The sequence below is a fragment of the Coffea eugenioides genome, chromosome 6 (assembly GCF_003713205.1).
Source record: "Coffea eugenioides isolate CCC68of chromosome 6, Ceug_1.0, whole genome shotgun sequence".
Lineage (NCBI taxonomy): Eukaryota > Viridiplantae > Streptophyta > Magnoliopsida > Gentianales > Rubiaceae > Coffea > Coffea eugenioides.
Genome location: NC_040040.1, coordinates 53,951,337 through 54,023,425, shown reverse-complemented (window position 1 = coordinate 54,023,425; position 72,089 = coordinate 53,951,337). Strand labels below are relative to the sequence as shown.

The 72,089-nt window shown below is 33.8% G+C and overlaps 4 protein-coding genes and 1 long non-coding RNA gene across 5 annotated transcripts; 3 read left to right on the top strand and 2 right to left on the bottom strand.

Annotated features, from left to right (window-relative positions):
• The first annotated feature begins 10,539 nt into the window (after window positions 1-10,539).
• LOC113775179 (cytochrome P450 71A1-like) lies at window positions 10,540-12,993 on the top strand. Its single transcript, XM_027319945.1, has 2 exons — window positions 10,540-11,610; window positions 12,218-12,993. Exons 1-2 carry the CDS (start codon window positions 10,717-10,719, stop codon window positions 12,854-12,856), a joined length of 1,533 nt encoding a protein of 510 aa, XP_027175746.1. The 5' UTR covers window positions 10,540-10,716; the 3' UTR covers window positions 12,857-12,993.
• A 9,446-nt stretch (window positions 12,994-22,439) lies between these two features.
• Window positions 22,440-24,331, bottom strand: LOC113773404 (cytochrome P450 71A1-like). Its single transcript, XM_027318044.1, has 2 exons — window positions 23,375-24,331; window positions 22,440-23,183 (listed from the first exon to the last, which is right to left on the bottom strand). Exons 1-2 carry the CDS (start codon window positions 24,254-24,256, stop codon window positions 22,575-22,577), a joined length of 1,491 nt encoding a protein of 496 aa, XP_027173845.1. The 5' UTR covers window positions 24,257-24,331; the 3' UTR covers window positions 22,440-22,574.
• Window positions 24,332-27,113: 2,782 nt separating this feature from the next.
• LOC113774450 lies at window positions 27,114-27,866 on the top strand. The gene has a single exon (XM_027318984.1). The coding sequence runs from the start codon at window positions 27,114-27,116 to the stop codon at window positions 27,864-27,866; it is 753 nt and encodes a 250-aa protein (XP_027174785.1).
• A 2,890-nt stretch (window positions 27,867-30,756) lies between these two features.
• On the top strand, window positions 30,757-32,315 carry LOC113775707. Its single transcript, XR_003468922.1, has 2 exons — window positions 30,757-30,974; window positions 31,077-32,315. It is a non-coding gene; the product is annotated as an uncharacterized LOC113775707 (long non-coding RNA).
• Window positions 32,316-57,789: 25,474 nt separating this feature from the next.
• Window positions 57,790-60,291, bottom strand: LOC113774449 (cytochrome P450 71A1-like). The gene is made up of 3 exons (XM_027318983.1): window positions 60,037-60,291; window positions 59,046-59,113; window positions 57,790-58,572 (listed from the first exon to the last, which is right to left on the bottom strand). The coding sequence occupies exons 1-3, from the start codon at window positions 60,289-60,291 to the stop codon at window positions 57,939-57,941; spliced, it is 957 nt and encodes a 318-aa protein (XP_027174784.1). The 3' UTR covers window positions 57,790-57,938.
• Between the last annotated feature and the right edge of the window lie 11,798 nt (window positions 60,292-72,089).

Genomic DNA, 72,089 nt, shown 5'->3' with positions numbered 1-72,089 from the left:
CAGTCCGAGAACCTTTTCCTGGTTTGAGCTCGATAAGAGCTCTGATACCACCTGTGGCGACCCCACTTCCCCCTAAGGCGAACCAAAGGGTTGGCGGGCCGTCTGCCCAACTCTCGCCAGGACTCACGCAAGCATTCCAACCCGAATCCTTCCGAAGAATAACCTAAACTATTACAATATCGCTTCCCTCAAAAAAAGTCAATCACTAAACCATATTAACTTCAGAGATAGCAGTAATTTAAAACAGCTAGTCAACGGCTCCTAAACATCCCATGCGTTACAACCAGGGAATAGGGTCGTACAATTCGGATATACAAATAAAATTCATACAAACCAGATATCGAAATTAGGTCTTACACTTTTCCAGCTTCAAGTGGCAATCTAAAACAAAAGTACATAATTCAAGTTGAAGCATAATACAACCAACACAAAAGCCGTAATATCCATTACATCCAAAAGAAAAGAAACATAAGTAAGTTCAAGGCTTTCAGTTTCCAGAACCTGTCAAGGAAAACAAATAAACGTGGGGTGAGCTAAAGCTCAGTGGTGCCCCAAAACATGCAGTCACGTAAATCAAACAGCGAGTAATAACTTAAACAAATTGAACAGTTAGGAAAGCGTATAACAACACAAGGTAGGATACAGGGGCTCTCAGGAGCCAGTCTCCTCGCTTGATCACCATTCATCGTAGTTAACCCTCCGTCAACTCTCACTACTTATAGTCCATGTAGATCCACTCATTTTAATCCTAACCCGTCACCATTCATACCCCGGTCCCGGGCCCGAACGTTGACTAAGGACGCAGTATACTCGAGATATACCCGTAGATAATTGGACGCAGTATACTTGCGTATACCCGTAGATAATTGGTCGAGGGATTCACCCAACGACGTTATCGTAGTTAGATTCACGCGTCGAGGGATTCACCCAACGACGTAACTACATTTAGATTCAAGGATTCATGAGAAAAATGATTCACGCAAGTCACCACTCGAACGGCTAGTGCGATAAAGTACACACTGCTCACTTCGATGGATCAAAAACTGGTTTTGCAAATTATCACATATCGAGTCAAGAAAGCACTTTAACCAAGTAAGCATAGAACAGGCAGGGACACTCACCAAGAGTGAAGTTCAGATATCAAGTTGGGAATCGAATTCCGCGTCCTCGCAATATCCTAGAATACCAAATTTTGAAACTATAAGTTTCTATTCAGTTTTCAAGCTTATACACATCGAGGTTTATCTAATATATTACTAGTTTACTTTCCCATAGTAAATTCAAGAATTTACTTAGGTTGAAGCTTGACAAAAGTAGTAGAAATGTTTCTTATAGTTTTCCTTGAGATATTTTTCCTTAGAAAAGGGTAACTAGTATTATTTTCTTGAAACAATTCGACCATCCACTTAGGATTGAAATTTAGTAAAAGTAGGAAATGTTTTATATGGCTTTCCTTAAAAATATTTTTCTCTATACGAGTGCGGCTAGTACTATTTTATTTAGAATAAGTTTTCTTGCCGAGGAAGTTTTCAGCTATTTTTAGTTAAAGCCACTAAAATCTTGTATTTTGGAAATTTTCCTCTAGACAATTAGCCAGAGACAATTTTAAGGAAGAAAAGAAAATAGATCAAGACTTAGGGTTTTAAAACTAGTGAAATCATTTTCTAAAAGTAATAAGGCTAGTTTACGCTTAAAGGAGAGATATCGAGTTGGCAAGGTTTAGAAAATCCCTATACAAAATTTCTAACTTTAACATACAGTGCTAAGTTTTATCGAACCATACTAGAGTGAAGATATATTTAACTAGCTTGCTTAAAACTTCCTCAAGTGCACAAGACCAAAACGGATTCCTTACGATTTCGATTTACAAGCACATAATATTTCAGATTTGTCAATATAACCAACTCACATTTCAAATAGAAATCTCACTAGGGTTTCGTCAATCATTAGCCCTAGGTTTCAACAGATTCAATTCTGATCAAGAATAAAACGAATAACCAAGGCTTCGTCAATCATTAGCACTTGGTTTTGGCAAGCTCATATCACATCTTAATTAAAACAAAAATGAAGGTAAGGCCTTCAAGAAATTCCAGCAAATGGTTCAGCCAAGAAATCATATATATGCTAATCTGTCATCAGCTAAGTATGACAGTCATCAATTGGCAATTCACCCATAATTCGAGTGTTTCGCATCTGCATGTCTTATAAAACTTTAAAACAGCATATTCCAGGCATTTCCATTCACTGGGTCTATCAAGTCATTGCTTCAACGTTGGTCTAACCTTTCTTCTAAAGGTATGAGCTGATAAATAGATCGAGTTTACTAACTTTTAAATTTTATTCATGTTCTTACCCTTTCCTATTTCTGGTTATTAATACTGGTTACATCAACAACTTGTATACATGGTACGATAACTATTTCTTTAACTCATAAACTGCAACGATTTTACCAAGACATGATTGCCCTAATAGTCACCACCTACTCCATATATTATTTATTTTTATTTTTTATTTTTATTTATTTTTTATTTATTTATTTATTTATTATTATTATTTTTTTTAATCTCATAGTTCTATACACCACTTTGGTTACCGAAATTCACTCAGGTTAGTAATTATTTAATTCCCGGGACTAATAAATATTACAGCGTTACAAAAATTAAACACGTAATCATCAAATTATATACTCACAATATATGTCACATTGCATACCAAATTCATACAACTTCAAAAGCTAGAAAATTCACGAATACATTCAATATCTTCATACATAACTCAAACTTCAATCTTTATAAGCATGAAAGGAAACAATACAACAATACACAAATTATCATAACCACATAGCTAGTAGCTCAACCCTTAGTTTAGATTCAACTTAACCTTCATTAGTTTAGTCCCGGACAATCCCACGGGATTCCCTTAGTAACACTAATCGAATTTCCCTAGTGAATTGTAGATCTATTACATCTAATATCGAATCAAATAGTATGATCATTACTTAAGTACATCAGTGGCTCTTAAGTATTCTAAATGAACTCAAACATTTCATTCATCAAGTTTTCTAATAACCTAACAGCTAGGTATCTTTATCCCATTGGATATTAGCCCCGAATAATCCTTCAATACAATTCAAAGACCACAATGTCATCTAGAGCTCACCTTTAATTATTTGCAAATGATAGCATACTAATCATGTGGCAAATTTATCAAACTTATCTCTCCTCCGGGTTTAAAACCATTCACAACTGCATAGTTTTTATTTAAATTGCTATTTCACTCAATTCTATGTCTAAACCAATATTTTAGGTAAGAGATGGCATATATTCCCTTTACCATCGAATGACTAGCAAAATTTTATTTTTTTTTTCATCTCAAATGCAGAATTGGCATTAATCTTCAAGGGCTCACTATTGGTTCTTCACCTTAAACTTTCGAAAGCTAGACTTGGTCCTTTCGATTCTACTTTGCCAAATTTAATCATGCTTTCTAGTCCCATCATAATGCGGTATACTAAATTCTTCACAATTTGCAAATACACCATTGAATGAAATATCTGGTATTCGGGTACAAGAATCCGGCAATGGGATAATTCACATCTCAGGCTGGCTAGTCCCAAGAGTAACTTACCTACATTTGAGATTCCTACCCAACATACATATCTAATATCCCCAACTATAGACTTTTGTTCCACACTTAACAAGCTAATCCCCACAGTCCGAGAACCTTTTCCTGGTTTGAGCTCGATAAGAGCTCTGATACCACCTGTGGCGACCCCACTTCCCCCTAAGGCGAACCAAAGGGTTGGCGGGCCGTCTGCCCAACTCTCGCCAGGACTCACGCAAGCATTCCAACCCGAATCCTTCCGAAGAATAACCTAAACTATTACAATATCGCTTCCCTCAAAAAAAGTCAATCACTAAACCACATTAACTTCAGAGATAGCAGTAATTTAAAACAGCTAGTCAACGGCTCCTAAACATCCCATGCGTTTCAACCAGGGAATAGGGTCGTACAATTCGGATATACAAATAAAATTCATACAAACCAGATATCGAAATTAGGTCTTACACTTTTCCAGCTTCAAGTGGCAATCTAAAACAAAAGTACGTAATTCAAGTTGAAGCATAATACAACCCACACAATAGCCGTAATATCCATTACATCCAAAAGAAAAGAAACATAAGTAAGTTCAAGGCTTTCAGTTTCCAGAACCTGTCAAGGAAAACAAATAAACGTGGGGTGAGCTAAAGCTCAGTGGTGCCCCAAAACATGCAGTCACGTAAATCAAACAGCGAGTAATAACTTAACCAAATTGAACAGTTAGGAAAGCGTATAACAGCACAAGGTAGGATACAGGGGCTCTCAGGAGCCATTTTCCTCGCTTGATCACCATTCATCGTAGTTGACCCTCCGTCAACTCTCACTACTTATAGTCCATGTAGATCCACTCATTTTAATCCTAACCCGTCACCATTCATACCCCGGTCCCGGGCCCGAACGTTGACTAAGGACGCAGTATACTCGAGATATACCCGTAGATAATTGGACGCAGTATACTTGCGTATACCCGTAGATAATTGGTCGAGGGATTCACACAACGACGTTATCGTAGTTAGATTCACGCGTCGAGGGATTCACCCAACGACGTAACTACATTTAGATTCAAGGATTCATGAGAAAAATGATTCACGCAAGTCACCACTCGAACGGCTAGTGCGATAAAGTACACACTGCTCACTTCGATGGATCAAAAACTGGTTTTGCAAATTATCACATATCGAGTCAAGAAAGCACTTTAACCAAGTAAGCATAGAACAGGCAGGGACACTCACCAAGAGTGAAGTTCAGATATCAAGTTGGGAATCGAATTCCGCGTCCTCGCAATATCCTAGAATACCAAATTTTGAAACTATAAGTTTCTATTCAGTTTTCAAGCTTATACACATCGAGGTTTATCTAATATATTACTAGTTTACTTTCCCATAGTAAATTCAAGAATCTACTTAGGTTGAAGCTTGACAAAAGTAGTAGAAATGTTTCTTATAGTTTTCCTTGAGATATTTTTCCTTAGAAAAGGGTAACTAGTATTATTTTCTTGAAACAATTCGACCATCCACTTAGGATTGAAATTTAGTAAAAGTAGGAAATGTTTTATATGGCTTTCCTTAAAAATATTTTTCTCTATACGAGTGCGGCTAGTACTATTTTATTTAGAATAAGTTTTCTTGTCGAGGAAGTTTTCAGCTATTTTTAGTTAAAGCCACTAAAATCTTGTATTTTGGAAATTTTCCTCTAGACAATTAGCCAGGGACAATTTTAAGGAAGAAAAGAAAATAGATCAAGACTTAGGGTTTTAAAACTAGTGAAATCATTTTCTAAAAGTAATAAGGCTAGTTTACGCTTAAAGGAGAGATATCGAGTTGGCAAGGTTTAGAAAATCCCTATACAAAATTTCTAACTTTAACATACAGTGCTAAGTTTTATCGAACCATACTAAAGTGAAGATATATTTAACTAGCTTGCTTAAAACTTGCTCAAGTGCACAAGACCAAAACGGATTCCTTACGATTTCGATTTACAAGCACATAATATTTCAGATTTGTCAATATAACCAACTCACATTTCAAATAGAAATCTCACTAGGGCTTCGTCAATCATTAGCCCTAGGTTTCAACAGATTCAATTCTGATCAAGAATAAAACGAATAACCAAGGATTCGTCAATCATTAGCACTTGGTTTTGGCAAGCTCATATCACATCTTAATTAAAACAAAAATGAAGGTAAGGCCTTCAAGAAATTCCAGCAAATGGTTCAGCCAAGAAATCATATATATGCTAATCTGTCATCAGCTAAGTATGACAGTCATCAATTGGCAATTCACCCATAATTCGAGTGTTTCGCATCTGCATGTCTTATAAAACTTTAAAACAGCATATTCCAGGCATTTCCAATCATTATGCTTCAAAGAATAATTTCACAACCGAGCTAAAACTCCAACTCAACCTTCGGATACCACGAAACAAATTTCCAGCATTTATATTCCAACATTTGGTTCAATCATTTAGTCATTCAAATTTCCAGCACTACGTTGTTCATGAATTCAATATTTCCTTGGCTAAGACATGCCATTACACTCTCAACGTCATCATGCAATTACTTGGCTAGTCCGTTAACATTTCCAGCTCGAAATTAAGTTTAAACAACTGTTATAATCCTCAAAATTTCCGGTTTTGAACTCACGGTAGTTCATAAGAATTTTCCAGAAATTGTATGTTCTTAATCTAGCTTTTTCCTTGGCTAAATTAGTATTTTGGGGACTCAAATTCAACATGCAACTGCTTAACCACGTGATTAACATTTCTAGTTCAGAAGTTAAGTTCGATTAACGACGAAAGTCATCCGAAATTCCAGAATTTTCCAACAAGTCTCGGATGAAACATGCATGTAGCAGATTCGGTTTCATTTTATTTTTCTGATCTAAACCCACCAATTAACCACATGCAGGGCTTAATTATCTTGTATTTAGCTAGCTAATTACATTTCTGGTTCAAAATCAACTTCGAATAACAACTACCTCCATCCCAAAAATCCAGAAATTTGTCCAGCTAGTCATGGATGAAGTTGCATGCATAAATTTTCTGTTTTCATTTTATTTCCTTGGTTAGCCGAGCTACCTAGCCTCATGCAAGCCTCAATCATCATGTTGTTAGCTAGATAAACATAGGTATCAACTCAGATCCTCATAATGTAGAAGATTAAGAACTACCTTTCCAATTTAGGCTCACGGTAATTCCATTTCATCAAAACAGAATTTCTTATGCTCCTTAATTCATCATCCGGATGCACAAAATTAACATACAAAGCCATAGCCAGGTAAATCAACTAGTGATTAGTCGTGTAATCCACAATACAGGCTCAGATTATCAAATTTAAATAGATTACAACTGCATTTTAGATTTTCGGTTCACATGAATTCCAATTCACAAAACCAGAATTTTCCAAGTTCCTAATTCATCGTCCAATCGTGTAACTCAACATGCATGTCCTTAAACATTTTATCTTCACTTGGATAGTTAGGATTATAACCACAGATTGTCAAAATTAAGCAAATTAAGCACATCGTTTCTTAATCATTCTCGGCCGACCCACATTCAGCTCACATCAGATTTTTCTCTTATTCAATTCATCATCCGAACGCCTAACCTTCACCTGCATGGCCATAAACAATTTAATCTACCTCTGATCAACACATCTCAGCCCAGAAAATTACCTCAGACCGAAGCTCACTCACACGATAGAGAAACTAAAATTTTCTCTCCTCTCGGCTCGCTTGAGGCTGGATGGTTGGTCCTGGTGATGTTGCAGCTGCGGGGTGTTGAGGTGGATGGTGTAGTTGGAGGTGGATTGAAGCTGGTTGAAGGTGCGACAGGGAATGAAGCTCACGCAGTGCTTCTCTCCTTCCTTCTCCTTAGCTCACGGACAAAGCAGGAAAAGAATTGCAGCTCGCGGTTTCTTTCCTTGCTCTCGGTTGTATGGTGTAGCTCGGCCTCTCACACTCTCTCTCAGTCGATACTCACGAGGTGAAGCTCTCCCTCTCTCACTCTTGATCAATGCTCACGGTGTGAGGAAAATGGAACTAGTTGTGCGAGGTTGAGGTGAAGAAATAGGCGCGGTTAAGGGTTGAGTGTGCAAGAGGGTGGAGTGTGAAGGTGGTGAAAGAAGTGTATTGGCCGAAGGGTGCGGTTGGTTATCATGATGACCGGAGATGTTTTGGGGTTTGCATGGTAGTTTTGTGACATTATAGGGGTAATTTGGGCATTTCACATTGTCCTACCAATGACCACTTAAGACCCCAATTCCAATTTAACTCCAAAAATTATTCCGAACGTAAATTAAATTCCTAATGATGTACTAATCTTGCAAGGCTTCACTTATCGAAATATTTACGTCCCACGCGTAATTAGTATACTTGTATTATTCTTATCTAAAATTTGTCGGCTTTATAGTTTTAACGTTATTCACTAATTAAAATCTATTATTGGACTTTAAATAATTTATTTTAAGGTAGTAAGATTAATCGGCTCAAGTAACGTTGATTTAGCGTCATGGAGACTAAGGTTCTAACGTTTTATGTTAAGGCGATAAAATTATTCTAATTCCAAATGTATTAATATATTTAAGCAAAACCAAGAAATTTCATAACTTAGAAAAATTATATTAGTTCCCACATGAAAAGTGTTTTTAAGTACTTATCTGCAAACAAGTGAAAGTAATGCTAAAATTACTAATGAATTAAAAATGCAAGTGAAATACGAAATGATATTTGTATATATTTTCAGGGTTCTCACAGACTCGCATCTCCTTGGCTCCATGTGCCCAGCCCAAAATCCCAAAACGCAACCATTTTTGCAATGGGACATGCATATACAGTTGATTACTGCTGCAGTGCTGCTACATCCTGGCCACAACTCGCTCGCACGTGTTCATACAACATCCATATCTTCTTGTTGCCCCCTCTCCATGCATGTATGTAGATTCTTTTTTTTTTGAAGGTCAAAATATTTTTAATATTATATTTTGATCCTTAGATTATTAAAAATTATTAATATATCTCAAATATTTCATACTTTATAAATATTATCTTAAAATTTGGTATTATTTTTTAATTAAATCCATAATTTTAATTCTAAACTTGTTAATACTCATTAAATAATATAAATTGGTATTTGACTGTTCTAATTTCTTTGTATTTTCTTGTTAAATATATTTGAAACATCAAATATATATGAATATATCTTTGTTAATATTAACATGTTATTAGGTATTTTACATATAATATTTTAATTTTTAAATAATTTTTATTTATGACATCATCCGGTTCAATCCCGATCGAACCCGGTTGAACCCATTGACCCCTGACCCCTGAACTTGAACGAGTCGATACCCGGTCCGGTTCTGAAAACATAGTTATAGGGTCTAAATCCCCACGCAATTGGCCAAAATTGAAAGTGCGGTATAAAGTGGTAGAATACATCACGAGTACTCCATTGGCTCGAGTGTCTAAGCAAATCTGTGTCCTACTTGACCGAAAACTTGGAATAATTCTCTCAGGTCCTAACTCCTAATCAAATAATTGACAGGCCTTAGTGTTCAAACAAGAACAGCCATACTTGGCTCATTAAAACGACAATTGTGATAAAGCTGAAGTGCACGTAACATGCCAATAGCCACCACTATTTGTCTCAGCTGATGTATCGACAGTAATCTGCAGGCCGATATTTTCTTGGGATAACAATAGCGGCAAGTTGCACAAGAAGGCGAATTCCACGGAATCTTGTACAACTTCTGGGACTAGCTTGTCAAAAGAATTGATGGATTATCTCTTGCTTCAGACAAAAAAAAGAAAAAGAAAACCCAAAAACACTCAAGTCATACAATTCCTGCTTCCAATTGTTTCCGTCTCGCCAATCACTCAATTGTCCTCTCCCAACCACCCTCTTCAAATATTGTGAATAATCTCATGTAAAGTTGAAAATTATTTATTAATCAAGGGGGTTATGTATGACTCTGTTTGAATTCGAGAGTTTTTAAAAATTAATTTTTTAAATATTATTAAAATTTTTAAAAAGTACTCTAAAAAGTAGTCTAAATTTTTTGTAATGTTTAAAAAATATTCCAAAATATATTCTAAAAACTCTTCTACTCTTAAATATCTTAAAATATTTTCTAAAAATATCCCAAAATATACTATAAAAACTCTGCTACAGTAAAATTTTTCAAAAATACCCCAAAAAATAACTACTCCAAACGGACTTAGTCTTCCATCACACTGTCTTATAAATAACCATTTTTTTTTAATTTTTATACATCCCTCCTACTGAGCAATTGCTTTAGAACTATTTATACTCAAAGTTAATTACTACTTGAATATGAAACAACTTTAAAAAAATGAAAACTAGAAAACTCAAAATGAAATTTGTCTTTGTATAATGATATCAATTTAGGATTAGCACTATCATATGAAAGTTACAAACACATGCAAAAGTTTCTCAATCATTACTTCGCATCGCTTAGGATTTTAAAAATTTGCAAAGTGTTAAAACTCAGCGGTAGGAAGTATCTTAAATATAGAGATAAGAAAATAGAATAATAAAAAATTTGATTAAATTAGTGGCAAAAAGTGTCCTGTAACTTTTAAAGTCATAGTCAGTTTGTAAATTTTTATTTTTCATGATTTTAAGGATACAATGTTGCCTACTCGCTATAGGTTTTGATTCTACCAAAGCTAAGTTCTTAAGATAGAGATCTTCTCGATGTGAAATTCTGAAAATGGACGGTGCTATTGCTGCCATAGAATAAATTAGGAGTTTGTAACATTCTTAGTTTTCATCATTTCGATCATTTAAGGTACAATAATTGTGTTTAGATAATAAATTATTTGAAATAATTATAAAAATACTATAACACTTTTATTGATGTGACGTGAAATAAAAAAATAGAAAATATATTTATGATAAGGTCATATCCCACTGCTCACATCTTGGTATTCTCATCAATTATTATCCAGAAAAGAACCCAAGTTTTGTTCAAATCCACCACGCAACTCAAACTCAAGCTCATATTCAAGCTCAACGAAGTCTAAATATTCGAGTTCACTTCTTTCTGATCAAATTTCCATCAGACAAAGACCATCATATCTTACTTCCAGCCAGAAGATGGAGATACTGATTGCTTTAATCTCAGCACTTCTAATTATCGTCCTAAGCGTTCTCCAAACGAACAGGAGGAGATCATCAAGACCAAAAAATCCTCCACCACCAGGTCCTCCGGGGATTCCAGTCATTGGAAACTTGCTTCAGTTTGATACCTCAGCCCCTCATGTATACCTTTGGCAACTTTCCAAAATATATGGTCCTCTCATGTCTCTTAAGCTTGGATCCTTTCCACTGCTTGTGGTTTCATCCGCAAGAATGGCTGAAGAAGTTGTGAAAAACCATGACTCGACATTTTCTAGTCGCCCACTCCTCCTAGGTTCCCGAATGCTTTCTTACAACGGCTTGGATATCGCCTTTTCTCCATACAGCGAGCAGTGGAGAGAGCTGAGAAAGATTTCTGTTCTTCATCTCTTCAGCAACAGAAGGGTGCAGTCATTTCGTGGTATTCGTGAAGATGAAGTCTCCCGGATGATCAGAACGATATCCAAGGAAGCATCTTCATCTCAAGTGACGAATTTGAGTAAGACTTTAATATCACTTTCAAGTACGTTTATCTGTAGAATTGCTTTCGGAAAGAGGTATGATGAGGAAGATCAACAAAGAAGACGATTCCATGATCTCCTCCAAGAAATGCAGGCTGCATTCGCGGGGTTCTTTTTCTCAGACTATATTCCTTCAATTGGTTGGCTTGATAGCCTCAATGGGATGCGTTCTCGACTTGAGCGGACTTGCAGTAAGTTAGATTCATTTCTTCAAGAACTCATCGACGAACACTTAAATCCAAATAGGCCAGAGTCCATGAATGGTGATATCATTGACATCATGCTTCAATTACGGCAAGAACAATCAACTTCCTTTGATCTAACGCAAGATCACATCAAAGCGATGCTCATGGTGATTAATTACCTGTTCAAAGGACCTACTCATTTTTTGTTTGATAATATCGTTCAAAACGTCTTTCACATTTCAACAAATAAATTTTTTCGTCCTTCACTTTTGAAATTATAAATTTACGTTCCTTACAAAATTAATTTGATAAAATTTAGTCTCAACTTAGGTTTTCGATCATTTTTATCTTGAATCCATTATGTGACCCACATATTGTTATTTTTTTTTTGGAGCAAAAATGTTAGATCTTATTTATAGTTAAATAAATGACTTGATCCATATTCACTTTTGCATCTAAAAAAGTAGGATTTGATTTAATCTATATTCATTTTTGCCATTAAAAAGTGGAATCTAGCCTTCTTGTATATAAAAAATAATTGCATGTGGTCACATAGTGATTTTGGATTAAAAAGTGGTCAAAAATTTAGGTAAGGATCAAATATTATTAATTTGAATTTGTAAGGAACGTAAAATTAATATTTTAAAGGTGAGAGATGAAGAAATTCATTTAATGAAACGTGGGAACGTTTTGAACGATTTTTCATTTTTGTTTTTCCTTTTAAGAATTTGGATCAATCCCATTTTGCTAATCTGATTCAATATATCATTGTAGGATGTTTTTAGTGCAGGGTCGGATACTGTTGCAGCTACAATAATCTGGGCAATGGCAGCACTGATGAAGAGCCCTGAAGCAATATTGAAGAAGGCACAAGCAGAGATTAGAGGTGCACTTGGAAATAAAGATAAAGTAAACGAAGATGATATTCAAAAGCTCCCTTATCTCAAGGCAATTGTCAAGGAGACCTTCAGATTGTATCCTCCAGCTCCACTTTTAGTTCCAAGACAGACACTAGCAAATTGCATAATAAATGGTCACGAAATCCGGTCCAATTCTATAGTTTACACGAATGTCTGGGCGATTGGAAGAGATCCCGATAATTGGGAAAATCCAAATGAGTTTTTGCCTGAGAGATTCTTGAATAGTAGCGTAGATATGAAAGGGAAAGACTTTCAACTGATACCGTTTGGGGCTGGGCGAAGGGGCTGCCCTGGATATTCTCTGGGACTAGCAATGGTGGAAGTTGGACTTGCCAATCTTCTGTATTCTTTTGACTGGGAATTGCCTTCTGGGATCAAGAAAGAAGACATTGATACTGAAGTTTTACCGGGTCTTACAATGCTTAAGAAAAATGATCTGCTACTTGTCGCAAAAAATGTGTGTGCGCAGCAAGTGTCAAGTTCTGGCATCTAAATACTTGGGACCATGTATTCTTTGCTGTGGAACTTCCTTTTTTTTTCTTCCCTTCTTATGTTTAGTTTCTTTTGTGACTTGCTTCTAGTCATATAATTATATTCAAGGGTCTGTTTGGAACATAAGTTTTTTGATTACGAGTTTTTTTAAAAACTTTAATTACAATTATCTCAAAAAACTCTACAAATTTTTTAAAAATGCATACCACAAATGCCCAAACACATACCAAAAAATTTTCCCTTCTTTCTTCTTCTACCTCCCCACAACTCATTCTTCCACCACCTCCACCAATAGCCGCCGCCGACCGCCACTCCACCGGCGCTAGCATCAAGGCCCGATGACTCTTCTTCTTTTTTTTCCCCTTTCTTTCCTTTCTCCCCCTCTCTCTTTCTCTCCTCCATCTTCCTCCTCTCCTTCCTCCCCCCTCCCCTAAAACCTTGTATAATAGTATAGGAAAATTATGTGGATAAATATAAAAATCACAAGAGATTAAAGTGAATATTTATACAAATTATAAGGGTGTTATATGGATATTAAGACTTTATCACATGTTCTTTTAAAATGTGTTTGGTATAAATGCTGTAATTGGTTGTACATTCCGTTTATTTTCTACTTTACAATTTACATAAAACCACGAGGGTTATATGACTATTTTAAAACTTTAAGAGGTTTATCTAGTATTATGTAAATCTGCATTGAGGGTAATAAGTAATTTATCCTATATTTCATAAGAGATGGGCCTTTTAATATCCGTGACTAGGTCCAAGCCATCTACATAGATTGGCTTGGTTTGATATGGGGGTCCAAAAAACTAAGCCCAAGTTAAAATGGGCTGCACTTGGATAATGGTGGATATGTTCAGCCTTGTCTTTTCCCGACCCAGACAATTCAGCCATGTTATATGCTACTACTTACTAGTTAATTTTTTTTTCAAACAAACGAGTCAATTGCAAGATCTTTGATTGATTGTCAATCATTTCCTCCTCTTTCTTCTCCTTGTGAGGTTTAAAATCTCCATTGGGAAAAAAATAAAAAATAAAAAAAGCACTTCTTATTAAATAGTGGCTATATTAATTAAGAAACTGTGATGCTAATTATGATAATTGTTGTATTTAGTATCTGAAACTTGGTTTCTATTTTGGTAATACCGTCCTTTGATATAAGTTGAGAACAAAGCAAAATGTTCATAAAAGCTGAAGGACATATGAGCAAATTCACCCTATTCCGGTAAGGAAAATCGCAAAAAAAAAAATCCTTCACCTTATCTCTATGGTTTAGTCTAACGTCCTCAATTCGAAGGCCAATTTGATATGTTTTAGATAAATTGTTTAAGCAAAATGTGATGCAAAACCTTCGACTTTCGATAGGTGAAGTCATGGAAGATGCAAGCGTGCAATTATTGGGGTTATAAAACCAAGCAATTCCAACATGCATTAGCTAGGTCAGTGCTGTACAAATTATTTCCAATCAAACTTTTGTATAAAAAAACCAAGGAGTATGCAATTGGGATTCTTAATAATAAATAGGAAAGTAGTACATGTTTAAAATTAGGGTTAATCACCAAAATTCAGGGAGGTGGTTAGACCGAGATGAAACACATCGTACTTTGCAATTGATTATTCTTCTTACTTATTACATAACTAGAATTTTGTTTGTGTCTTAGCACAGTCTGTTTTTTTATATTTATTGTGAATTTATACAAATATGAATAATTTAAATACAAAAATTAACAACAATCCTACATGTTCATTCATATTAACTTTAAAAACTTAATGTATTCTTAATGTTCAATTATTTACTAATTTTTAAAAATTTCTTTACATACTTTCATCGTAATATAATAGTATACATCAAATAATGTACCCCATATTAAAAACTTGGTGGATATTCTTTATTGTATAAATATTTTTTTAGATAATAAAAGTTTGTATTTTAGAAGATAATAACAAGAAGGGAAAAGATGATGAATGATTTGAATACTAATCAATGATATGGTGGTGAAAGGTAGTAATTTATGGAATATGTAAATTTTCAATAATTGTGATTTGCAAAAGATTTTACTATAGTTCTATGTAATAATTTGATAAAAGCAGAAATTATTAAGATAAGATTAGTTGTTTTTTAAAGTTATTTAAAATTAGAGATAATTTTTAAACATATAATACAATCGAAATAGGATTCAATATAGGTAAAATTCAAGTGACCTAATCAATACTGTCATTTTACGAGTATCCTTTATCAACCAACTTGTTCCTTACATAACCGTCACTGAGGGTATAATACCCCAATTTCTTGATCCTAATGGCCTCCTACCCTTTTCTAAAAAATTAAAGATAAACTAACTAATTCTTTTTGCAGAAACATGGCAGATGGAGGAAACTCATCATCATACCATCCAGAAACGAAACAAACAAGTAGTTGTTTATTTGACCGATACTATAATTGGGAGCAAACCTGTGATGGAGAACTAAACAACAATCAAACTATCAAGTTGTTGGCTTGTTGCCAAACTTTCTAAAGCAGCAACTATGTTTGCAAACCTACATTTAGGATGGCAACGGACGCGTTTCAAAGCCTGCTCTGTTGTCATAGAACTCCCTCCCCCTACCTCAGTCCACCCTACTTCCTTCGTGGGTGCCCATAAGGGAACCTTTATATATGTTTTTTTAGCATCATTATTGTTAGAAAAGACTAATATTTCCGTCACTATTACTATTAATAGTACTATTACTTGTATTTTGACCAATGCTATGCACAGGAATCTAATATAAAAAATAATAAATGAATTATTTATAATAATTATATGAAAAAATGGTTAAAAACTCAAAAAAGTAGTATTTGATTATCTAATTTATTGTGTATTTGTGTATTTTATCTAAAACCTTAAACTATACTAAAAAATATGTAAAAAGAGACCCTTTTTATACTTTAGTAGGGTTGTGCTAGACATGTGAGTCAAGTTTCAACAAGCCCAAACTGAACTCACAAAAAGGTAAAATTTATTGCTTTTGGACTTTAAACTCACAATGTGAGGCTCATACGCAGATTACAAAGATATTAGGACTTTAGGCCTAATTCGTGCTCAACCTAAGTTCACGATGAATTTATAGTTATGCATATGTTTTGTTGTCATTTGTTTTAGATTTTGTAAAATCTGATTATGAGAACTATTATAATGTTTAATGAAAATCAACAAAAAGCTACTCTTTGATACATATTGAATATAATATTTTTAGCTATTCAAAATATATAAACTAAATATAAATGCAAACAAAAAATAAAAAACTAACTATCTAAAATCAAAGTCTATAACCAGCTAAAATAATCAACAAGAACAAGCCCATAATGTTCATATAATATTTTAAGATTACAAAAATTATAATATATATATAGATTATAATAGTCATAGTTATACAATAATATACATAATTACAAATAAAAATATATAAAACATATATTTTATATACTAAATTTTTGGGTGAACTTCAATTGAATTGAGCCTAATTAAGTTCAAGCTCGATTCGTAATTAAATTTGGTCTTATATTGGAGTCCAAGTTAATTCCAATCCAATAATCTACAATGCTCAACTCTAAATTTTGGAGGCCTATTCGGTTGACTCCAGCTGGCCCAGTCTTATATTTTAAGGACTAAAGTGAAGCAAGTCTTACTCACGTGGGACAGAATTTGTGCTTCAAGTACTAAAGTGTCATACTTTGAAATTCTTTTGCATGGAGTTCCCTAAGAGCATGTCCAGTATTGGAGTAGCAATTTACACATTTGGATCGGCTCTGGCTAACCTGTTTGGGAGTCTTCTGATGAATTTTGTCAATAGCATTACTGGTTCTGGGGGTAAAGCATGCTGGTTGGCCAACAACCTGAATGAAGGTCACCTTGACTACTACTACTGGCTGCTTGCCATCTTAGGTTTCATCAACCTTTTCTATTTTCTGCTTTGCTACCGCTCCTATGAATCTCATCACAATAGGAATCTGCTGTTTAACAAACCATCAAAATAGAATGGTCTTTAGCGTCAGCTTGATCAGTATGTAATACCCTCTGCTTGATTATTGTATCTGTAATGATTACCTCAACTGTACACTGCTTTGTTTGTTTTACATAGCTTGTCGTTGGTTCTTATAGGGCAAATTACACTTTACCCCCTGTAGTTTAGTACTTTTTTACATAACCCCCCTATGATTTCAAAAACTATAGATAACTGCTTCATAGTTTGGATTAAAGTGTTAAAATAACAGAATTTATATTATATAATAGAGTCAACTAAAATGTCAAAAATACTCTTATGTAAAGTTGAAAATAATTTATTAACCACAGAGGGGTTATGTTTATATTTTGAAAATCACAAGGGGAGTATATGGTAAAGTACTAAATCATAAAGGGGTTATATGGAAAATTTTAAAACCATACAATGTTAGACTGTTATAATATTATGTTTATATATTTTGATCACTTCAACTATTTTAATTTTTAAATAAGGGTAATTTTTATATTTTCATAAGTTTCATTGTAAATGATCATTTCCGTTACTTTAATACTTTAATCCAAACCATGAGGGAATTATATATAGCTTTCAAAACTATAGGGAGGCTTATGTAAAAAATAGTTGTACCACAGGGGGATAAATTGTATTTTGCCCTTTCTTATATTAAGTTACAGAGTCATAAATGATCAACATACAAAGATTGAGATATCAATAGGAATCAAACTTTAGAAGACAAACATTTTAAAAATCCAACTCAATTGGTAGCAACATTGACCAAAGAAAATGAGGCCTTTAATTCAAGTCTTTCCTTTTACTGTTTAATTCCTTGCCCTTTGTAAGTTTATAATCTCTTCTAAAATGGACAAAAAACAATTGAGAAGACAAACTACTTTACTTTTTGTTGGATAGATATGATTTTTAGTTTGATTTTGCATATGTCACTCTTGAGTGCAGGTATGACAAGTAAATGTTTGTGCTTGAAAATCAGAAGAAAAGCTTGAGGAATACTGTAGGACTACTTCGGTAAACTTATAAAGACTTGAACACAAAGATGTATTATTTTGATCTCTGGGAACTAAAATGAAATGTGAAGTACTTCAGGGATATATTTGCAATTTGCCCGTCAAAAAATGAAAAGCTGAAAATGATATATCTTCGCTAAGTTATTTCGCGTTGTTGTTGCAATTTCCCCTTTCCTAAAGTAATTGAATTACGACCAAGAATTAGACCAATAATTACAACGATTGAGTACTAATGAGATACCTAAAGCATGATATGCTCTTTTTAATTTATTATGATGATTAAAATTCATTATATCATATCTATTGATTTAGAAGAAAATAACAATTCATCATCATTATTATTATATAACAAGTACCATGAATAGGTTTCTTTTGGCCACTGGGCCAACTCCAATGGTTAGCAAATAATTAATTTTTGCTTACCGATCAAATTTAGCTCATCCAACTCGAAAAAAATAAAAAATTGTTCATATATCTAATTAAAAATCAAATAATTTCAGTGGCATTATCATAATTTATTTGTCATAAAAATGAAAAAACAAAAGAAGTAACTAGAAATATCAATATGTTTAACTTTTAGTATGACAAGGTTGTGTTAATTTATATTAGGTTTGGTGCAATTTTTATGATTATTGGTCCGGGCATGATGTGGGTCAAAAGTTGAGTTGAATATGAATTATTATTCGTGGTCCACGGCATGTGACTATTTGTTTAATTGTTTAGCCTTGATGTTGTTTTCATGGTCCTATTTTCTAAGACAAATTGGTCCTAAATTGTACATGTCTAATGTTTTTAACAGGTAAAAGTAGCCCTTCATTTTTATTTTTTTTTTGTGGTCCTTCATTGACTTAAATATGAATTATTATTTGTGGTCCACGGCATGTGGACTGTTTGTTTACCAATTGTTTGGCCTTGTTGCTTTCGTGGTCCTAGATTGTACATCTCCAATGACAGGTAAAAGTAGTCCATCATGGTGGGGTAGTTGTAGTGGAAAATATCAATAAATATGCCAGTGGATTTGTTGAGAGTTTAGGGGCATGTAATGCTGAAATAATGAATTTGTCGGTATTAAAACATGTTGGCACCGATCTTGAGTAACCAGAAACTACAAATTTGCAGTATAGAGTTCCTGATAAAGTTGTAAAAATGATTCTTTGAACTTTAGAGAATGAAGGGGATGTTAGTGACAATATATGGTTGTTCAAAGGGGAAAGAAAAAATGTCTAAGAAAATTATATGTGTTTAATGTTAAAAAATATGTTACTTCATTTCTTAGTAATTCTGAACTCGTATCCATATGTTTTGCCTGAATCTACAACCGGACGACAACCCAAGTGCCCAAGAGACAAGGCAATTAGACCAACCATTAATTCATCAATATTTCTTGACCGAAGACTGCTAAATGATATAGAAATAACACACAAAATAATACAAAAAGTTCAATTTTAAAAAGGGTTTGTTATCACTTTACTCCCTTAACGTTCGGTGCTACTATCAGTTTTCTCCCTTAACGTTATCTTTTAATCACTTTACCCCCAAGACTAACGGTCAAACTTAATGGAGTTTGTTAATTAAAGTAAAAAGACAAGTTTAGCCCTAAAATTATTATCATTTTATCCCCATAAACTATAGTCTCGTTATCAATTTTTCCCATAGAGTTATTTTTTAGGCAATTTATCCCACCATTAAACCAATTTAGCAAGTTAAAAAACTTTAGAAGAAAGTACCCTCCTCTTCGTATAATAAAAACAATAAAAAATTTAAAGTTGATTTTCTCCTCTTTAGTATCACAAAAAAAAGTCAAAATATTAATTTTTTTTCTTTTTGGCAATCTTATTAATATTAAAAAAATAGAAAGATCGGAAGAGGGAGGGAGAGGGAAGAGAAAGATTGAGAGAGAGAGAGAGAGATCAATTCTTTTTTCAGAAAATATAAAGAGGAAAGAATTAAATACTTTTATTATTTTAAAATTATTTCACTTTACTGTTTACCACCAGATTTTAATCCTAATCCCAACAATCTTAAATTAATATGATAATGTTAGATTTTTTTTCTTTGCAATATCTAATTTTCTGTCTCCTTCTTTCCTATCTATTTTTCTTTTCATAGTATTAATAAGTGTGAAAAAAGAAAGTTGAGAAAACCCTTTTATTTTTATATTTTTGCATCTCTTAAAGTGAAAAGAAAGAATAATTATTCTAAATTTTTATTTTTAATTATATAAATAAGGGTAAATATATTTAAAATTTTTTGACCATAATAGTTAAATTAATGATGAAGTAAAGTGCAAAAAAAATAATGTTAGGAATTAAATCAATTATATCACTATAATTTAAAAGAATAAAGTAATAATAACAGTGTAGTAATGCTATAGAATAAAAGGGTATTTTTATCCAAAACTTCTTAACATGTTGAGTTGAAATACTTATGAGGGTGAAGTGACTAAAAGATAACGTTAGGGGGTAAACTGATAGTAGTGATATGGCTCTGTTTGGATTGTAAATTATTTGAGATATTTCTACTGTAGCACTTTTTGTGATGTGATGTATGTGAGATAAAAAGATAATTGACAAGGTAAAAAGGTGTATTGAAAATTGTAATGATGATGTAAGCAAATATATTTGGCCAGATAAATTGCTGTCCAAACAAACCATTAAGGGGGTAAAGTGATAATAATCCTTTTAAAAAATATACATCTCTTCATACTATATATATTATATAAAAGGTACCATGAGTTTGGACTGTATGGGTAAGTTATCTTAGTTTTTGTTGCTCCAATTATAACCTTATTAATTGATGATTGAAGCTTCATATTATACTCTCTTTAATTTTTTATGATGATTGTTGTGATATTAGTTTTTATTAATATAATTATGCCCTTATTAATTGATGATTGATGTTTCATAGTTTGCTCTTTTTAGTTTTTACTTTATTATGATGATTTAAATTCATTACATCATTGATTTAAACGAAAATAATGGTTGATGACGAGACAAAATGTTAAGAGAGACTACGCAAGATCGGGTCTTTGTTTTCTATTCGTCCAAAATACTATTCTTCCTAATAATTAGATTTATTGCATTTCAATAATAGCAATAACTGTAGCAGTTACGAAAAAACCGTAACCTTAATTAAATTTGAATTATAAAGACAATAAAAAATATAATATTCCAAATCAATGTGTCTTTTTGCATTCAATTTTCAATTTTTTATTTTCATTAAAAATTCTTGACTAGTCACAGCCTAATTAAATTTTTAAATCTTCAAAAATATTACTATTGCTATCAAAAGAAGGTGCTCTTAGGATAACAGAATCTTCGTCATTTATGCTTTTTGTCAAATTTTGTCCAAACAATTAAAAGATGAAAAAACAAAAGAAAAAAAAACTCTATTATCTCTACCAATAAAATTTCAATTCTCAAAAAATGAACAGTTAGATAGAAAAAATTAATATGTGGTGGATGATTTATACTCCATTGTTAATAGAAATACCACACAAAATAATACAAAGAGTTCAACTTCAAAGGCTATATATATATATCATCATTTTTTCAAAAAATGGTGCATATAACTTCATATTGAGGAAGCATTACTACATAAAAAGTATTACGAGTCTTGGTACTTTAGAGTGTAAATGTAAGCATTATTGTGATCTTAGTTTTTGTTATTTCAATTATGCCCTTATTAATTGATGATTGAAGTTTCATATTATGCTCTTTTAAATTTATTATAATGATTAAAATTCATTATATAACATCTATTGATTTAGGAGAAAATAATGGTTCATTATTATTATTACTATATAAAATGTAACATGAATTTGGTACTTTGGACTGTAAGTGTAAGCATTATTGTGATCTAATTTTTATTAATCCAATTATGCCTTTATTAATTGATGATTGAAGTTTTATATTATGCATTTTTAGTTTTTAATTTATTCTGATGATTAAAATTCATTATGTCATAGCTATTGATTTAATGGAAAATAATGGTTGATGACAAGATAAAATGTTAAGCATTAGAGACTAAACAGGATCTGGTTTTTATTTTCTATTTGCCCAAAACACCTTTCTTCCTCATAATTAGATTTATTGCATTTCAATATTAGCTGATGAGTGCAGGGTATACATATATCAATTAACTCATTCTACAGTCAAGTTTTACATTTATAATATCCTAAATAACCCATAAGCAATTTTTCACAGGTATACGAATCGTTTATTGAGCATAGGTGTATTAGGTGTCTTTCCCATAGGGAAGATTGTCAATTGCCGATGATTTTCGAAATCTTTTATTATTTAGACTATCATAAATGTTAGAAATTAAATCTACACTATAAAAATCAAATAAAAGTAATAAAAATAATAATAGAAACCTCCTAAAGGTATGGAATTCCTAACTACTCTTGCAAATAACAGCTTCAAAAAAGCAATATATAATAGAAAATTAAAAAATACAGCAGAAAATTCATAAAAAATCTCATTTTTTATGCATTTTGATTTTTTGAGTTTGTTAAATTTTGTGTATTACTCAATTAATAGTTATTGGATCTTAAGAAAATAAAAAAGAATTAAAACATGATGTTTATGAAGGAGAAATAGCAGTATAATGAAAAGTGGGACAAAGAGTGGCACAGGGTGTAGGACAGAATATCCGTTGCGCTAGTTATTTATTTTTCCATATCACTATTTATTTTTACCCATATTTCTTGGCAAAGAGGGAAAGACCATTTTTCGGGTGCATGGTTAGTCCCGGCATAACTTCAGTATCTACGTCTTCTGCTTTCATCCCAAAAGGCAATTTCCAATCAAAATGATACAGAAGATTTGCCAGTGCAAGTTCCACTGTTGCGAGTCCTAGAGAAAATCCAGGGCAGCCCCTACGTCCAGCTCCAAATGGGATCATTTCAAAATCTTGTCCACGAAAATCAATATTACTATTCAAAAATCTTTCTGGCATAAAATCATCTGGACTTTTCCAACATTCAGGATCTCTTCCAATAGTCCATGCATTAATGAAAACTAATGTTTTGTACTTAATTTCATAGCCTTCGATTGTGCATTCTTGTGTAGTTTCTCTTGGCCCTAGAAGTGGAGCTGGAGGGTATAATCTTAGAGTTTCTTTTATCACTGCTTTTAGATAAGGAAGCTCCTGAATATCTTCTTCATCTACTCTTCCTTTTTCTCTGACCAATTTTCTCACTTCTGCTTGTATTTTCTTTAGTGCAGAAGGGCTCTTCATCAGGGCTGTCATTGCCCAAATAATTGCTGCTGCAGCTGTATCCGTCCCAGCAATAAATATATCCTGTGATAAAAGGGTAAACGATTATTATTAAGGACCATATCAACTATTTTAACGCAAAAAAAAAAAAAAAACTTTCAGTTTACTTGATTTATGTTGAGAAAACCATGTACCAATATGCTTGTTAAAGAAGATGAAAAAAGAAAGAAGAGGAAATTCAACAATTGATTATCTTGAAAATAGGGATATACTACCATGAGAATTGCCTTTATGTGATCCCAAGATAGGCCTATAATTGATGATTGTTCTTCTTTTAGCTGAATTAAGAGATCGAGCAAATCATCCTTCATGCTTTGTGGTCTGTTTGGATTGAGATGCTCCTGTATCAACTCTTGGTAGAATAAATCCAGCTCATTGAAATTCTTCTCAAGACGTTCAATAATCCCAGAAAATTTATCTACCCAACTGAATGAAGGAAAATAATCTGAGATGAAGAAACCCCCAATCATGGCCTGGGATTCTTGTAAAAGTTTATCGAATCGCTTTCTCTGGTGCCCTTCCTCATCGTACCTCTTTCCAAAGGCAACTCTACATATTATAGTGCTCGTCAAGGACATTATTATGGTCCTTAAATCAACTAGTTGTGATGAAGATGAGAGATTTACGATCTTTTGAATCATGCTCGAAATTTCATCTTCACGAATGGGACGAAAAGATTGTACTCTTTTAAGGCTAAAGAGTTGGAGGACACAAATCTTCCTCATTTCCCTCCAGTAGTCACTGTAAGGTGAGAATGCAATATCCCTTCGATTGTATGACAGCTTTTGCCGCCCAACAGAAGCTGGCCGGCCGGAGAACACAAGATCATGGGTTGTCAGGGCCTGTTTTGCCATTCTTGCTGAAGAAATAACTAGTACTGGAACTGAACCAAGCTGTAATGACATGAGGGGGCCATATTTCTTGGAGAGTTGGCTTAGGAATTCATGAGCCTTTTCACTGTCGAATTGGTGCAAGTTCCCAATGAATGGGAGCCCTGGAGGACCCGGTGGTTGACGGATATTTCTGAGTTTCTTGTGCTTTTTACCTATGGATATAAGGATTGACAAAAGGAGCAATAAGAGAAAAAGCATTGTCATCTTTAATTGAAGGATAGCGGTGAAGTGAGATAGGCTCAAGGGCTCAGTATTTAAAGGCGCTGAAAGGTAATTAGAATATCACTAGGAGCCTGTTTGTGGAAACCAACCTTGATTCGTGTTTCTCCAATTCAATTCTACCCAATTCTGTCCAGTTGATATAATTATTACCACATTTGGTGGAAACTTATATAATTTTAGTGTAATCATGAAATTCATCAACTCGTACCCAAAATTGTAGGAGTTTGTATCATATATTAAATAGATTGAAATGGAGTAGAAGTCAATTGTAGAGCCCCATTTCCAACCAACCTAAACCTATCATAACTTTATACGTACATATACTTATATATACATATACATATATACATATATCTATAGTAAAATTTATGGAGATTCTAAACCTTGAAATTATATATGTAAAATATATGAAAAGCCCCATTTCCACCCTAGACCCATACATACATATGTATGTAAAATATATAATAAATTGGTTTAAATGGAGATTCTAAACCTTGAAATTAAGGAGAATTTACAAGTTGAATCAGGAATCTCACGTTACTTGACTAATGTCTCTATTAGCTTGGAAACATGTAGGTTTAAGATCAGATTTACATAGCCTTGAATACTATCATTTTTTCATATTTTTAACCACTTGTCACAAAATTGCAAATTTATAGTTATGAATCACGTTAGAGAAATACTGATTCATACCAAGTCCATTTAGGAAACAAAAGTTTATAGTTTTAGTCTAATATGCAATACATTTTGGTAGGACTACACTATAAAATGTAAATGGAATTCCTGGTCACTAAAGCATTCAGGTCAAATTTGCAAGGAATCAAACTAAGGAAGAAGACTTGTCATGAATCGTGGGACTTGAAAGTGATTTGGTTCCAGAAGAACGAGCACGCACCTGATGCAATAGGATTCTAAATGAGACTATCACTGTTGGAAATGTAACGGCTAACCCCATCACTCGCAACCCAGCGAATCAAGTCTTTAAACTTATCAAAAAATTACTTGACACCATATTCAACTCCCGTTTATGGGTGGTTAACTGGTTTGTGTTCCATCCCTCGATGTTTGTAGGACTATATCTCAAATTCATCATTGAATAAAAACGGGTCAGCCTGATTTTTCTAGAGCTCACATAGTCCATAATCATTTACTCCTTGTTCATGATGCTAAAAGAAGCAATAATGAATCTCATGGAGCATCTGTGCTGTAGAATGAGTCCAAAACATGCAGCCAAAAAAAACTGGTTCCAGAAATGTAGGACGATGTCGAAGGATAAATAATGAGTTGACTTTTGTAAAGTTTGGAGCATGATTAGTGTGTTTTGATTGATTGCAAGTATGAAAAATCAAAATGGTTACCAGAAGATGAACAATTTTTGAGAGACAAAACTATCTGCACAGTTTGAATTACTGAGATTTGGGAGCATAATCCTATTTAATCTCCAGTGATTACAAGTGCATCATTGTGTGTTTATAGGAAAAAACACACAAATGATTCCTTATGTTTTTCCTCCTTTTGGGCCGACAATTTAATTTGCACGGGAAAAACACGGCTATATAAAACCGTGACCCCAGTGTTTATTTCGTACCCTAAAGAAGTAACGAAACTAGCTCACAGCCGTTAAGCTAGGTATGCCCAGTCTTAGTCGGTTTATTGTACTGATAGTTTATTCTCATCCAACCATAAGGGGCACAAGTCAACATTACTGGACAAGCAAATTAATCAAGCTTTTAGAGCACCAATAATATGACAATATGGGAGGGAAATGGGACACCAAGTAGAATTGTGATGTGTTGTATTGAAGCTTGGCTGATTTATAACCATAACTTTCCAGTTTTGTTTCTTCATTGCAGTTGGGTCGTCACGCCTCAACCAATCGTTTGTTGGAGCAATCTACCAAAACTTCTGGTACAAAACAAAATCTTCCACCAGTTCTTGTGGCTCATTCACACAAGATCACTGTTCAACTTTGGGGGACTAACTTGTCAAGTGACTCAGTGTCACTTCCATGATAGTTCCAAATTCTCAGTACCCATCACCAGGATGCGGATCTCTCCTGTTGTTGGCAATTGGCAAGATTACCCATTGGTATGAAATCGGGATAGTATAGCTCAACTCGATCTCGATCATTTTTTTTAAATCAATAAATTTTGAAATGAATAGTTGAGATTGAGTTGGGTTGTATTGTTGGAAAAATGGAAAAATCCATTGTAGAGTGAATGAGAAAATCGTTCTCATAATGGCACTCCTGATAGAATCCAAGAATAATTATCAATCATTCATGTACCTGAAGATTCATGTACCTAGGATTCTTGTACTTAGGAATTAAGTATTTATGTACGTAATTGTTAATACATAAATTTGGAATTTTCTTATCGAGAATACATGTATGTACGTGAATGTGGTACTTTGATAAATGTGAAGATAATTAAATGGAATTTAACATTTGTTTCCAATTTCCACAATCACCCTTGGCCAGCATCTATAAATAACTCTCTTTTTATTTTGTTTTAAAAACAGAACTCTCTCTCCAATTTTTTTTTTATTCTTTTGCATCTTCATCTTTTATAGTGTTCCATATTGCTCTAGTTCGAGTTCGCTGTGGTGAAGAAGTTTGGTAATAACATATTCACCTTTAATCCGTTGTATCCTGGGAGACAGACACCTACTTAACCTCGAACACTCTACCTGTAGGGGGCAAATCTGATTTAAGGAAATTATGCTCACAAGCCTCGGATTGTTATTTTCTATCTCTACCCTTTTTCAGTTTATATTTATTCTTTCCTATATTGTACCAGCCTAATTTTTACTAACAGTCTTAAAACAGATTCTATTCTCAATGGCTGACAATACAGGTAGAGAAACCAACATTTCTACTTTTGATGCCTCTGCGTCTGGCACTATTGTGAAACGACCTGAAGGAATGATTACTCCTATGGTTTCTACCAACTATAGTGAGAAACCTGAGAAGTTCCATGGCCTGAACTTCAAGACATGGCAACAAAAGATGCTGTTCTATTTGACAACATTGAATCTCTCGAGATTCTTAAGTGAGGATGCTCCAAAACTGCCTGATGGATTAACTGATGCACAAGCTGTCAGTGCTATTGATGCTTGGAAGCACTCCGATTTCCTTTGTCGAAATTATATCATGAACTGCTTGCATGACTCGCTGTATAACGTGTATCAAGTACACAAGACGGCGAAGGCATTGTGGGAATACTTGGATCGGAAATATAAAACCAAAGATGCTAGGGCAAAGAAATTTGTCGTCGGAAAATTTCTAGACTATAAAATGGTGGATTCCAAGATTCTTATCAGTCAGGTGCAAGAAATTCAGATTATCTTGCATGAGATTCTAGCTGAAGGCATGATTTTGAGTGAAACTTTTCAAGTAGCTGCTGTTATTGAAAAGCTACCTCCTGGGTGGAAGGATTTCAAGAACTATCTCAAGCACAAGCGCAAAGAGATAAGTATGGAGGTCCTTATTGTTAGACTTCGAATTGAAGAAGACAACAGGGGTGCAAGTGTAAGCATCATTGTGATCTTAGTTTTTGTTTTTTCAATTATACCCTTGTTAATTGATGATTGAAATTTCATATTATGCTCTTTTTAATTTATTATGATGATTAAAATTCATTATATTAGAAGAAAATAACAATTCATCATCATTATTATTATATAACAAGTACCATGAATAGGTTTCTTGTGGCCCCTGGGCCAACTCCAATGGTTAGCAAATAATTAATTTTTGCTTACCGAGCAAATTTAGCTCATCCAACTCGAAAAAAATAAAAAATTGTTCATATATCTAATTAAAAATCAAATAATTTCAGTGGCATTATCATAATTTATTTGTCATAAAAAAAGAAAAAACAAAAGAAGTAACTAGAAATATCAATATGTTTAACTTTTAGTATGACAAGGTTGTGTTAATTTATATTAGGTTTGGTGCAATTTTTATGATTATTGGTCCGGGCATGATGTGGGTCAAAAGTTGAGTTGAATATGAATTATTATTCGTGGTCCACGGCATGTGACTATTTGTTTAATTGTTTAGCCTTGATGTTGTTTTCATGGTCCTATTTTCTAAGACAAATTGGTCCTAAATTGTACATGTCTAATGTTTGTAACAGGTAAAAGTAGCCCTTCATTTTTTTTTTTTTTTTGTGGTCCTTCATTGACTTAAATATGAATTATTATTTGTGGTCCACGGCATGTGGACTGTTTGTTTACCAATTGTTTGGCCTTGTTGCTTTCGTGGTCCTAGATTGTACATCTCCAATGACAGGTAAAAGTAGTCCATCATGGTGGGGTAGTTGTAGTGGAAAATATCAATAAATATGCCAGTGGATTTGTTGAGAGTTTAGGGGCATGTAATGCTGAAATAATGAATTTGTCGGTATTAAAACATGTTGGCACCGATCTTGAGTAACCAGAAACTACAAATTTGCAGTATAGAGTTCCTGATAAAGTTGTAAAAATGATTCTTTGAACTTTAGAGAATGAAGGGGATGTTAGTGACAATATATGGTTGTTCAAAGGGGAAAGAAAAAATGTCTAAGAAAATTATATGTGTTTAATGTTAAAAAATATGTTACTTCATTTCTTAGTAATTCTGAACTCGTATCCATATGTTTTGCCTGAATCTACAACCGGACGACAACCCAAGTGCCCAAGAGACAAGGCAATTAGACCAACCATTAATTCATCAATATTTCTTGACCGAAGACTTCTAAATGATATAGATTATGGCCTAAATGATATAGAAATAACACAAACTAATACAAAGAGTTCAATTTTAAAAAATATACATCTCTTCATACTATATATTTATATTATATAAAAGGTACCATGAGTTTGGACTGTAAGGGTAAGTTATCTTAGTTTTTGTTGTTCGAATTATAACCTTATTAATTGATGATTGAAGCTTCATATTATACTCTCTTTAATTTTTTATGATGACTGTTGTGATCTTAGTTTTTATTAATGTGACGGTCCCACCTCCTTCTAGGGCGTACCCTAAAAGTATGCGGATCGCCTATCTGGCTCTCGTCAGGGCTCACTAATTTCACATTAATTTCTGAGATAACATTTTTATAACTTCCGTTAATCTTACATCAACTTCAGAGATAATATTTTTATAACCCAAAACCATACGTTCACATCTTTTTACAACACCTAGATCAATACAAAAACTTCTACCTTAATAAGATACTATTCACAATGCAAAAGTCTTCACGTTAACTCCCTAAGTTCCCCTGTTCGATTCCCGACCTCCAATTCCTGTAAGGAAAACAAACTAAATGGTTGAACTAATACTCAGTGAAGCTTGCCAAGCAAGTAACAGTTATCAAATACTTAAATCAAGACAATTAAACAAGTAGTGCAACTATTCATTGTACAATCATTTTCGAAAGGATACGAACTCCTCCTGGAAGCCCTTTAAATAACAATGTACAATCATTTCAGAGTCGTGAGACATTCCTCTCAATATTATTGCCCGCACTGCCGATTCGTCACCTTATGTCATCCAAAACAATAAACAATCCCCTACATTCAATAACCTCCCAACTCCAAGGTAGTACTCGAGTATACCGAAACAGTTACCCAGAACTTTCGTCCTATCCGACCAAGCCCTTTTGCTGGCTCGAATAGTTTGTTGAACAAAGGGTTTTGGGGCCCAGTTCAGCCGATGCGGTAAAATACACATACGGCTTACATTCATGCACACTTATAGTAATATTTGATCAATTATCGACCTTCAAACTCAACTAAGTCGAGTACGATAAAGTAATATACACATTATAAGGAATCACCAGTAATATTCACAACAAGTACATTTGTCACATAATTTCACTTAAGCAAACATAAACAATTAAACACATAAATTCAGCAGCACTCACCAAAGATTCAAATGAACTACTCTCGGGTCTCGAGTTTGTTTCCTGGTTCACGGCTACTTCTTGGGACAAGTTAATAATTTCAAAGTAAATACATAATTTATAGATGATCATTTATTATTCTTACCTTATTATTTAAACTATTAAAATCAAGTTTGACCTTAAAATACATATATAACATACTCAATATTTATTCATCATTTTATTTTTAATACTTATTGATTTGATCATTTTTTACCTTATACTTTATACTTGTTAAGTCACGTTTTGGTTTAGAACATGATATAACATATTCAATTTCTATTTTATTTTTACCTCAACTTATCAATTCCGTCAATTTAAACCGAAGAAATAAACATATATTCCCAGTTTAAAGACTATAAGATATTTAGATTAAGATTAGACCATTTCTATTCACTATTCTAAAATTAAGGCAAGTAGCCTTTTCATTCCTTACTTTTTAATCAACTTAGATTCTAAGCTATCTATGGTTTAATTTTTGTATAAATTTGCTAGTTTTCTAGTTTTAAGTTCTCAAAATCGCTCATACAGTTAGGGTCAAAACGCTATGAGATGTTTCGTATAAATTTCACCACCAATTTTCCTAGCAAAGTACACGGTCCAGCCTTCATTATTTCCTCAACTCCTTCCTCTCAATCTCATGTTCTTACTAGATAGGCAACCCATAGTCATGAAGCTACAAAGCAGCCTTAGTCAGTCTATCGCAAATTTACAACCAATTCAAGGGGAAACTGATCAGAATTTTTTTTCACTCTCGGCCAGCTATCCGTAGTCAAGTAAGTTCATTTGTCCTGCTATGTCCACTCTAGTTCCTACTTGTTTCAGTCTTGCTTGTTGAAGTTTGAAGCCTGTATGACATGCTGCAGCTTACTACACAGGTTTAGAAGTTAAGGGTTGCAGAGAATATCCAAGCTTCTTATCAGTTTTACTCAAACGAAGCTAACAGATTCAGCAGATGGTGACTTAGCAGTTGAATTTTCTCCCTTTTGTTTCTCTTCAGTTTTATGTTCCAGCTAAATGTGTGAAGAATAATGACTTAGCTACAGATTATCTTACGTAAAATATGGCAGTTTATGACCAGGATTTAGAAGAAAGGCTGGATTAAACCTCATGCCTGTACTTAGCTGCAAAATCTGATCCATAGCAGCAGGCATCAGATTTTCCTTCGAGTTCAGTTCTCACCATTTCGAGCTTATCTTCTCAGGCGAGAAGTAATCAAGATGCCATGCACACTAAGTAATCAAGATGCCATGCACACCTTACAGACTATCACCGGAAATTCTAGAGTTACTCCTCCTGATAACTAACCAAAATGCTTCATTCCTTCAGTCGAAGCTCAGTTTCTACATTCTTCACAGTTTCTGCACCACTCTTTCTTGAACCAGAAGTTAAAGTTCTAACTAGGCTCAACTTATAGCTCACATTAAACCAATTATGCCATCTAAACAGTGAGTTATTATGGCGAGTGTTACCTTTTTTCCTCCTTAAAGTTCGATGTTGCAGGCTGCTCAAGTTTCTGTTTCGGCTCTTCAATTCCTAACACTCGATTCTCCCGTTTCCTTGCAGTACTCTTGCTTGCTTTTGGTTAGCAAGTGATGGAGCTGGCCAAGCTTTCCCTCCCACTCTCGCACTCAGTTCTATACTTTCAGTTCTGGTCCAGAAAGGAAGAAAGAAAACAGCAACTGTCTAGCCCGTTGCTTTCTACTTAGAAGGCTCTTGTACTCTGTTAATTCTTTCCTTTGAAAACTTAAAGATCAGCAGAAAATTATAGTGCTCGGTGGTCAAGGTTCCAGTCGGTGGTACACCCTTCTAGGCTGCTCCTGCTCAAGCCACCGCCCCAAATTTTAACAAGTAGTTGGCTCTCTCTTGCTACTCGGTCTGCCGCTTGGATTTGGCAGACCCTTAGCAGAGAAATCTTTCTTTGGTCTCACTCAATCACCGCCCAAGCCAAACTCCTATTTATTTTCTCAATTCCACCGCTTAGGCTTAGTAGTTTAGGTGGACATTTTCATTTGATTGTTCCTCAGCCACGGCAAATAATGCACCATTACTTCCTTAGGCTGCATGATAGTTTAACCAAAATCCTAAGGTTGGTTTGGTATTTTCATTTTAGTTCATTTGGTTGCGAAGAATCCGTAATTTTATTGTCTCACACATTGATTCAAAATTTCGTTTTTTCTAGTTTGTACGTACCTTGAAAAAATTTACTTTATATTGATCTAGTAGATTTCACACATTTGATTTTAAGGAAATTTAACTAGATGGGTACTTATTCAACTATATAATATATTCAAATGACACAAACTATATTATGCATATCATATGTTTATTTGATTCTTATAATTAATTTAATTCTTTTTTTTCCACCATTCCAGGACATTTCTAAATTCTCAATTTCCTAGAATTTTAAATTTAGATATTTAATTCGACCAATTATTTGTTATGTATAGTATTTCTAATAACAAAATGGAGGTAATACATGCAAAGTTACACGAAATTCTCTCGAGTTCTCACAATTAATATAATTATGCCCTTATTAATTGATGATTGATGTTTCATATTTTGCTCTTTTTAGTTTTTAATTATTATGATGATTAAAATTCATTACATCATAGCTATTGATTTAAAGGAAATAATGGTTGATGCCAAGACAAAATGTTAAGAGAGACTAAGCAGGATCTGGTCTTTGTTTTCTATTCGTCCAAAATACCATTCTTCCTAATAATTAGATTTATTGCATTTCAATAATAGCAATAACTGTAGCAGTTACGAAAAAACTGTAACCTTAATTATATTTGAATTATGAAGACAATAAACAAAATATAATATTCCAAATCATTGTGTCTTTTTGCATTCTATTTTCAATTTTTTATTTTCATTAAAAATTCTTGATTAATCGCAGTCTAATTAAATTTTTAAATCTTCAAAAATATCACTATTGATATCAAAAGAAGGTGCTCTTAGGATAATAGAATCTTCATCAATTATGCTTTTTGCCAAATTTTGTCCAAAAAATTAAAAGATGAAAAAACAAAAGAAAAACTCAATTATCTCTACCAAAATTTCAATTCTCAAAAAATGAACAGTTAGATAGAAAAAATTAATATGTGGTGGATGATTTATACTTCATTGTTAATAGAAATACCACACAAAATAATACAAAGAGTTCAACTTCAAAGGCTATATATATATATATATATAAATGGTGCATATAACTTCATATTGAGGAAGCATTATTATATAAAAAGTATTACGAGTCTTGGTACATTAGAGTGTAAATGTAAGCATTATTGTGATCTTAGATTTTGTTATTTCAATTATGCCTTTATTAATTGATGATTGAAGTTTCATATTATGCTCTTTTAAATTTATTATGATGATTAAAATTCATTATATAACATCTGTTGATTTAGGAGAAAATAATGGTTCATTATTATTATTACTATATAAAAAATAACATGAATTTTGGTACTTTGGAGTGTAAGTGTAAGCATTATTGTGATCTTAATTTTTATTAATCCAATTATGCCCTTATTAATTGATGATTGAAGTTTTATATTATGCATTTTTAGTTTTTAATTTATTATGATGATTAAAATTCATTATGTCATAGCTATTGATTTAAGGGAAAATAATGGTTGATGACAAGATAAAATGTTAAGCATTAGAGACTAAACAGGATCTGGTTTTTATTTTCTATTTGCCCAAAATACCTTTCTTCCTCATAATTAGATTTATTGCATTTCAATATTAGCAGACGAATGCGGGGTATACATATATCAATTAACTCATTCTACAGTCAAGTTTTACATTTATAATTCCTAAATACCTCACACGCAATTTTTCGCAAGTATATGAATCGTTTATTGAACATAGGGGTATTAGGTGTCGATCCCATAGGGAATATTGTCAATTATCGATGATTTTCGAACTTCTTTATTATTTAGACTATCATAAGTGCAAAAAATTAAATCTATACTATAAAAATCAAATAAAAGTAATAAAAATAACAATAGAAAGCTCCTAGAGGTATGGAATTCCTAACTACTCTTGCAAATGCCATTACCGGTTATTCGAATGCTATTACCTTGGCTAGTTATGGCGTAATTTCCTAATGTATGTGATACCCGCTTTTGCTGGTGTACCAACTATACCTATAGTTAATTCATACCTACTTTCGTGATTATGAAACTAACTACAATCTCATTCCTTCTATAAAATTACATGAAACAATTCACCAAAACCACAAAGGTGTACCTCTACTTCCGTGAGTGTACTTCTTAGATTTATCACTTCCTTGAACTAGTGCTAAATTCCAATTTTCATTGCAAACATAATACCTTAAGATTATGATAATTAATGGACAGTTAATCATGATTAGATAAGCAAAAGTGATAAATAACTTGTTCAATATAATATCATCAAATAACCAAGTAAACATCACTAACAAGATATAGCAAGTTCATCCATAACTCTAGGTATAAACTTTAGAAAAACATATTGAAACACAAATCCAAAACTTGCATATTAACCATACTTAAGAATCCAATACAAAAGATAAAGAGTTGAAGAAGAGATAACCCTTGTCACGTGAGCTTTGTCTTCTCCTTCTTCATCTCCATCTTCATCCTAATCTAGCCAATACACAAGAGTGGATAACACACATAACTTCCTAAACTATTCTATACTATACTAACCTAACTAATGAACTAAGGAAGCTCTAGTGAAGACTACATTTTTGATGAGTTTCTCTAGCCTTCCAATGTTGTGAAAATGTCCTCCAAGACCTCTATTTATAGAGGAATTCAAGCTCAAGGTGAGTTGTTAAAATTGATGTAAATTGCTCCTGGGAATCACCAAAAGATGCTTCTAGAATTCTCTATACTTGCTTGCTCAGTTCTAGCCAAATTTCTTGTAGATAAATTGGTCAAAAAGCTTGTGTGAACAGAATACAAGTTGCTGAGCCGAAATTGAGGATCCGAGGGGGCAAGATCCGAGGTCAAATCGCTCAAAATACCCCTCAGATCTCATTTTTCTTCATTTTTATCTTCACTGCACATTAGGATCCGAGGCCTTAACATGGGGATCCAAGCTCAGGTCCTCCTCTCGGATGTAGCCTCTGATTACGGAAGTTTATTCGAGGTTGGGTTTAGTACATATCTGACCTCGGATTTACGTGCTCTATTTTTCCCAACTTCCACTGATCTTTTTTTGATGATGGAGGCTGAACTAACTCTTGTGTAAAATATAAAAGTTGTAGCCCTTTGAATTTTCTTTCCAATGTATGAAGAATCATCTAATTTGGAGCTCTGTGGACCGATAAATAACCAAAATACCCTCGATTAATCAGAACTCTGTTTTAGCTTTTGGCCATGAAAATGCACTTCTGTATTTCAACTTTCTAACAAGAAAAACGATTGAACTGGACTTTGATGTCTTCATACCAAATGTAGATATATATCTTAGCTTCAACATGGTTCATAAATCACCTCAATCCGATGCTTGTAGCTCAAGATATTGTCGAAATACCATAAGGTATCAAAACTGTGAAACTTGATTCCTTTTATTCTTGATTGCATTTCCCCTTTTGCACTTCATATTCTCTTTTTATAACTTCAAACCATCATCAATCGTCCAATTATCTTCTCAAATCACTCCAATTAATGATTGAATCATTAAACCTATAAAAACATGAAGTTTTCACCATAAAAATCCGTAGAAATGCAATTTTTACTACTTAAACCACAAAATGCATATTTTCACTAGAATTCTAGCTAGTTAGTTATAAAAGTAGTTAAAACACACTAAAACTAACTAATAAAACACACTTAAAAATATGTAAAATATGCATTTATCAAACTCCCCCACACTTGAACCATTGCTTGTCCTCAAGCAATTAACACATAATCAACAACAATGATTCAAGAGGTGAAACACTATATGCACTTTTTCGAATTCAATTCCTCATAACTTGGCAAATAATCATTATGCAATTGTTTAATTTACACTAAATACTCATAATATCAAGTAAATAAAAAATAATTATGCCCTAAATTCAACAACTTAAACTTAATCTTTCACCCTAAGCTAATTTCACAACTAAGTAAATCACATAGTCAATATATAGCTTTCTTCCTTCCAAGATCATGTTTTTCAGAAATTTTACAACTAAGAGGGATTTATTCATACTAATTTTCACTCAAATACTGAAAATATCTTTTGACACGAAAATCGACAGTTTTAGGTGAAGATCCCCGGTTACTCAACATTTCACTTATTCAGTTTGCTATGCATACTCTTAATTCAAGTACCTTTTTACGCGAGTGTCAACATTTGTAGATGCCAACCTCCGGTTACTCGGTACAAGAATCATTGGAGTAGAACAAAAACTCTTATTTTTCTTTCATTTCTTTCATTTTTTCTTTTTTATTTTAGTAAAAGACAATAAATAGACATTTCCTCATAGCAAATGTATAAGAATAATCAAAGGAAGAGTATAATTTTTATTGACTATATCAATCACTTACTTGCAAAATTAAGTAAAGAGGAAAAATTTCATTAAACATGCAAAATTATAAGCATAATTCTCCCTACTTTACAGGATATACCTTCTAAAATGCAAGAATCCTAATTACATAATAACCATTTCCAAGTCAAATGAGCACTAAATCTTCCAAAATACATATAAAGTTTCAACAAGTGAAAGAATTAGAACATTTAAAGTTGGAACAAATTGGCCCTTTTTAAAACAAAAGCAAAAATTGCAAAAATTTTTGGGCCATAGTGAAATATTGAAAAAGATTTTAAAAAAATTTTGATAGAGTTTTCCCTTATAAATGGATGAAACTCCTTGCCAACAAACCAATTTTTCAAGAAGAGTTCAACACGGCAATATTTCCAAGCACAATTCCAACATTTCTAAGACATTTAAAGCCACAAATTATCATCACATGGCATAAAATAACAAGTCAATTGTTTCCTTCCCCCACACTTAAACTTCATATTGTCCTCAATGTGAGAAAAGGAAAATAAATAAAGAGTAAGAGAAAATACTCCCTGATGACTTGCGCGATCCAAATCCATGGCCATGTGATGAATTTTCAACCTTACACTACAGGAATTTTGGTCATCAGTGACAACTACTTTTCGCCACAAAATATCAAAAAATCGTCACTGATGACCATTATTGACAACATTTCGGTTGTCGCTGGGTCGTCACTGAATCTCCGTCGGTAAAAGTAAACAGTGACAACTTTAAATTCGTCAGTGAATAGAGAGTTTTTTATGACAATATAGGTCGTCAGTAAAGGCAGAAAGTATACAGTGACGACCCTAAAGTCGTCAGTGAATAAAACTTTTTTATGACAACCTATATCATCAGTGAAAGCTATAAATCTAGTGACAACATCTTTTCTTGTCAATGGTGCATGAAGGAACGGTAGTGAGGGTATATGGGAATTAGTGACAACTTTGTTGTCAATAAACCCCTTATCAACTGTGACTACAGCCCCTTATCAATGGACAGTTTTGATTGAATGACAATAACAATTGTCAATAAAGACTATTCTGCCTGAAAAAATACTACTCATTTACAGCACCTTACACATGATTTTCCTACTACAATAATATCTAAAAAATGAAAATATCGGCAATGTTTAATAAATAACAAACGTAGTCACCCGTTACAATAGAAAATGCCAGAATAACATATTAAATATTCAAATATCATAAATAAGTGCAACATCATAGTACAAATATTTTCATAAGTTTCAGTAGAACAAATACTACTCATAAGTCAAGGCTGCACTAAAAAACATATTCCAAGTCCCAAAACATTTTCTGTGCTACCGAAACATTTTCTAAACTTAAGACAGCACTATAACCACAGTTTTTGAGTCGACAAGTAAGCCGTACTGCTAATTTTCTTCGAAACCTCCAAAATGAGCAATATATCTGCAATAAAGTAGTAAAGTTATTAGTAGATGATAGAAAAATTTAAATGGTGCATAGAAGACCTTGAAATCTGAATATACAGGATACAGGATACAGAATACAAAATAAATGACTAACAGTACAAAAACAAAGTTCATGGTCACAAAGAGAAAATGCTTTTTAAGATCAGTTAAGAGCAGTGCATAAAAACACTAACGAGTTATTAAATATTATGTGCGTGTGTGGTTCTAGGAATTTGGTTCAAAAGTCTTAGTAAACTTCCTCTCCTTCATTTGGGCCGCAAAGCAGGAATCAGTGCAAATAAAGACATCAGTATATCAGTTTAAGCTTCTTTAGATGTCGAGGAAGTAATTTACATCAGAATAGAGAATATGCCTGTAGCTAATGTATTTAATTCCGGGATTAAACACCGTATCATATTCATTAATCAATACCAACGTTATTGTTCCATAAGTTTAAAGTTCTTCTAGATTTGTCCAAGCAGTAGCTTTAAATCATCAGTAAGTCATGCAAACGTGTCAAGCTACATATGCGGCTGCAGAATTGACAGAGAATTATGATTTATGAATGTTCTACTCAAACTCTTGCCATGCGAGGGGGCGAAAAACACAAAATTGCAATTCGGACAACTCCAGCAAAAATAAAAATGAAAAAAACATGTGAAATAAAGTTAAATTTCTAGTAGATTAAACAAATTAAACAAATTCTAGTAGATCCAGTGAAAATGAAAAGCAACGAAATGTCTTCATAGCAGAGATAATATTGATATTAACACAATAAATTTAATTGTCATCCAACTCCTATCCATGTTTTTTCAAAAGCACCGTTGATCCTAACACAAAAAAATATGCAACCATGATATTACAACAACACATATAATAAATATAGGAAATTAATCTTCCCTACAACAATAATAAAAATTAAACAAAATACAACACAACTATTACTAAATTCAAACATGTCACAATGTAAGCATGTGAGGAGGCTGTACGTGTGCAATGCAAAACACAATGTAAGGCAGATAGGAATTAAAATAAGACTGTGTGCAATGCAAGACACAAACTCATCCTACAAGCTGAATAAGACTGTGTGCAATGCTTTTGGTCAACTTTAACCAAAAGCAAATTTAAGATGGTAACCTTGACTGAAATCAATTCTGGAGTCTTGTGAGATTTTCTTGGCAAGCACTACTGTATCCCGGGCCACACAGACAATGATCACCATATCAGCTTAGTTAGCAACATAGCCAGGGCCAGCTAATCAAACCAGAAGTTTCAGGGATGAGGAGGCAAAGTTTAAGCTGTGTAAGGTTCGATCAGTACAGTTTGGACAGAAGGGCATTCCATACCTGAATACCTATGATGGTCGTACCATTCGTTACCCAGACCCACTCATCAAGGCCAATGACACCATCAAACTTGACCTGGAGAACAACAAGATTACTGAATTCATCAAGTTTGATGTTGGGAATGTTGTCATGGTGACTGGGGGAAGGAACAGAGGTTGGGTTGGAGTACTCTAAAACATGGTAGGTCCATATACTTGATGTCATCATAAAAGTATATACACACAAGGCAGCTTGTAGTATACGTACATAAACAAGCTTGAATATAGGGAAGGGAAAAAGAGCAACCAGAAAGGAGAAATCCTCATTCCTCTAAATGCTAGGCGAAGAATCATGTCATGTTCTAATTTTCATACATGACAAACAAATTATTTCATTTTGTCTTCATTAATTAGATCTTGATCATCCAAAAATTTCACTTCATCCCCAAATGGAACCAACCACAAAGTCACACAAATGAAAAGCATTAAGTTTTCAGGACACTCACAAGAAATCACTTGCATGATAATCAGCCTACCATACAACTTATGATTAGATTTTAATATTCTTTTACAACTCAGTCAAATCATTTTTGAGCTTCCTATGGTGTGAAAGTGGTAGAAAATCAGATTGATAACAATATTAGCAGTAATGTAAGATCTTTAACTCAAGGACCAAAACTTTTGACACATTGATGCATCACCAAAAATGAGTGTGAACACGATGGAGTCAACAACAAGAAAGAGTGATAGGAAAAGGAAGCAATAGAGATGCTAGAAAAAGAAAATGAGAAAGGGAGACAGTGGAAGAATTTTCATTATTCTATACATATATACATCTCAGCACAGCAGAGCAAAATATTCATGCCATTTGAACATGGGACTCTATAAATCATCCATACAGAAGAAAAAATATGGAGTCGAACACTAAATAGGGATTACCACACTTAGTAGCTAAGGGAAGTTTAAAAAGAAGGAAAGTACATTCTAAGAACAGTGAGATCCTACTTTGGCTCTTCGACACTAAAAGCTTGACTCCATGTGCCTCTAGCTATAAAGTATATAAACTTTAAAATATGAACTAGTTTTCTTAACATTACCACTCAACAAAATAAACTAAGACTCATATAATAGGCTTTTAATACCATCAAGTACCAATAACACGTTCCTTTAACTTGTAAAGATCCTAAAGATCATTGGTCTTAGGTTCCTAAAGATCCTCAAGGGCTATTCCTTCTGGTCAGTAAGGGGGTGCCGCATCACACTCTCCAACTAAGTGATGTAACAGAACACAAAGAATTCTCATGATAGCATTGTTACACAATCAACAATCACAATTTCACAAGGAAATCACTACGTTATCATTTGCATGCAAAGAACTAAAACACGCAGATCCAGAGGTGATTAGTCAAAAGAATATCAATGCCATGTAGCACAAAATGGAAACTGGAGTTCATGATTGCCAGCAGAGAAGATTGGGTTGCCTTTCAGTGTTAAGTTCTGAAAGCAAACAGCAAAGTACATCTTCGAAAAATTAGTTTTCATAAACAGTTACTGTTTAAGGAAAAATAATTTATAAAAAACTAAGGAAGTTATATCTTAAATAAAGTCCACACAAAATAATTACCTAACATGGTACTTCTTTCTTTCTCAAACTTTTTGGTGAGTATGTAAAAAGAAAACAATGCCTCTGACAAGAAGTCAAAAATTTAATAAGGACAACCATAATGGTAAAAAGAATTCAACCAAGAATGAACATTTTTCTAAATTGGTCTTGTACCCTGCTCTACATATTTTATTGTTTTTGCCATTTCCTATCAATACAGTTCATTTCTTTCACAATTTTCCAAGAGCAAGCATCCTTGAACTGTTTGGGAAAACTCAAATTATCACTTAGAGAACACTAGTTTGATTATTGCATCTTTCAAACCTACATTTACACAGGTCCTGGAAACATTGACCTCAAAAACTAAAAGAAAATCAAACTTTTAAACTATCAAAGAAGTTGTGTTCAGATGTTATTCCTTTAGCTTCTCATGTGGGTGGAAACAGCTCATTCTCATCCATTTGATGACATCATAAAACCAAATAGCAAAGACTTAATTATATTAGCATTCCCCAGCATTCTTTTTCTGCCACAATACCACCAGTATCTCAGACTTTTGAAATTAACCACAACCTATGGCAGAAGATTCAAATGGAGTTAATTTGTTAAATGTATTAATCACATGCATTGCAAAGAAGAAAAAAAGCAATGAAGCACTTTCTGCTTTGTAGTAAAAGATCTACTCCACTGGCTCCACAAAAAAAAAAAGGAAAAGTAAGACTGGAGCATCGACAATTTCTAATATCCTCACCCCCAACCTTCCTATTCTCGTAACCACCTTTCTATCATACCGTATCTTCCAAATTCAGTCACCTATTTGTATGCTTTGAGTGTTTGGTGTCTCTATAAGGGATCCCGTGTTCTATTTATGTGTAATGGTGTCTATAAGTGATTGAGTTTTCTATGGGTGTGTGACTGCACATCCATGTCCAAAACCCACAAGCAAGCATATTCCAAAAGGAGGAGATGCCGCCATCCATAAATCAAATGAAACCCAAAAAACTGGACTGAAATTTTTGGCAAAAAAATTAATTAGGGCAAACCATTTGGGGGAAAATTAGGGAGGCAAAAGAGAATCAGCATACCTTTTTTTGTAGAGAGTTGCTGCTAAATGTGGTCTTCTATTTCATCATTTCCAAGCCAAGATCGATTAGCAGATGGCGAGGAGATGTTTCTTGGTTCTCGGCGAGGAGATGTTTCCGGCAGAGATGAGCAGTGTGTTTTTTGGTTCTCGGCAGAGATGAGGAGCTGTGTGTTTTTTGGTTCTAAGTGTTGCTTGTTGGCTGTTGGCTCATGGCTGGTAGTAGTGTTTTGTTCGGTGAATGACTAAACATGACCGCGAGTTGTTGGTTTCACTAAGTGTTCAAGTCAATTCCGCGCTTCTCCTCAAACTATTGACTTTGAATGAAATTTCAATTCCTTACATTTCCCCCCTGCTCGTACCAAAATTTCAACCCAAGTTTTTTAGTTTTGAATTAATATTTTACTAATATATTATTACTTGCAACTTTTAAATATTTTTGTAAAAATATTCATAATAGGTAATTTTTTTATGACATCAAACAGTTGATCCCATATTAATATTGATATCACTTTCTCAAAATTGTGAACTAAATTACAACTTACTTATCTTTCTTTTCATTATTTTTGCCCAAAACTCCAGAATTTTTTTTATTTTATAATAAGGAGAGATGATTTGTTTCAAATGGTTAATTTCACTTCAAATTATTGCACTAATATTAATTTACATGACAAAATTTGAGTTCCTAATAGTTAAAAAAATCATTAGAGAGCAAAAACAGAATAACAATTGGTTGCACTAATGACCAAATTTCTTGTAATACATTTGCAAGATATAGATTTATGGGTAATTTCTTTTTTTTTTTTGCTTTCACATATTTAATTTATGTTAAATACAAAACCTACCAGTTTCCCTTTCATAAAAATATTAGTACAACACTTTTTGAAATTTACTTACAAACATTTATGTATTTAACATAAATTAAATGATTCAGAGTGAAATGCCCATAAAGAGCAAAATATTTGTTCATGTAAAGGAAACCCACAAAGAGTTGGTACTTTATGGGCCATTTCTTTTTTTAAAAAAATTTAATTTATGTTGAAAAGATAACCTGCCAGTTTTCGTTTTGTAAGAAATCAGTGTAACACTTTTTGAATTTTACTTACAAACATTTATAAATTTATCATAAATTATATGTTTGAGAGTAAAATGCCCATAAAAAGTTGGTACTTTGAATAGATAATGCTCATTTGCCCATAAACTACACTCCCTGAAGGCTATTTTGTTAATTACTTTGTAGTACTTTGTTATTCCTTTGCTAATACTACTTGGCATGTAGTACAAAGGATAAATCTGGCATAAATTTCTTATTCTATTGATAAAAAGACCTGCCTGCCTTATAACTATTGTAATGAAAGATATATCTTTAGAGTTTATAACAAATTATTACTTAAGTTTGAGAAAATTATAAAATATTTATGCATAGTTTATCAAGATACCATTCGCAATTTCCTAATAAAAAAAATAGGGGCTAAATTGTAAAAGCTAGGGTGCCATAATAGAAATAATAAAATTGGTGTATTACATATGGGGGTTAAATTACAAAAGTTAGAGTGCCATAGTAGAATTAATGAAATTGGTGAATTACATATGGGGCTAAATTACAAAAGTTAGAGAGTAATAACAGAATTAAAGAAATCGGTGTACTACACATGGGGCTAAATTGCAAAAGTTAAGGTATCATAATGGAATTAATGAAATTTTTTACAACATTTGGGGCTAAATCGCAAAAGTTAGGGTGGCACATTAGAATTAATGAAAGTAACTTAGAAATAAGTACTTTAAACAGTGACGATTAATTCTTGTCACTAAATCCGAATCGGTAGAGTGACAATGACGATATTAGAAGTTGTCACTATATAGATCATTTTAGTGACAACATTTTTCAAGGTCGTCACTGAAGACTTAGTTGCTTTGAGCAATTATGACAACTTTCCTTGTCGTCACTAAACAACCAGGTTTTATGACGACTTTTGTCGTCACTAAACAATGTTGTCACTAATGACCATATTTCTTGCAGTGTAGTTTGTGACGAAAATAACGGCTTGTCACTAAACATTTAGTTGCTTTGATGCAATTGTGACAACTTTAGGTGTCGCGACTAAAGAATCCCCTTTTATGACGACTTATTGTCATCACTACAAAATGTTGTCACTAATAACCTTTTTTTTAGTGATCAGTGACGACAACAAAAAGTCATCCATAAATAGGCCAAGCAATAGTGATGATGTTCTTAATGTCATCACTATTGTGTGTTCTAAACACTCCTGCACTCTTGCTAAATCTTGGCGGGATAAGTCGTCACAAACGAGTTGGCCTCCATTAGAGGTTTGTGACGAGTTAGAAAGTCGTCAATAAAGGATCAACTTTTGCGACAACTTTTTTTCGTCACAGAGAAAAGTTGTCGCTAATGACCAATTTTCTTGTAGTGTTATTTGAGAAAGAATGGAGAGTTCAATTAATGCACCCTAAAAAGGACAAAATCAAAATAAAATAACTTCTTAAGAATAAAAGCTTGCAACCAACAAGAAGAAAACATGCAAATCAAGGAAATAGGGAAAAGGATCAAGCATGTGAAAGCATACAATGTTCAAGGGATAAAAACATGAAATGAGCTAATCTTCGCTAATCAAGTATATGCATTAGTATCCATAACAAAGGGAAGCTAATTTCACAAAATAAGCCCATCATCATGAACAAAGTAAGTTCCATTTATACATTTTGTCATCAATGATGAAGTCCTCTCAAGTACAAAAGTAATCTCAAAATGGAGGCAAACATACCAAGCCAAAATATAAATGACCTTCTTGAGAACTCATGAAATACAAAAAACCATTGAACCACAAAGATTATAAGTGCATTTATAAATTTCATCAATTAAAGCCATCTTCAATTCACCTCTTCTTTTAGAATTACCTAAGAATTCAAGAAATCATTTAACCAAACACCTTTTCATTCATTAGGTAATCTAAATTACTCACATGAATATCATAAACTCTCACAAAGCTAATTAAAATGCTACATTGGCCACTTAATATGCAATTTTATTACTAAGCCAAATTAAGCATAGAATTAGCTAAAATTCACCAAATGAATACAATAAACACAACCCTCAAGATTTATTTGTCACTAACAATCACCAATAGCATCAATAAGGTCAAATAAATACATCTAACTTCACATATTAATGAAATTCAAAAATGCCTAAAATTAGAAAATATTCAACCATGGCAAAATTCAAATGATAAAGTTAGGTGAAGATTTGTTACCTCAAAATGGTTTGGTGATGATCAGGGATGAAAATGATGTGAAAACCCCCAAGAAACTCACTCCAATTTGGCCACAATTGCAAAATATGAGAAAATGAAACCCTAGCCTACTTGAATCTTAAATTCAAATTTAGAGATGTTTTTGAAAGAATCAAACCATGAACACCACTCTAGAGGGTAACAGGAGTGTTTTGGTGAAGTTAGTTTGAAGATTTGATGGTGAAAAGAGGAATTTAGTGAGTAGTGTGTGTTTGGGGTGTGAGTGTGTGTGTGGAGTTGAAGGAGGAAAAGAAGGAAAAATGAGCAAAAGTGAACCGAGCCTTCGTTTTTGAATTATTTCTGAAAGGATCCGAGATGGAATCTGTACTTATTGCAGAATTTTCTGCAATTTTCAATTTGACCTCAATTCGAAACACACTCTCCAATGTGTGCTCTACAACGAAATGTTCAACAATTCAACACTTTACGCACATGGAAAGTGACTTAAACATGAATCTCAACACCTCAAAACAAATAAAAAACATGTAGAATGCAAATTGAGGGTTGAGGTTCTTAGATCAAATAGTACCCTCGACACTTCCAATGCATATGATGGTGTTCAAATGGTTCAAAATAGTGCAAATAGATCATAAACATACTTAATCACTCAAATGCACTCCAACTTCATGCAAATGACTAACTTAACTTCATACCATAAAATTAAGCATTGTAAACTCAAAAATAAAGGTTAAACTTCCCTTTTTCACGTCAGTCTCCACTTCTTATAAGCTCTTTTGCACTTGAAATAATTCGTATGACTTCTTGTCATTGCTACCTACAAAACACACAAAAATACTAATCAAATAACTAAAACCTACTAAAAAACTAGAAATCGTTGGGTTGCCTCCCAACAAGCGATTCTTTATAGTCATTAGCTTGACTATTTTACCTCACTTTTCAAGGAGGCTTTGTTAACGAATAATCTACCATTATAAGTCGTGGTGGATAGTTAAAAGGTGGCTTAACAATAAAAACCATGTGTTCTAATGATGTGAGATGTGGAAGTGGCTTACCTATTTCTAGTGTTTCATAGATAATACCTTAAATGTACATCACTTGGTTACTCACCAAAGGAACGTCCGCATGGCTGTCTTGGGCAATAATACCTTTAAAACCTATATTCACAATACATTCCTCAAGAGGGGTTAAAAATGAGTTGTTAAGCCTCACTTCTTGAGGTTCAAGGTTAGCTCCGAAGGTATTATCATCTGAAATGGACATTTTCTCATTGAAACACAATTGAGATTCATCATTTTCATCAAAATGCAATCCACTTTCACTTGCAACATGGTCACCATTCATGCTCGGGTCATAGTGCATATCATTAGAAAAAATAACTTCACACAACTTATGCGATTGCTCTTGTAATCTGCAAAAGTGAGAAGCTAATTCATCTAATCTTTCCTCAATTCTAGCAAAACGATCGGAGGTCACATTAGCTAGCTTTTCTATAACTAAATCAAATTGATTAGAAAATTTTTCTATAGCTAACTCCCAAGATGCATTAGAATTATTAGCTAATGGTTCACTTCTAATTCCCAAGGTAAATATGCATTAGCTAATCTTTCTATTGCCAATTCTCAAGATAGTTTTGATTCATATTGGACACATTCGGGTTGATAATCATAAAAACATGAAGAATCACTATATGCACATTGATTATCCCAACTGTAAGCATAAGAACTGTCTCAATTAGGGTTGCATTGATCAAAACAAGAATTATAATGCCCAAATTCATCATAATAATCCACATCTTGTGTTTGGATACATGTATGAGTATCATGATAACCTCCACACAAGTCACAAATCACATGATAAGAATTAAAAACATTAGCATTCCTCTTTTGTTCAAGCATATTCGTAATAGTGTTCAATCGAACTTTTAACGTTATAATATCGCATTTAGCCTTTAAGCACCTCAAATCATCTTCGAAAGACATACCTTTGGTAATTTCTTGGTTACCTCTATTCTAGGAACTTTGCACTTGACGATCATCCATAGCCGATCTTCCATTTCTCAAGCATTGTCCACCCAAGCATTCTACTTTTCTTGAACCCCTAAACATGCTTCAAGGTAACTCAAAAACAAGTTTAGTCAAGAAAAATAGATAATTCGGCACATATAAAGACATACAAATAAAGACTCAGTAAGACACTAAACATAACAATTAAGCAACTTAATACAACGAAAACAAGAAAATCAAGAAAAAATCGTCTAAATTAATAAAGTTATTATTAGCACAGATATTGAGCAAATCTTCCCCGACAACGGCACCAAAAACTTAACAAGCGCGGGGTATACATATATCAATTAACTCATTCCACAGTCAAGTTTTACATTTATAATTCCTAAATACCCCACACGCGATTTTTCACAAGTATACAAATTATTTATTGAGCATAGGGGTATTAGGTGTCGATCCCATAGGGAAGATTGTCAATTACCGATGATTTTTGAATTCTTTTATTATTTAGACTATCATAAGCGCAAGAAATTAAATCTACACTATAAAAATCAAATAAAAGTAATAAAAATAACAATAAAAAGCTCCTAAAGGTATGGAATTCCTAACTACTCTTGCAAATGACATTACGGGTTACTCGAATGCTATTATCTTGGCTAGTTATGGCATAATTTCCTAATGTACGTGATATCCGCTTTCGCCGGTGTATCAACTATACCTATAGTTAATTCATACCTACTTTCGTAGTTATGAAACTAACTACAAGCTCATTCCTTCAAAGAAATTACATGAAACAAGTCACAAAAGCCACCAAGGTACACCTCTACTTTCGTGAGTGTACTCCTCCTAGGTTTATCACTTCCTTGAACTAGTGCTAAATTTCAATTTTCATTGCAAACATAACACCTTAAGATTATCATAATTAATGGCCAGTTGATCATAATTAGATGAGCAAAAGTGATGAATAAGTTGCTCAAAATAATATAATCAAATAACCAAATAAACATCACTAACAAGATATAGCAAGTTCATCCATAACTCTAGGCATAAACTTTAAAAAAACATATTGAAACACAAATCCAAAACTTGCATATTAACCATACTTAAGAATCCAATACAAAAGATAAAGAGTTGGAGAAGAGATAACCCTTGTCACATGAGCTTTGTCTCCTCCTTTTTCATCTCCATCTTCATCCTAATTTAGCCAATACACAAGAGTGGATAACACACATAACTTCCTAAACTATTCTATACTATACTAACCTAACTAATGAACTAAGGAAACTCTAGTGAAGACTACATTTTTGGTGAGTTTCTCTAGACTACATTTCACTAATTTTTTCTTGATGATGGAGGCTGAACTAACAATTGTGCAAAACATGAAAGTTGTAGCCCTTTGAATTAGATTTCCAATGCATGAAGAATCATCTAATTTGGAGCTCTGTGGACTGATAAATGACCAAAATACCCTTGATTGATCAAAACTCTGTTTCAGCTTTCGGCCATGAAAATGCACTTCTATATTTCGACTTTCTAACAAGGAAAACGACAGAACTGGACTTCAATATCTTCATACCAAATGTAGATTTATCTCTTAGTTTCAACATGGTTCATGAATCACCTCAATCCGATACTTGTAGCTCAAGATATTGTCGAAATACCACAAGGTGTCAAAACTGTGAAACTTGATTCCTTTTATTCTTGATTGCATTTCCCCTTTTGCATTTCATATTCTCTTTTTATCACTTCAAACTATCATCAATCATCCAATTATTTTCTCAAATCACTCCAATTGATGATTGAATTATTAAACCTATAAAAACATGAAGTTTTCACCTTAAAAATCCATAGAAATGCAAAAAAAAAATGCATATTTTCACTAGAATCCTAACTAATTAGCTATAAAAGTAATTAAAACACTAAAACTAACTAATAAAATACACTTAAAAACATGTAAAATATGCACTTATCAATAGCAATAACTATTGTAGTTATGAAAAAAGATTGTAACTGATAGGTTGCAATTTTATCATTTATTTTATTATTAATTTCCCCTATTACCTGAACTGATGTGGATTAATTATTACATTCTACTCACTTTTGGCAATTCGCATTTATTTCAGGGAGTAGAACGAAAATACCATAACAAGTGCCAATTTGACAGTCATCAGGAAAGAGTTCAAGCAGCAGGCGTCTAGGGGTATTTTTGGAATATCAAGAAGCCACCCCCTTTTTGGTAATTTGCGGAAGACGGCGTTCACGAAGAGAAAGGAATGGGTTGGAGTCTTCGGCTTCGGGGAAGGGACGCCGCACAGTAGCCAGACTTAGATAGGAAATAGGCGTAGAGAATAGGCACTACTTGGAGTTGCTTTTATTGACTTTTCTTTGGTTAGCTTTGGGTAGCTTTAATTCACGCATGTCAGGAGCAAATTGGAGAACTTTGACTTTTCTTCCTTTTAGTTCTCAGTAGTTTCTTTTCCTTCTGCGGATGTCAGACGAAGTGAAAACAATCAATCACTTTTGTAACTTTGCTATCTTTCCAATAGTGGGACGAATTGAATTTTCCCAATTTCGAAGGACGATGGCCGCTGCTTTCTCTTCAATTTTGTATGGGTTTTTTGGATCAAATATGAACTAATTTTTTCATTCTAGTCAAGGAATAACGAGACTTTGGTTCATCTAAAAATTACGAGATCGATTTAATTTTATCTTTTTCTTTTATTTATTGGTATTCGCGTATTCCTTGATTGCAGTACTTATAATTATTTAATTAATTGATTGTCTTGGATCCGAATAATTAGTTAACTTGATAATCTATTATCAATTAGAGCATTAAATCCGTGTAGTTATTAAACCCGGCCCGACGGTCGAACCGATCAAACCGATGAACCGGCCATTGGATCGGGTTGGGTTTTACATTCGATCATTTAAGCAATCAAACCGTTGACTAGTCAATGAATCGGCAGTTCAACCGGATTAAATCGGAACCGGCCGGTTTTGTCTTAAACCCGCAAAAAAGTTTTAATGCGCATACTAGGAGTCGAACCTTGGACATTTGGCTATTGGAACAACGAGGATACCGCTAGGCTACTTCACGATATGATGATAAGGTTGCTTACTTATAATATATAAACATGTTATCAATTTTATCTTTTTTTTATTTCTCTAAAACAAATTTATTTGGAATCTTTTAATAAAAATTCATGACCCCTAAACTCTATAAGTTATAAAATGGACTTCAAAAATATCATATTACATAATTCATTTTAAAAACAAATATTATTTTAATAATTTTTTGCACTTAAAATTTATAAATAAGTTAGGTAATTACACTAAACATAGATAAAATTTTATACTTGAAGTTTGGTGTATTACTAAATAATTTTATATTTTATTGATTCTTATATGAATTAATTATTTTATAGCAAATTAAATTATATGAGCATTTGCTATGACATTATTTATTACAATTTATATCATATATCTTATATTTAAAATTATGAAATATAATATTTAAATATATTTAGTGACCTACCGGTTCAACCACTTACCCACTGATTGAACCAGTAACCCGTTCACCCACCTCATTCGCCGGGTTCCCTCCCGAGTTGGGTTTAATAACTATGGTTAGAATAGGGCTCCTTTAATACGTAAGGCAATTGGGGAATTAAATCTTACGGGCGTACCTAAGATTATTTCTCAATTAGAACAGTGATTAATGGGCGTACCTTAATCATCGACACAGTAAGGAGAGGTTGACTGCTATCGCTCGTTTGGCAATTATAACCTATTTATTAATAAATAACTGGAATTGCTTGTGCATCGATGATCAATTAGGTGAACCATTGCTGAAGTTATTTCTTGGCTAGACCTTTAATTATTGTTACTCTAATTTTAGTGAATTGTCATTTAATTTCTAGTTAGCTATTTATTTTTATTTTTATTCGAATTTCTTTGATTGTCATCGTTTATACAAAAACACCCCCCGTGTTACTTTGGATTTCTTAAGAGACAAATACCCCCAATCCCTGAAGATACGACCCTACTTGCCTTGTCTACGAATTCATAATTATTTGTGAAAAAAGCCATCCCATTCGGGTATATCGGATCAAGCAAACTCTTCGGGAACAGGGTGAATCAAGTAATCCATTGCACACCTAGAGTCCCTGCTCCAGTACTTGGAATCGGATTTTGGTTACTTTAATTGGCAATTAGGTTTATTTTTATTATTGTACAGGTTTCGACAACCTATCAGTAACCTTGATTAAAGTTGAATTATGAAGATAATAAACAAAATATAACACTCCAAACTAATGTGTCTCTTTGCATTCTATTTTCACCTTTTCCTTTCCATTAAAAATTCTTGATTAGTCACGGCCTAATTAAATTTTCAAATCTTGAAAAATATTACTATTAATACCAAAACAAGGTTCTCTTACAATAATAGAATCTTTGTCATTTGTACTTTATGTTGGATTCTGTCCAAAAAAATTCAAAAAGAAAAGAAAAAAAAAAGAGAAAAACTCAATTATCTCGACCAACAATATTTTAATTCTCAAGAAATGAACAATTAGATAGAAAAAATTGATATGTGGTGGATCATTTATACTCCATTATTAACAGAAATAGTACACAAAATAATACAAAGAGTTCAACTTCAAAGAATATATATCTCTTCAATTTTCAAAAAATAGTGCATATGATTTCATATTGACGAATTTCATCAAGCAAATGACAAATTCAACTTATGTAACATGAAAAATAATAATCATAATGCATGCAACTGATATTTTTGTGAACAATTATTTTTATTTCATTTTTACCTTCCCATCCCTCCTTACGTTCTTTTCATCCCTAATTGTTAGGTATAAGATTCGAATCCTGAACCTAACATCAGAGAGAACTCTAAGAAATCTTTTCTGATCTTTAGGTCAACCCCAATGGTTGGCAAACAATTAACGTTTGGTTAGCATGCAAATTCAGGTCATCCTAACTACAAACAAAAAATTAAAAATTGTTAATATATCTGATTAAAAATAAAAAAATTAGTTATCTTATCATAATTTATTTGTCTTGGAAAAGCGAAAAACCAAAAGAAATAATTATTATTATCAATATTGTACATATACCATTCAAAATATTGATACCTTTGTCAAATCATTTCATATTTGGTCAAATCTTTATTTTCTTAAATGTTAATTTTTCATCTTCTTTAATTAATTTTCCTTAAAACCGTTATTATAAATTGAAAGAGACCGAATGTATCCTCATTTGTTAAAATTCTCTAGAGATTTTATATGAATTGAAACAACATTTAGTGAACCATTTTTTCCTTTTAAAATATTGGTTTTAAGGACAATTAATTAAAGAAGATGAAAATTTTATTAAAAAAGAAAATAGGGAGAGAGTTGGGTTGGATGGTAAGATGGAAGGGATTATAAGTAGAGGGTCCTAGATTCAAGACCTCCTTCTTATTAAAAAAATAAAAAAAAGAATAAAATAGAAAAATATGCAAATATTAAAATTTTTTAAAAATTTTCACAAATAAATTTTAATATATACGAAATATTATATTTTATGATATTATAATCACGTGCAAAGCACGTGACCTATTACTAGTTAACTTAAGGATGTGAATAGAAAAATAAATAAATAAGGCTGTGTTGGCTTTTTATCAGAATTAAATTGTATCTTATTCATGTTAAGTAGCATTATTTTTCATAAGACACAATTCCAATTTCAAGTAGAGAAAAAAACTAAATACAACCTGTAAGTCACACCCTGTATTGGAATAGTATGTTAAAGAGCTAGTTTAATACCATGAGCATGGACTTAATGTGATCCATAGTCAGATCTAGGGGTGCAAATAAGTCGAATCGAGTCGAGTTTTGGCCTAATCAAGTCGAGTCTCAACTTAATTTTACGAAATTCGAACTCAAACTTGAATTCGACAAGCTCAAAATGTCAAGTTCAAGCTTAAAACAAATAAATAAAATAATTATTTTATTTTTAAAAATGAATAAAATAATAATTGTTCTTAACAAATAATTAAATATTAGGGATATATATGTAATTTTACTATTACAATAAAAAAAATATATATATAATCGAACTTGAGCCAGCTCGCGAACTAACGAGCTTATTATTTGTGAGCTCGAGTTCAAACTCGAGTTCGACTCAAACTCGATGTTGACCGAGCTTAGACTCTAGACTCGATTCGTTTGCAGTGCTAGTCAAATCAAACGGAGTTGATCTGTTCTTCTGTAATTGAAGCAAGAGATCAATAATGTTTGCATCATTGACATCGGCCTATTTGGATCCAGGTGCTCATCAATGAATTCTTGATAGAACAAATCAAGCTTGTCACAACAACAAAATTGGTCATTAGCGGTATTTTAAAAGGTGAAAGCGTTGGGCAGGGAGTTCTATGTTTGTTCAAATAAGGCAAAAGTCCCATGGCGTGGGACATAAGCCCCACAATTTTTGTTTTTAAATATTTTAAAAATATAAAAAAATATTATTATTATATATATATATGTATGTATGTATATGTATGTGTGTGTGTGTATTACAGTTGCGAAAACTCTTTTTGAGGGCACTAGCAAATGATATTTGTGAGGTTTGACTATTAAAGCAGGTGTCCTTCCCCTATTTCTTTGGCTAATTGATTAGAATATAGGTGTAAAAAAGAAAAGTCAGACACTTGTGGATCTGACAGAGTCCATGTATAAAACATGGGTACCGGGCTGAGACAGCCCGGCACCTGACAGAAACTTTTTTTTTAAAAAAACATGTCTCAGCCCGGCACCTGACACATTTTTTTAAAAAAAAAGATGTCAAGTGCTGGGCTGTGTCAGCCCGGCACCTGACATCCAATTGTGAATGTGAATTTCACATTCACTCAATTGAGTGAATTGCAATTCACATCGAATTGAGTGAATTGCAGTTCACTTTATTTGTTAAGCTAGTTGATAAATGCAATTCACTTTAATTAGTTTAGTGAATTAATTAGTTTAATTAATTGAGTGAATTAATTTTAAGAGATTCGATCAAATGCATTTAATTAAGGTGATGAATTAGGTTTAATTTTTTATTTATTAAATATTCATTTATTTGTTATAAATGATTTAATTATAATGCATTATTTGTTGGTATTTAATTACACTTTATTTGTTGTTATTTGTTATACTATTCGTTGTTATTTAATTACCCTTTATTTGTCGTTATTTGTTATATTATTTCTTATAATTATAGAATCACACCTGACAGGAAATTTTTTTAAAAAATCTATCAGGTGTTGGACTGTGTCAGCCCGGTACCTGACCGAATTTTTCTGAAAAATAAAAAAAAATTAATAAGTCTACCAAACAAAATGTGCCGAATAACAAAAATTTCTTAGTGAAACTTTCCCAGTAGAATTCAAATCACTTGACTTGAAATACAATTATCTAGTATTCATATTCTTTTAATTTTGAATTTTCCTCTTTCATTTATAGCTTCTCATTTTATTCGCAAGAAAATATCGTAAGGCTGAAATTGTGATATGATTAGTAATTATCAATCGCAATTTGTGACACGTTGCATCATGCAAAAGATCAAAACCCTAAACACTAAACACTAAACCCTAAACCCTAAACTTTAAACCCTAAACACTAAACCCTAAACCCTAAACCTAAAAACCCTAATCCCTAATCCCTAAAGCCTAAAGCCTAAACCCTAAAGATCAAAACCCTAAACCCTAAACCCTGAACCTTGAACCCAAAACCCTAAACCCTAAACATTTTAGATTTTGTATTCATTCTCGTGTTGGTACTTATATTGAATTTTTGCATTTTACCAATTGAACATAATGCATACTAATAGAACATCTATTTAAGTTTTGAATTTTTTTCGTAGTTTGTATTGTGAGGATAATTTCATAAATCTCCCATACAAAAAAAAATCAAAAAACCAAAACAAGAAAAAAATTTAATAAAAAGCTGAGTCGACCTGAAGTACTAAATACTTTGAAATTTAAGTTAATTAATTTACATTTCAAAGTTGAAACGTAAGAAAAAGAAGAAAATAGATTTGTGCAAAATCACTAATTACTCCTATAGAATGTTAAACTATGAAAATTTTTTCAAACAAAATATACCATTCATTTTGTAATAAGATGTAGTTCTCAAATTGTTGAGAAATTATTTGTTAGAATTTTTATGTAATTTTTAATGTTCACTATAATTTTGTAAAACTAAATTTATTGTGCAATATATAAAAAAAAGGACCAAAAAAAGAGGAAAAAATGCATAGCGTGACAACGGTGAAATGGCTAGATATAAAAATAATGATAAGCATTCAAATAATAAAAGGCTAAATTCCCATATTATAATATTTGATATTTAGCAAACATGTAATGAAGGTTGTATATTTTGTCTACCCAGAAGATTCCGATCTAAACCCAAAAGATTGTATATTTTGTCTACCAAATCATCATAACCTACCATCTCTGTAAGGAACAACACTTGTTTCGGTATAGAAGGATCATATGAAATTGACCCTCCTTCGTTTATAATTTTTTCACCCCAATATACTTGAATGACCAAGCAATTATCACTTGACATGTTATACCTATTAGAGATGAGTGTTGATAGCATTTTAGAACCTCATTAATATGCTTATTTGAATAATTAATTAATTGAATCAAATATATATAATTTATAACAAATAAATAAATAATTGCGATTCTATAATTATAAGAAATAATAACAAATAATATAACAAATAACAACAACTAAAGTGTAATTAAATAACAACGAATAATAACAAATAGTATAACAAATAACAACAAATAAAGTGTAATTAAATAACAACAAATAATAACAAATAACAACAAATAATGCATTATAATTAAATAATTAAATCATTTATAACAAATAAATGAATATTTAATAAATAATAAATTAAACCATCACCTTAATTAAATGCATTTAATCGAATCTCTTAAAATTACTTCACTCAATTAATTAAACTAATTAATCCACTAAACTAATTAAAGTGAATTGCATTTATCAACTAGCTTAACAAATAAAGTGAATTGCAATTCACTCAATTGACTCAATTGGATGAATTGCAATTCACTCAATTGGATGTCAGGTGTCAGCCCGGCACTTGACATCTTTTGTCAAAAAAAATGTGTCAGGTGCCGGGCTGAGACAGCCCGGCACCTGACATGTTTAAAAAAAAAAAGTTTCTGTCAGGTGCCGGGCTGTCTCAGCCCGGTACCCATATTTTTATACATGGATTCTGTCAGATTCACAAGTGTTTGACTTTTCTTTTTTACACCTATATTCTAATCAATTAGCCTATTTCTTTAGAGTATCCTCATTGTGAAGCACAAAGTTTTGAAGTTTCACCTCCTTTGCATCATTAAATTCCAAATTAACATCCATGTTTGCCAACTTAAATTTGTAATCTAACATAAGAAAAGTTTTTAGAACTTGCAAATTCAGCTTGAGGGTCTCAACTTCCTTAAGCATGTGAAGAGAAAATCCAGTTTAGATGCTCTTCGGGAGTTTGAAAAAGGAAAAAATGCTGGAATTTTAAAGACATACATTTTTTACGCCTCAAAAAGAAAAACTCACCAGAAAAGCCTGGGCGTTTGCCCTAATCCTTGGGGCGAATGCCCTATGACACTAATGCCCCATTCGACTGCCCAAGGGCAATTTGGGAATGCCTCGCCCCCAGGCTCGCCCTGGGACTTGCTCCAAATACGCATTTTGAGACATTGGTCATTAGTAACAATCAATTTTTGTCACAGAAAAAGAAAAAGTTGTCACTAATGAGCTGTCACTCAATTCTTGTTAGACAAAAAGGAAAAGTGGTCACTGATGAAATTTGCTGACAACTTCAAGGTCATCATTGAATGCCCATCGATAAAAGTGTACAGGGGACAACTTTGAAAGTCGTCAATGAATATCAATATTTATTGATGAAATATTTTGTCAATGACAGACAGAGAGTTAGTGACGGCTTTGTCTTTTGTCACAAATGTTTGGATCAATGTCATCACTAAAACCATTTCAGTAATCATCAATGATATATACTAATTAGTGATAACATGAACCATACATGTCCTGAGCTATTTATCATCAAGAATCCCAACTGCGCGCATGGTCCTTGAGTTTACAGAATACACTTTCTTTGCAAATAATTTGTGCATTCTTTACGTAATGCTTATCAGAGATGATTCTGGATCACATTGTTTGGTTTTCTAAACTGTTCCCCAAGTCCCAATAATTGAGGACCTAATTGCATTCAAGCATCTTCCATGAATTCATTTACAAAAAGGGTCAAAGATTTCATACCACAGTTTGCTTAAAAATTTGTTTCAACATATTAAACTCTTTCATTTCAAATCTGATGATACCAAATTGAAGACCAAAACAGCAAGAATTCCTCAAATGGCCGTACATTGTATATGAACCACACATTCTGATCCCATTTAACATGTTTTTTTTTTTTCACTACAAAGGCACACGTTTCTTTGCCACAAGTCGCAGGGCATTTTTCTTAAGCATAGCAAGACCAGGTAAAACATCAGTATCAATGTCCTCTTTCTTCACTCCAGAAGGCAATCCCCAATTGAATGAGTTCAAAAGATTAGCAAGTGCAAGCTCCACAGTTGCTACTCCCAGGTAGTATCCTGGGCAGCTTCTTCTGCCTGCCCCAAACGGTATGAATTGAAAGTGTTTCCCTGTTGCATCTATAGTACTATTCAAGAATCTCTCAGGCAAGAACTCATGTGGATTTTCCCAGTACTCAGGATCTCTTCCAATTGCCCAAGCATTCACGTAAACGGTAGTCTTGGGCTGGATCTCATACCCGTCTAGGATGCAACTTTCCATTGTGTATTTTGGGACTAAAAGAGGAGCAACTGGGTACAATCTCATGGTCTCCTTGATGATTGCTTTGAGATAGGGAAGCTTTTGAGTATCATCTTCCTCTATCATTTTTTTCTCTCCAAGCACCTCTTGGATTTCGTTTTGAGCTTTTTCCAGTGCCGTAGGGTTCTTGATAAGGGCTGTCATTGCCCAGATTACTGCACCTGCTGAAGTTTCTGACCCGGCCAAAAATACGTTCTGCAGTTGTTTTTTGAAAAAAAAAGAAAAAGATAATCATCAATGAATTTCCTAAGCCTAAATATTTTCATGTGCTTCGGTTGAAGATCATTCAGAAATTTTTTTGAACAGTAAAGCTGTAAAATTTTTGGAATGTGATGTTTAGAAAATATTATAATTTCTTTTTTTTTTCTAAAAAAAGGCTGATTCAAATTCTTGTTGTTCATCAAGACCAATTGTATCCAATTGAAATGAATCAACATTTGTGTAAGACAAAATTAAGATTCCCATCCGATCCAATTCTAGTGGAGACCCAAAACACATCAGAATTTGAACTTGGAGTTGTTATGTAATAGTGGCAAAAATTTGTGTAGACCCGGTCTACGGGCCCACTTGTAGACCGAGTGATGGTGATATTGCCACATCATCACAACTCACTAGAAACATCCCTCAATATACATCTGAACAAGAATCTCTACATGCTATTTCAAAGCATGTAGAGAATATTGTTACATCTGATCAAGAATCTCTCCAAGATTTCCAGTAAACTGTCCCTCAATATATTCCTCAGCATTAACTAGCTGCAAGTTCATGTACTCCATTCCTCACTTGAGTTTTACCTTTCATCTATCACCTTGTTTGACTTCAAGGCTCTGCACTACCGTCTCTCTCAATTTTTTAAAATTCCTCTTTTGAACAATATACAAGTACACATCAAAATCTAATAGCAACAATTTTTCAGGTCAGGTTTCTTTTTGCTTTCCTGCCAAACTCCATCTCAGCCTTGTAAAATTTCCAAAAACCCCCGCCCCATGCCTTCAGATTTCTTTTTTGGTAAATTTCTGATTGGATTTGGTTTGTTATTTTGGCTTTATTTTTTGTTTTCCTTAAATAATTATGAATTCACCGAAAAAAAAAACCCTAAGCATCTCAGGAAATGAAAGAGGGAAAGAAACCACAAAGAAGGAGAATGGTGATGGTTTCGGTGGAGATGGTACCGATGAAGGCAAAAAGGAGGAATAAACTGGTTACAACTTTTGGGGAGGAAAGAGAGAGGAAGTAATGAAAGGATGCTGATAATATGGTGATGATGATTAGGGTAGGAAGGAACCGGTGATTTTGGGGGAAAGTAGTAGTTAAGGAAGAGATAGACGCTGATGATTGGGGAATCACGGAGGCTAGGAAGCAAATTTGGGATTGAGGGGGAGATTGGCATGTAGTGGCGTGGCATAAATCGCACCACTCGGTCTACATGTGGGCCTGTAAATCAAGTCTATGCAAGTTTTTGCCTATAATAATGCCAATTAACTTAAGGATATAAATAGAAAAACAAATAAATAGCACTTTGTCTAGCTTTTTGTCAAAATTAAATTGTATCTTATTCATATTAAGTAGCATTATTTTTCACAAGATATGATTGCAATTTGAAGTAGAAAAAAAACTAAATAGAACCTGTATATCACACTCTGTATTGGAATAGTATGTTAAAGAGTTAGTTTATTACCATAAGCGTGGCCTTGATGTGATCCAGAGTCAGATCAAACGGAGTTGATCTGTCCTTCTGTAATTGAATCAAGAGATCAATAATGTCTCCATCCATTGACGTTGGCCTATTTGGATCTAGGTGCTCATCAATGAGTTCTTGGTAGAACAAATCAAGCTTGTTGAAAACTTTCTCCAGTCGAGATAGCATCCCAGTGTATTTATCCAGCCAACCAATTGTAGGAAAATAATCAGAGAAATAGAAGGCAACCAACATTGCCTCAGCTTCGTGCATGAGAAAGTGAAATCTTTTTCTTTCTTGGGATTCCTCGTCATACCTTTTTCCAAAACCACCTTTATATTAGTTAATTTTAAGAATTAGTAAAATTCACCTTTATATTTATTTGTTTCACAAAGATCTTATTTTATTGTAACAATCTTTTTAAAATATCACAAAAAATCTAACTACTATTTTGACAAGTAATTTATCTTTTCTTTCTTTCATAACTATGAAATATGTCCTCACTGTTCACATACGAATTTATATGCATAACTTTTTCAAACTCATATTTTAAAGCTGAACTTTTAATTGTGTTTTTAAAAAATTCATATGATATACAAACGTATAATAACCCATATTATATTTGTCCCATATAATCTTAAATCTCTCCCTAAGTATGAACAGTACAAAATATGGATTAATCTTTTGTACAACGATAGTATATACACCATCAATTTTAGATGAATAACAATTATATAAAATTTAAATTTGAAATTCAAATATTATACATGTACCATGGATCTAACGGTGATAACGTATATATCATCAGTGTATATAAAATTTAGGGATAATTTCAGAAACCTCCCCTGAGGTTTCTGACAGTTTCACTCCCCTCCCCTGTGGTTTCTGAAATTCCACAAACCTCCCATAAAACTAAATAGGGGATGCCAAAATAGACCCAATTTCAAAATACAAACAATAAAAAATTAGTAGCTGGAGAGAGAAACAAGTGTATTCCACAAATGCCCTCATTATCTTGGGTTAGAGAGCTAATCAATTGTGAAGAAAAAGGAGGGAATTTAAGAAGAATGAAACTTGAGGGGGTGTAAGTGAGACCAATCAACAGAGAAGCTTACAATGAGGAGTAGTGAACAAATGCAATGCAACGGCTCTTTCTGGCAGCCAGTTCTAACGTCTACATGCAACGGCCAACTCCGAAGGCTATTTATCAGAGTAAAATGCAGCAGCCACAGATGCAACAAACAACAACAGACAAATGTTAATCTGTGAGATGCAACTAAAATGCTTGGTGTTGGATGCAACTGAAGTGCTTGGTGTTCCATCTTGAATTGCAGCAGCAACAAACACACACGCAAATGGCCAGTTCAAGCAACAGAGGTGAATTCTGGAATTCACCTACATCATTTACAATTAGAAATAGATATTGTCGATGTAATCGCAAGGCAACCATTAAAATTTCTGAGAGTGAACGGAATCCACACAAGCTGTACTTTTGCTGTACAAATTGCAGATTCTTTGAATGGTATGAAGGTCCAGAAGAGGAAGAGGTGAGCAGCCAAAGAGAACGCAGACATTCATCAATGCAAAGGGAAGAACAAGTCCAGATTGGTAGAGTTGAAGAACAATACTCCATAGTGACAAAACTAATGATACTTAACCTTGTATTCTTAGCAATTTATATGTTTGTTCAAATTGTGAAGTCAGTTTAATGAAATCAGTTTATTCAAATTTTCACTTTCAGTTTATTCATATGTGCATGCAAGACGTTGTCTATTATGATCTTACTAAGACAACACCATACAATCTGTACATACAAAAAGAATTCGAACCTGTAGAATCCCTGCATATTGCACTTTACTTCAAAGATACAAAATGTATGTCTTTAATGAATTTACACTGCTGCTTGGAATTCAAATGTCAGGCAAAAGACCATGTATAGGTACTAAGTCCATAGATGGTATACAAAACCAAAAGTTGCACCAAGCATTTCAGCAAAGTTTCAGCAAAACTAATAATGACAAAAGTATCTCCAATCGTAAACAGATTCAAAAGAACATCAGTATTCTTTTAGCAACAATATATGACAAGGGAGGCCTAACTATTTAAAACCTCAAGCTATAGCTGCTGCTAAGATTGTGCGACTCATGATTAGCTGATGTATTGGTGCTCACTGAAGTTTGTAAGTGGGAATTTTTGGTGGAATTGGCACCAGCAATTGGCATTAATGGCATTGGTTGTGAAGCTGCAAATGAAGTTCTCCTCCTGATGTTAGTTACAGCAGATGTTCCATCTTTCTTTGAGGGCCTTCCTCTCTGAAATGATATAGGACAAGTGCATAGGGTGAGCAACTCAGAAATGAAAAAAAATGACCAAAAAGCAACTGGATGTACCTTTCTCTTAGCAGCATCCATAGTTGTCTGTACATCAGCTTGAATATTAGTTGCACCAGGTTCAGTTGATGGGCTTGGATTGTTGCCTTGACTGGAAATCACAACAGGCACACTACCCTCTATGTGATCCTGCATTAGGAAAATCTCCTCATTTGGTAGTTAACAGTTGTTAATTTGATAGTAAACAGTTTCAGCACTCACTAAACATATAATAAAGTAACGTTTACCCAGAGAACAGCTCCTGACAAGCCTGTGTTTGCAATTCCCCTGCCAGGCCTTGCTCTTCTCTTAGGAATCTGTACATTAAGTTGTATGTCATGATCTTAAGTATGGTGAACAAAGTAACATGATCAATATTAGAAATCAGTTATGAACCTGCTGATTTGTTTGCGAGGTAGAGTTATTTCCTCTCACAGGTGCTCTTTGGCATGTTCTCTTATTATGGCCAAATGCATTGCAGTTCTTACATCTCAGAGTAGTAGACCTCTTTGTCTGAGATGAAGCTGGTTCATCAGGTCCTCGCCTTCTATTCACTCTTGGTCTACCTGGAGCTCTCCTCAGGGGTGGTGGTAGGACAATTGCTGGAGTGACATCAGGTAATGGAGGCCATCGTTTCTCATGAGGAATTGGGTGAATTATGCCACTATATGCCTTAATCCACATTTCTGTTGAGAAGCAACCATCACAGTAAGCCTCTACTTTGAGTCTTCTATATATAATGCCTAGTGCAGCATGCTTGCAAGGTAGTCCTGACAGTTGAAAAGCACCACAATCACACGTCTTTTGGGCCAAATTGACAATGTATTCTCTGTCCACATCACCAACTTCAAATATCTCCTCACTTGCCATTTGCAGTGAGCATCTCCTAGACAGTCCAACAATTTCCTTCAGCTTTTTAGTGATTTTTGGAGTGATATTAGAGCTCCATGTGCAGGCCTTGTGATATCTTTTATGCAGCTTTTTCATGAGCTTTTTCCTTAAACCATCAGCAAGAGTCAGTATTGGTTTAGCTCTTAAATCTCCCACCCATGCATTGAAAGATTCAGTAAAATTGTTTGTGACATGGGCACACTCTATCTCAGTTGAGTATGCGTGCCTAGCCCAAGATGCAGGTGGAATCTTTGATAAGTATCTCCATGCTTCTACATTCATGTCTTTAATGGAGGCCATTGCTTCATTGAAGCCTAATGCATCATAGCTCTTAGCAGCTTTCCAGAACAAACTGTTCAGTAATACTCCAGGAAATTGAAGCCTAAAGTTGCTGCAGATGTGTTTGCAACAATACCGTCCAGTAGCTAATGGAATTTGCTCCTCATAAGCAAGATTCAATCCCTACAGCAATTGAGTTAAAACCATTCAAATAATAGGCATAGCTGGACATATAGAATGAGACATTTGCCATGATAGTAAAGTAAACAAGGTCTATACCTTTTGTCTATCACTCATGAATGTTAAAGGAACACTGTTATGAAATGGTCCAAAGAATTCCTGGAAAAAGTAGAAGAACCAGCTCCAGGTTTCTTTGTTTTCAGATTCAGCCACAGCAAATGCAATAGGAAAAATTGAGTTATTTGCATCCAATGCCACAGCAGTGAGTAATACTCCACCAAAATTGCCTTTCAAATGACAACCATCGAAACCAATAAAAGGTCTACAACCAGTTAAGAAACCATCTTTCTGACCTTTGAAACTTATAAACAATCTCAAGAATCTTGGTTCGACAAGTAAATTGGGTCTGTCATAATGAACTTTGCATAAGCTGCCAGGATTGCTCTGCCTTAGAAGAACAGCATATTTTGGTATCTTACTATATGAAGCTGCATGTGTACCCTCAATTTCTTCCCTGGCCTTTTCTCTTGCCCTGTATACTTGTTGTTTGCTAGGATGAACACCATATTTTAGCATCTCAGCTTCAATCCCCTTTCTGGAAATGTCTGGATGATCTCTCATCACAGCAACAAGTTTCTTTGCCATCCAATCAGAGGTGGCCTCTCGATTCTTGCTGTCCATCACACAAGTGTGTTCTGGTGTGTATGACTTTATCATATACGTCACTGAATCTGCTAAAGGTGAGGCATGAATTCTCCACTTGCATCCATCAACACCACACTTGGTTGTACATCTGCTTTTTTCATTCTTCAATCTTTGTAGGGGAAAACCTTTTTGGATCACAAAATCCTTTAATGCTGCTCTAAAAGCATCAATATTTGTGAAAAGCTGCCCCTTCTTAAACTCTATGTCTTCTTTTCGGTTGTAAGTCCACATCTTGCCTCTTAAGGCTTCTCTCATGGGATCTATTTCATGTTCAGATTCAGAATCAGGTACAATATCCTCATTTTCCTTGTCATCAAAGTCAGAAAAATCATCATCACTACTGTCACTTTGGGATACAGACCAATGCTCATCACCTAAATTATCCTCATTGTTACTGTCCCAACCTTGATTCCATGAGTCATCAGAAGTAGAATCACTAATGTACTCCTCAGTCTCACAATTTAATTCATGAACTTCGATATTCTTGCCTCTACTAGTTTTTTCAGTTCTTAAATTCTCATGCTCATTTACTACATTTCTGTTTAGGAAGCTGTCACTCTGTTCTGCAGGGATGATATCCATCTCCAACACTTGTATATTAATGACTACATGAGATTGATGCACCTTGAACATTTCAGCAACAGATTGGTCATCATTCACATCTAAGTACTCAGCTGTACCAGGTATTTCGCATCTCATGTGCACCAGTAGATTGACATTTCCAGACATTTCTTGCAATGCCTTCTCAGCAACATCATTTAGTAAGTCAGAATACATGTAACTCTTGGGATTTACCTTAGCCACTCTTACTTTTCTTCCCATACAATGGACCACAATATCATGAACATCAGTGTTAACCATCCTATAATAGACAATCATAGCCTACTGAAGTTATTGAAGTTACAGAAAATATTAGTTACAAAATTAACCATCTTGCAACATTGGTTGCTGAAGTTACAGAGAAAGCATAAGCTACTAAGGTTTGGCATCTAACTATATCAAACAATCCAAGTCAGACGAGAAATATAGAAGCAATCAAGCATCAACTGGTAGAGGCTTAGCAAACCAAGTCACGTGACAAACCAGAAAATCATAAGCAAACATGTATCAAGCTTATACAAACAACAACCAAATCAGAAGTAAGCTACCAAGGAATATTGAAACAGTCTCTGAAATCTTAAACGCTTACCTGGTAACGCAGTTTGTTTGCCAGAAAGAGACTCTTCTTCAGCAAATGTTAGAATCAACAAGTTTGTTTGCCAACCATCAACCTCAGTTGCTATAACACAAACAATGGCGGGAACAGACCAAGTTTCTTGCTTCTATATGCACCGTGCCTTTCAAGCTGTTATGTCAATCAGATCAAGAGCATGACGCCTAAGTTTGGCGCCATTTCACAACGGTCCCTTTTCTATTTTCGTTTTTAGGACTCTAATTTATGGTTAATTACATTAATTGTGTTTATAACTAACTTAACTAATAGCTTTCAGATAATCACAAAATATTAACAAAATTGTAAGGGTATTTAAGTCTTTTTGACACAAATGATGTAAGAAATGGGACCTCACCATCTGATAGGGGAGGTTTGTGGAATTTCAGAAACCACAGGGGAGGGGAGTGTGTGACGACCCCACTTCTCCCAAAGGCGAACCCAAGGGTATCGGCGGGCCGCCTGCCTAGCTCGCGCCAGGACTCAAAACTTAAAGCAATAAAACTAGATAAATCGAAAGAGCACTATATACAATATATATACAATCCTAAAAGTTACATTTACATCCTCAAAAGTCTCGAGTCAAACCACTCTAAAACACTATAACCACAACCAGCAGAAGATAGACCCTAAGAAGGGTCCTTATACAAACCACCAAAACTAAAACAAACATCCTAACTGTTTAACTAATACAAGCCAATCTAACTATACTAGTGTACGAGCCAAAAGTCCCCGCGTCGGCCCCTGCTAAGGAAAACAAAAGAAAAGGGGTAAGCTATATGCTTAGTAAGTAAACAGGGGCGAAAGCATAAATTTCACGTAACAACAGTTACACAGTAAGAGTAAAGCAAAAGCAGAAAAGTAACATCACATAATAAGGATACAGGTGGCTCCAAAGCCAATTTATATGCCATGCGTGATCTCCTGCCGACACTCCGTCGACCACACTAAATGGTCCGTAGAACTTCACTTGTACACCCACAGACACCTTATCACCCTCACTGGCCAGTCACCTCACAAACTTGCCCGGGCGAACGAAATCACAAACTTGAGCTTGAGTCACAAGCTCGGGTCACAAACTTGGTCACCTTCTCGGTGAACCGGATTCACAAAATTGGTTCATAACATGAACCTACAAACTTGGTGACCTCAGACTAAGTTGGACTGACTTCGACCAAGCCCTAACCGGCTCGAATAGTCCATACAGGTCATAGATCGGGCCCACGAACTCACAAACTTTGCAAACTTCACAAACTTTACTCGAAAGTCGCCCCGAGCCACAAGCTCAAGGGTTTTGGTTCCAAAAGGTTCATATACATATGCCAAGTACAAGTATACATTCAAATTAGGGTTTAGGTCGAGTGCGATAAAGTACACCCTCGCCTAAGTACCCTTTTCACATATCTCAAACACATAGCAAAGAAAACACACCAAACTGGCCTGAATACTTACTCAAAACGGAAATATCAAAAGTACGAAGTCGGATCGAAACGAACAGCTAGTAGTGGACCCCACCAGATCCGCCCAACTCACCACCGTCTGAAATAGGAGATTGTGTCACATAATATCGTAAACGACTACTATCGTGCCTCAAACAAACCAAACGGCAAAAACGGCACGCGCGCACGTACATATGACGGACGGAAACGGAAACGGCCGTTAGCGGAAACGGCAGATTTGACACTCGTTTCTATTTTAATCATAAGTTGAGCTACGAATATCGGATTAAGGCGTATGAGATGCCATATCGAAGCTTACCGGATGAACAACAACTGTTATGAAGACATCCAGAACTAAAACTGGAGGCTTCAGTCCCAAATGAACCAAACACAATCACTTACGAAATCTGGCCAATGCACAAATGGTCAGTTTTGAGTGCAAACTGTGTTCTATGCTACACATGGGCAAAAGAGTTGAAAATTGGCAGTTAGCTAGTTCATTCCAGATGGAACAACTTTCATGAAGGTCGGCAATCCAAATTCGGAACGGAAGTTGGTCATCAGGACCAAAACAGATCTGACCAGAAAATGGTCATTTTCACGGGCAGGCCTTATTTGCTCGACTATATCTCAGGTTCTATAAATCCGATTCATGAAATTCCAAGGGCGTTAGAAAGCTCTGATATAGAGCTATAAGTTTGGTGTTTTGGTCGCAAGCCCAAACAGCTTGTAACCTAGTCAAACGTGAAGCCAAAGTTCCAGTCGTAAACTGTCCGGATATAAGAACAGAACAGAATTTGACGGTCAAAACAGGTCTGAGTATTTCGTTTAGAACTCAGGTTATACCACTCCGTTAATCCTGAAAATTTACAGGGATATCCAGGACTTAAGGGGCTACAACAATGTAGAAGGCCTCTCAATCCAAATCCTAGCACAACTAAGTCAAAATGCAGAAAACCAACCCAGAACTGTAATTGCAGGTTCCCAAATCACACAAAACTGTAATCAGTCCAAGTCAGTCTATACAGGTCCAAAAGCATTGATTCCAATGGAATATGAAAGCTAAGACATCAATCTACATTTCATCAGAAGATACCAACAACAAAATCCAAACCAATTCCAGTCAAAACAGACAATTACTATCGCAGTTCGGACATTCTGTTCACCAAAAACAGCAACAGTAAAAACGGCATAACTCACTCTATACTACTCCAAATTCCCTAAAATTTTGCAGGCACTTCAACCTCATCAATACCTACAACTTTCATGTTTTGAGAAAAGTCCAATTCGGCCTCTATCTATGACCTAAAATTTCGGACAGAATGTTCAACCAAGAACCCTAATTTTCCAGAAATTCTTCCAAATCCAAAATTGATTGCAATTATCAACTATTCACACCTACTAGTGTCATTATAGGCCATTGCCAATCATCATAAACAACCACACCATCATAATCCAATTAAACCAGAAAAATTATCAATAAAATAAAAACTTCACCAAATCACTTCAAACCAAGATAAAAACCAGAAATTTCAGCACTTTAATCACTAATAAGCATAACCTAAGCTTCATAAGGTATAGGAGGGTAGTCAAGCACCACTTACCAAGAAAACAAGAGAGAGGAAGTTGTGGAACACCTTAGCTCTTCCAAAAACTTCACCAAACCAACCACTAACACCAACTAGAGAGATTTTATGGAGTAGAAATAGATGGAAGCAAGTATTTTTGGGTGATTTGAGCTAGTTGGGACTTGTAAATTGAAGAAGTTTTCTTCCTTTCTTAGCACAAGAGGGCCGGCCACCAAGGAGAAGAAATGGTGAATTTTTGAGCAATTTTAAGATATTTACCTTTTGGTCAAAAAAAGTCAAAAATTGGAATAGTAAATCTTAACTTGGAACCACTAAGAAGGTGACACTTGTCACCTCTTAAATGCAATCTTATCTTTTCTTTTCTCTCTCACATCAATCAAATCACCTCCTCTACTTATCTCCTAACACCCGATAAATTTTTCACAGTATCCGAAATTTAATCTTATTAGCCGAATTTTCCCGAACTTTTCGCACTAGTGGGTCCCACATCCGAAATCCGTTCTTATTTTCTCAAAATCTAACCGATACTAGAAAAATCATCTAAAAACTATCTTTACTCATAAAAATTATCTGGGGAACTTTTCTAATAAGAAAATGTGGAAAAGCGGCGATAAAAAAAACTCCACTGAAACTTTCTAATATTGCAACACTAGAGGTTTGCTAATCATTCAAACTTACTAACCTATGTCAAGGCACACACTAGATTACCGAATATAAATTATAACTTGAACCGTATAATCATAATACGTAAACTAGGATTTTCCAACTTAACCGAATTAGGGTTTCCTTCCTAGTCATAAAACCCTATTTTTCCAAACCAAATATCAAATACCCCTAATATCGACTTACGATCGGACTGGGGCCTCACAGAGTGAAACTGTCAGAAACCTCAGGGGAGGTTTCTGAAATTATCCCTAAAATTTATTCATGAAGTATTGGTTCATTTGTTGGAACAAACTGTGTAGTAATTGCTCTTACCAGTTTAATATATTATTTGGTACCTGGGCTCTGGGGTCAAGGCAATATTAAGTGAATTTTATTTTAGGGGGAAAGCAAATTATTATAGCTTGCTAGGTGGGGTCTTCGAGAGTTGTCTAGGCGTTGTATTGCAGCTTGAGCCCGCTGCACCCCAATTTTAAAAAATTATTTTACGAACAAGTTTATTTTCCTTTACTTTTATTGACACCTAAAGTTGTAACCATGTCCTATTATTCATTTAGAAATTTGTACCTTAACCTTTTATGATTTTCCTTTTAAAAAAAACCCTTTTATGACTTAAGTGATATTCTGCGGTTGAAAAATTGTAAAAATTAAAGAAACAATTTTATAAGAAATGATAATGAGGGTTGTAAAATGCCAAATAAAACTCTATTTATGCATATTCTGCATCTAAAAAATCCATAATAATATATTACAATCTGTCAAAACATTTGAATTTATTAGGGTCTTAAGTAAAAAAGGGTAATAGGGGGAGTGATATTTGATGCATTCAATAATGGTACATGGTGTGTACTTAGACATGTCAATGGATAAGATTCGGATTAGATTCTTTTGATTCACATCCAAACTCATTAAATTTAGTTAAATTCAAACTCTTATGGGTCTAAAAAAGAAAACCCATGGGTTTGAGTATTCAACGGGTGCCCATGGATATTTTTCTGAACACACAATAAAGAATTAAAGTAAAAATGTTTTAAATAGTTAAAAAATAACATAAATATCATCCAATTTTTATTTTCAAATAATAAATTTAACATTCAAGATGTTGAATGCAATATTATGAACTCAAAGAAAGAACTATTATTAACTAAAGCTAATTATTTTCAAAGTTTCATCAGCATCTTCATTCAATCTTTCATTTATTTGCTTTTACTCTTTTATAAATCTACTATAAATGCGTGTGTGTGTGTGTGTTTGAGTTTGGATTACAGAAAATTAGACCCTATTAAGACTCATGACTCTCTTACAGGGTGTGGGTTTGAATAGAGTTTGGATTTGACAAATTAAATCCAAACCCTACTTATGTATATTGGATCTGAATTGAATTTGGATAAGATCTGACTTATTGACTGTGATGACCCCACCGTACCTAGAGGCGTACCAAAGGGTTTAGCGGATCGCCTGCCTAACTCGTGCCATGACTCAATTTCAAAACGATAAATAAATTTCACGCTAAAAGAAAGTTCTATATACACTATTACATCTTCAAAAGTTATATAAACTATTACATCAAACCATACATACCATTAGTACCAGAAAGTAAACCCTAAAAAAGCTGATAACTATAACCACCACAACAAATATATACATCTTACTAGTCCACTTATAACAAGTACTAGGACAACATCAGTTATTCTTTAAACCAAAAGTCTATACACCTTCCCGAGAGATCCCCGCGTTGGCCCCTGCTAAGGAAAACAAATGAAATGGGGTAAGTTATATGCTTAGTGAATAATCGGGGGTAAAAACGTAAAATCACATCCAAATAAACATGTAACCCTAGATATTTCACATCAATAGATAGAAATGTAACATCACAATGGTAGGATACGGGTGGCTTCAAAACCAATTCATTTCCCCGAGCTTGAACGCCTGTTGACACTCCGTCAATCAAAACACTCATGGTCCGTAGACTCCACTTACTTTTCCCGTTCACCTTATCAACCCCTGCTGGCCAGTCAACAGCACATAGTAGCTCGAGCGAAATAAAATCACTTAGCTTTCATCAAAGCTTTAACAAAGAACGAAATCCCAAGATTAGCATGAGACTAACTTCGACCAAGCCCCGGCTGGTTCGAATAATCCGTCTACCCTTGGAATCGAGCTGGAACCAAGCCTTGCGATATCCAATCTCTCAATAGATGATATCTCTCAACAAAGTACTCACCCCAACAGTATACAGCACAAGGGGTTCAACTCAAGTCATGTAATCACCCCAACAGTACATAGTAAAAGGGTGATACTCAACACAAAGTATGTATTCTCACATATTAAATCAAGAACAAATGATGGGTTTAGGTTGAGCGAGATAAAGTACACTCTAGTCTAAGTACCCATTTAACATATATAAGTCACCTTGACAATTTATCACATAAATAAACCCAATTACTCATTCAAAATAGTTAGCACGCAAATCAAGGCACTTTATACGAGTCCACCAACTCCGTCCGGTTCGTCACTGCCTGTGACAGAAGATTATACTCAACTATCAGTCAAACAACCATCACAAATGGAAATAAGGACTAAAACGGCCAAAACGGCCAAGAAATGCATGTGCGCGTGCGCGAAAATGAAAATGGTATGAAAACGGGTTACACGGTTTTGACCAAAACGGGTTACACGGTTTTGACCATAACTGGAGCAGCAATTATCGGATAAATGTGTACTAGGT

Coding starts and splice junctions, on each gene's coding strand:
- LOC113774450 (XM_027318984.1), top strand. CDS start 27,114: ATGGCTGACAATACAGGTAGAGAAACCAACATTTCTACTTTTGATGCC.
- LOC113774449 (XM_027318983.1), bottom strand. CDS start 60,291: ATGTTGGTTGCCTTCTATTTCTCTGATTATTTTCCTACAATTGGTTGG. Junction 59,114..60,036: donor ACATCAAGGCCACGCTTATG/GTAATAAACTAA, acceptor ATGAACTTGCAG/CTAGTTAATGCTGAGGAATA. Junction 58,573..59,045: donor GGAGAGATTCTTGATCAGAT/GTAACAATATTC, acceptor TTTTTCTTTTTT/TTTCAAAAAACAACTGCAGA.
- LOC113775179 (XM_027319945.1), top strand. CDS start 10,717: ATGGAGATACTGATTGCTTTAATCTCAGCACTTCTAATTATCGTCCTA. Junction 11,611..12,217: donor ACATCAAAGCGATGCTCATG/GTGATTAATTAC, acceptor ATATCATTGTAG/GATGTTTTTAGTGCAGGGTC.
- LOC113773404 (XM_027318044.1), bottom strand. CDS start 24,256: ATGACAATGCTTTTTCTCTTATTGCTCCTTTTGTCAATCCTTATATCC. Junction 23,184..23,374: donor ACATAAAGGCAATTCTCATG/GTAGTATATCCC, acceptor CTTTTATCACAG/GATATATTTATTGCTGGGAC.